Consider the following 71,881-nt stretch of genomic DNA (forward strand, 5'->3'; position numbering starts at 1 on the left):
TCTTTGAGGATGCTTAAGATAATATAAGCATAATTTCAATTAACAATAAATTCATTAACGGCAATCACTGTTAATTAAGAGTAATTTAAAAGATTTCAGCCTAATAAGGTATAATTACGTACATAATACGCAAGCCTAATCAAGAATACCAAGTATAATAATATTTAACTATAATTAACATTATTTACCATAACATTAATATCGCCCATTAAGATCAATTCCGACTAATTAGGTTCACCAATTAGGTAGCTGCCTCATAATCATAACTGGTTTTCGCACGTAAAACGCCAGAAACAAGAAAAAGGTAACTGCAACAGGCCTTTAAAATACTGCCACCACATTGCGTCATCCTCGATACATAGAGCCGCGGTGTGCAGAACTCAGCCACGCAGTCAATCATAGGTTGCATGAGTGCTCGATGCACGACTGGAAATAAAGCCTATGCACTATCTGTCAATCACACTAGGGAGTTTCAGCAGTAATTTTGCATTTACTCCCCCACCAGAATGCGGCCGATGTACGAAACTCGCAAAAATAAAAAGCGGACATGCGTGCACTTACTACTGTACTAAGAAAGGCGTCACCAGCACTCCCTTAGTTAAGGACTTTGCCGGCAACTTTACTCCGTTGAACAGTACTGGAGTTTTGAAAAGCATTTGCACCCTTTGGGGCTCAATCTTGTCTCACATCAATCATCGTCATTTATCTTTCCTGAATTTCCTTTCTTTAACTCTGCGCGCTCCGTACTGCCAGCTCACGAACGGCATGCGCGTTATCAGCGTGACTCAGCATTGTCGACAGGAAAGTAGTGAGCGCAGAGTTTTTGAGAAAGGAAACGCAAACGAGGCATATGACGATTATCCTCCTGAGGCTCGAGCACAACTATGGGATGTAATCGCTCTTCAAGGTGGTTTTTATCGTCTGCTGGTATGTTACGAACTTGAAAAACAATTTTTGATATTTAAGTACCACGGTTAGATGCCAAAAGCTGCGTCTCCATGCGCACGAAAAAGAATGAACTATCTCCATCATCTCCTCATGGTTGCCATTGTAAAAGCTGTATTTCATTGCTTAAACACAGAGATGATGATGGAACTGCGTGTAGCACATCGCCATGTTGCGGCCGCGCCCGGTATTTTCACACAATCTCAGTGATTTCTAAACACACCTCAAGGTTGCCTTCGGCCACATGGGATGACAAAATGTCAAATTTCTCGGGAGCGCATGACAAGAATATGAGAAAACCACGTCTTTACAGTTATACTTGCACCGTCACACATACGCAGAATGAATATTTTGCGTAATCACTTCCGAGTGAATTTCGAAAAAAAATGGTGATGGCACTGTGCAATGTATTGTACAACGGGTCTTAGGAGGTTATTGTTGTGGGACAGGATGAGCCCCAGGACGTGCAAACATTTTTAAGAGTGTACCGCTCTCGAAAGCAAAAATGTATGTCTGCAGTTACTCCAATGGAAAAGTGCGTCGCGAGCGCTCCCTTTCTGCAAGGGATTGCTGGCTACTCTCTTCACCAGGAGGATGTGACGTCACATTGATTTTTGCTCTGTGTTGCCCGCAGCAAGGTCACCGTAGACACGGTTATCGCCATAGCTTCAGTGAGCTCGGTGCCGAGCAGAATCGACTGCAACGCCGTGCCTCCAAATTTCTTCCAGACTTCGGCACAGGATACAAACCCGAGCTTGGTACGTTTCATTCGACCCGTACAACTTCGAATCACGTCTTAGGGCCAAGTTCATTTATAATCATATTTTGCACGCATAAGCCACGGGTGATCTCAACCACAGGGGCGTAATCGCCAGCTTCATTTTTGCGACGACAGACAAGGCCCTGCAAGGGATGGCTACTGAGAAGTACTTAGCCTTCCAGGAAGAAACTCAGCTAGGTAGCTGTAAAGTGCGAGGTTTATAGACCGATTTATTCCAAATCAGTCAAGAAGAATCAAAATCTGGACGCTGTGCGGACAAAAGAAGACGAATTCAGGCTTGTGCTAGCTAACAAATAGACAGCTTAAGAACCGGAAGGCGAAAATCGAATGAATGATACCATGACTAGGTTAATTTTAAAAGCAGCAATTGAAGTGGAAGCTAAGGCACCAAGACAACCAGTAAGCAAGCTTTACAAAGTAACAAAGCATCTAATAAAGAAATGACAAAGCATCAAAGTGTCTAACTGAAAAGATAAGATAGAATTGGCTGAACTGTCAAAGTTGGTAAACAAGAATAAAGTAAGTGATATCTGACATTATAACTTCGGAAAGATTGAGGAATCAGTAATAAATGAAAGCAGCGTTAAATGAGTTAGAGAAACCTTCGCATAGGGGATGGCAAGATGTATTCAGTGAAAGGTAAAGCGGGGCAATGTCATCATCAGCAATTTCGACGATATAGCAAAAGCAACAGAAGAATTCTACACTGATTTCTACAGTACCCAGAGCCACCGCGCAATCTTGATTGGAAGCAATGATGAACAGGACACAGAGGCTCCTTTTATTACTAGAGATAAAGTTAAAATGGCATTGCAAAACATGTCCCGGGAGAAAGCGGCAGGAGACGATCGACTAACAATCAATTTAATTAAAGATGGAGGAGATAATATGCTTTGAAAAGCTTGCCGCCCATTAGACGCAATGCCTCACGACTTTAAGTGTAACCAGAGAGCTGAAAGAATGCTAACATTATATTAATCCATAACAAGGGTCACGTTAAAGAATTGAAGAATTATAGGCGATTCATTTCCTTTCAGTATTGTATAAAATATTCACGAAGATAATTTTCAATAGAATCAGGGCAACACTTGACTTCCGTCGACCAAGAAAACATGTGGCTTCAGGAAGGGATATTCTACAGTAAATCAGGTCCATATGTCATCAATCAGGTAATTGAAAAGTATGCAAAGTACAATCAATCTCTCTATAAGACTTTCATAGATTATGAAAAAGCATTTGATTCAGTAGAGATACCAGCAGTCATGGAGGCATTGCGTAAGCAAGGAGTACAGGAGGCTTAAGTGAATATATTTGGAAATATCTACAAGGACTTCACAGCTACCTTTATTCTCCGCAAGAAAAGTTGAATACCTATCAAGAAAGACGTCAGGCACGAAGACACAATCTCTGCAATGCTATTCACTGCATGCTTAGGTGTATTCAAGCTATTAGACTGGGAAGGCTTAGGAGTGAGGATCAACGGCAATCATCTCAACAACTTTCGGTACGCAGATGAGTGTCCTGTTCAGCAGCAATGTGGGTGAATTGCAACAAACGATGCAGGGCCTTAACCCACAAAGTGTAAAAGAAGGGTCGAAGATTAAGATGCAGAAGACAAAGGTAGTCTTCGATACCCTGGCAAGGAAACAAGAATTCATGATCACCAGTCAGCCTATCAAAGTCTGTGTAGGAGAGGTTTATCTAGGTCAGTTACTCACAGGAGACCCTGTTTAAAAGAAGGAAATTTACAGAAGATTAAAAAGCGGTTGGAGCGCGTATGGCAGGCGTTAACAAATCCTGAGTGGGAGCTTACCATTGTCGTGGAAAACAGAAGTGTACAAGTATTGCAATCTACCGGTGCTAACATATAGGGCACCAACTTGTCGTTCAACAAAGAAGCTTGAAAACAAATTTAGGACCGCGCAAAGGACGATGAAACGAAAAATTTTAGGCGCAACGCTAAGAGACTTGAAGAGAGTGGTGTGGATCAGAAAGCAAACGGGGATAGCCGATATTCTAGTTCAGCTAAAGAGAAGAAAATTCACCGACGATTACGACACTCCCTAATGCGAAATTTAAGCACAGCTGTATTCGTGTTTTCATTTCGCGATATATTGGCTGGTGCGGACAATCTGTCTCGTGCGGCGCGTTGCAAACGGAGCGAAGTGTGGCGCCACTGCCTCGCTAGTCGGGAGATCGTGAGAGGCAGCGCGTGAGAGGCAGCGCGTGAGAGACGTGTGGGCACGATTGACAGCAGCCGCCGCGGGCAGACCTCAGCTCATTCAGCGCTTTGTTTCCATGCGGACGACGCGCACTACTCTGGCGCCATCTCGTAGCCATCGTGAGGGCAAAGCCGGTCTTGCGCAGCACTACGCTTTTCTTTTCACGCTTTCGCCATAACACCTTCTCCGCTTTCCTCCTCGCGCTCTCTTCACTATCGCGGTCTTTCATCTCCCGCTGCGCTCCACGTTCGCTTTCATCATTCGCTGTGCTCGTTCGCTCGGTTACGAGCTCGATTACGTTCGCCGCAGGAATGGGCACCTAAGAGCTGCGCTTTAAAATTGGAGCTGGACATGCCATCTAATGCGAAGTAAAGATAATCTGTGGACCGTTAGAATTAAAAATGGGTGCCAAGAAAATGGAAGTGCCGTCGAGGACGGCAGAAAATTAGGGGGTGTGATGAAGTTAGGAAATTTGCAGACGCAAGTTACATTAGAGTTTATGCTCCGTTTCCGCAGTTTCGTGCAGCGCTGCGGATGCTACATGCTTTTTCGACCAATCAGGGAGGCGCAAAGATCTTAAACGTGGCCTTTCGCGCCTTTTCGTCTGCTAGCGGTGAGCGCTTCAGCGCAGGTGGCGACAGCATATATAATGAACGGCACTACGCTGCACACGCTAGCACAACGCGAAAGACGAAGCACGTAACTGACACACTAATACAACGCGCAAGACAAAGCACGTAACTGAATCGTCACCGAGTCAAATCAGCGCGTACAGCGCGTCGTAATTGCAGCCTCCGCGATCAACTTCAGAAACATTTTCAGAGCTAATTGCGGAGGCCACGCTCCGCTGTGCTGAGTACGGTGAACGCCACCTAGGTGGCGATGGTAGTGCTTCTTGATGCCAGCGTCCCTTCGAATGCTGGCATCGAGGCGTCGTAGTGCTGAGACCACCGAAGCGTTCACTGTCGGTGCGCGTTAGTGTCATAATGCAGTACTTCTCTTTTCTGCTCGTAGGCGGCGGCACCGCCCCGAGCAAGAGCGCGGGTACACGGAGGAGTGTTAGATATATAAGGCGCGTCTGTGTAGCTCTCTGCAATTGCGTTTGTGGCGCAATGGGTTAAACGCTCGGCGATCTATCGTCGCGGTCGATCTATCGTCGATCTATCGTCGTGGGTTCGATTTCCAAATTTTGCATGTTTGTGGAACTTTTTCTTCTGGTTTCTTTCTTTGTATTATGTTCTATGACGTATTTCCGTGACGGAGTTGCGACAGCAGCGGTAGAATTTTTTTTTTTTCCGTACTCACAATGACATCAAAAAGGCGTGCTTCTTCAAGGCATTTCTAGATAGAGAGGAGAAGGAGCACTGCAGATACGGCGGAAGCGGAGAGCTCAGAAGGAGCACTCGGCCAGCTCAGTCGCACGGGATGGTGGCACCATCCCGTGATCCTTTCTGTAACATCCACTCGCGGGCATTCGTAAGTGCAGCCGTTTTCTGACACAGAATTCGTGCACGTTTAGCGCACTCCTTCCGCACTGTTCGAAGCATGTTCAACGCCAACTTATTCGTTCGTTTAGCGCACAATAGCAGCTTGGAAAGATGCCACACAAGCTCTACCTCTAGTTGCCTCTATTTTTCTACGGAAGCCATTTTTCCTAAGGATATAAACACTAAGAAGGGAGTTCTGCACGGTGTTATGGCTTTCCCGATTACACGTATGAATTTGGCCACTGCGAAATTAAATAATTGGTTGCACATTTTTAAACGCAATTTAATGGCGGTATGGCAGTATTCTGCGCACGTTTTCATTCGAAATAGTGCATAACATTATTTTCAATGTCATAGAGCCTCAATAAATATTTCATTTAAAAACGAAGCAAAATCGCGCAATAAACCACACTGCAACCTGCAGAGAAGCTTTCAAGTAAACACTTGTCGAAAAGAGCACTCGTCAAGGCCACGTGTTTGTTCAACGGTTTCCGAACTGTGGCACCACATCTCGCCGCGCAAGGAAGAATCTGCACTCACGAGTCGCATAGCCTCCGTTCAGCTGCACTGAAGTACTGAAACGGAGTGAAGGCAGAGGCTGGAATCATCTAACGCGTAGTGACATTCGAACGCGCGCGGAACCCTCTGCAGGTCAAGCACTGGAAGCTGTTGGAAAGGAGTGCCACGACAATACAGACGACGACGCTAGGACTTTCGTTCGAGATGGGCTCGCTGATTTACGAGCTAAGCAGCGCCCAGAACCAACTGGCTAACGCCGTCGGCGCCAAATGCGTGGGGACTATCCTAACAAGCAGGGACGCGGTGAGTGTCTGAAGACAAGGACTTCATTGCTGACTTCGTACGCGTCGTACGGATTTAGCATTTCAGGCGCTGAGCCGTGCTCTCTAGCGGATTGCAGAAAATAGTGCCTCTTCCGCCTCACAGTCTCTCTCTCTCTCTCTTTTTATTGTATCTGGCGTGTATCCATGTGACCTCCAAACAAAAGGGGCAATTTAGTTACTTTAGAATGTCGTAGCGACACGCAAAAGGCACAAAACTTAGGTGTCAATGAGACAAGTGTTATGCAATAAGTGTAACGGCAGACTTCCATTCCACAATTACATCCCCAAAGTATTTCGCATATATACAGAAAACTAAACAAGTGTGTGTTTATGTGTGATTACTAGAGCCCATTCATAATGGAGCAGTTTAAAACACAGTCTGTGAAGGTGCGATGAAGACATTTCAAAATCAAACGCTTTTCTCGACCACAGTTAAGAAGAACAAGGTATTGTGTCCATTCATAAGTTCCGGCTTTACTATCGCCAAGACAACCGAATTTGCGAGGGTTTGGCGGTAGTAAAAGCTTCTGAATGACAGCGATACATTCCCTCTCGGTGGCTAGGTCGGCAGATGTGGGGGAGAACTCAGAGAGCACATACAGCAAGTCTAGGGGTACTGTAACGACATGAAAAGTTCGGAGTAATTCTCAGAAAGGGGCCTTTCTGCTCACACTTCTTCCCTGCGGGTGGTGGCAGCGGGAGGGGATGATCGCGCTCAGAGGGACCGAGGCATGCAGCCTACAACGATAGTTCTTTAGCTGTAAACAGCCTTGCGGGGCAGCCGACGACACAGATTTCGGTAAATGGTCAGTGCCAGAAACAAAAGACGAACCGGAGTCTACTCTTGCGTCTTATCGTGTCCGTCTTGCCTTCCTCGCACGGTACCTATTGTATTATTACACAGAGCTTGTGCGTGAACGCGGCAACGGTTCCTGGAGCGTGAAGAAGACGAAGTGGCGAAGGAGCGCTGCACGAGCTGGCAGTCGGCTTTTCTGCTTTATGCCATTATATATATTGTATAAATGCAAACTCTTGCTCTACCTTGACGTACGCGTAATTCTCATATCAGTTTGGTGGAGGTAGCGGAGTCGAAAATGCCCGACAACGGATTTGCGCCACGGTCGTCGCTCCGGTGTTTCCACGATGGCTGACTAGTCGGAAAGCTCACCATCGACGGCACCGGCAACGTCAACGATTGTTTTTTCACATCCCGCTCACTCGCGAACATTCTGCGTTACTGATGACATGCACGTTTGAAGATTGGTTGGACTACTACGAACGTGTGAGACAGCACAACCACATGCATGGGACAGCATGGGACCCGAAGATCATACTCGCGAATGTGCAATTTTGATACCACTTCTACAACCCCGACGCCACTACTACACTCCACAGCCGCTCGCCATCGCCGCAAGGTGACCCGTCCCATTGGCCGCCAATACGCCGCCCATCGCCTCCTCGCCCTCAACGAAACGACAAAGGTATAATCAACCACGAGGAAGAGCTGGGAAGTTGGAACCCCTGCAAGGAAAAACGGCACGACTTGTTCGGGAGGGCCATCGGCCAAAAGATCACTGCAAATGAAGAGCTAACCACCCATACATATTCTATATTCAGGGCATGTTCGCGCTGTCAGAAGGTTGATACCGACATGTACAAGTCCGATAAGGTTGTATATGTCTTGAAGGGCATAGCGGACAACGCGTTCAAGCTCTCTACGTGCCAAAATTGCACGACGCTTTGAGCAGGCCAAGGACCATCGTATTGAGAAGCCATTCGCACGGTTAACGAACACCGCTGCGACCGTCCTTGTGCGAAGGCAGCTCTCCCCTTTCGCCTCCGACTCCACCTACGCCTGATGGTGCACGGATGGTGCGCCAGAAATTGAAGCCATAGCTTCTGATGCCTCGGAAATAACTGTGCGTCTTAAGTTGATCTCGTTCAGGTCATCGGGCGGCAGGAACTCATGAATTTTTGGTTTCGCCGTCGACGCAGTCTCCAGCTCTATACGACTAATGGCTACCGCCAAATACCGCCGCCTCAGCACCAACAGTTTTATACTCGCCCTCACAACCTAGCCCAATGAAGGACTGCAGATGCCCACCCCATTGTGCCTACTGCCGCCGTATCGCTCATGTGGCCCTCTTTTGTAATAACCGCAGGTCGTCGTCACCAAGAGCACAATATGCCTCTTCTAGCTGTTTTGACACCAGCTACCATCGCTCACAGTCTCTGTCTGACGATTTCAACAACCCCGATGTAACCCTTGATCTCCACATCCACACGTCATCGCTGCGCGGTCGCCCGTCCCGTTCGCCTCCAGTACGTCGCCCGTCGTCTCCTTCCCCTCAAAGACAACGTCCGACTTCGCCGGTAAGCTTCAGACTGGAAAACTAGGTGACGTAGCTCTCAGAGATGATGCTTTATCGTCGACTTCACCTGCAAAGCCTGTCCTTGTACTGCCGACAAGACGAAGCTTCATTCACGTTGACGTTGACGGTGTAACTGTGCCTGCACTCGTCGACACTGGTGCGCATATTTCTGTAATGTGTTTCATCTTCTCCGTCGCCTCAAAAAAAAGTATTGATGCCTGTAAATTCTAGTTTTATTCATGTCGTTTACGGAAGAATTTGTGCTGTCTTGGGGATGTTCACAGCTCGTGTCACCACTGGCGGTCACCATACTATCACGTTTGCCATCCCCGAGCAATGCCCCAACAATGTCATTCTTGGATTGGATATTTTGTCGACTCACTTGGCGCCCATGGACTGTGCTACCGGCGTAATTCTACTCCTCGTTTTGTCGCTATTCCAGCTATAACGCCGCTTCACTTGTGCTCACTTGATTGTGTGTGGTTGCAACCACAAGCCGCCACGTGTGTCACCTCCTGGGCATTACCATCCGTTCCTGACGGTGACTAGGTAGTGTCTCTTACAAATAGAGAAGAAGGTGCGCCAAGCACAAGCAGCGCCACCGGCGCTGCTCGCTCAGTTGCTACCAGATGACCAACGAGTCCGACATCTGGGTCCGGGTCTAATCTCCGTCGTTGTTTGCAACATTGCAAGTGGTGCCGAAATCCATCCTGACGTCTGGCCCTCGCGTTCCGGCAATGGAGAAACTCCGCACCAAGCGCGGCTTCGTCCGAAGGGCCATCACCAAGGCCACTTCTACGATCGACGCCCTGCTGTCAGATGAGGCCACCCCTGTGCGGGTGCTGCACCAGCGCCTCGAGCACGTCTTAGCGAAGCAGGCGGACATAATCGAGTTCGACCAGGCAATACAGGACACACTGACTGATGCAGACCTGGAGGCAGGCCTAACCACAGCTTTCGAGTACGAAAAAAAAGGGTCAGCTTCACCAAGACAAGCCTGTGCCTCGCTACCGAGCCGCGTCCACCGCCCCTTGGTGGCTCCGTCGACTCCAGCGCGAGTCCCACAGCGCAACTTGCCCCTCCACCGTACCTAGGCGCCCCTTCTGCCACGCCTGGACTGTCGCCCGCGGCGTCTTCCTCCCGCGTTACCTTGCCAAAGCTGCACATCCCGAGCTTTTCTGGGAGGCGACGCGACTTGCAAGGCTTTTGGGACCAGTACCAGGCAAGCATTCACGGCAATGACTCGCTCTCGAAGATAGACAAATTTAATTATCAGCTGACGTACCTGACCGGGTCAGCTAAGGGTATCCGCCTCGCCGAGGCAAACTACGATATCACCATCAAGGATGCTGTCTGACCGGTTCGGCCTTCGCGACATGCTGGTCGATGGCCATCTGGACCACCTACTCGAAATAGCGCCTATTCGTAGTTCCGCTGATTTAGAAAAGCTTGGAAATCTCTATGACGAGATCACTTTCCGCACAAGCGCACTGGAGGGCCTTGGCGTTTCACCAGATGAGCATGCTGCTGTTCTGCGACGCGTCATCGTCGCCATAAAGACCTTACCACCTGACCTTGGTATCCTTTACCATCAGCGGCTGAAGGAGCTTTCTTCGTCGAACCACGATGACACGGCAGCGGTTGCAGGAAACAAGTCTCAGCAAGTAAAACATCTCATGACCTTCCTACGAATTCAAGTCGAGGCGAGGGAGGAAGGTGCTCTCGACCAAGCCAGCTCATCTGCAAGCCAGCGGCATCATCCACGTGAATCGTGACCACTAGAACTAAACCCGCCCTCTGCAGCGGCTCTATCAACCGAAGTAATGTCGCAGTACACGAGTCCCTGCCTCCTGTGCAACGCGTCGGACCACACAGTTAAGCATGGGCAACGCGTCCGCGTCGTCCATGCAACGCGCAAGCGGTCCGGAGTCCATCGACGCACCACCTCGAGCAACATTCGTGTCCACGAGTGGTACCGGACTCATTCCCGTATTCCTACAGACGGGCAGAGCATGGGCTCTCACCCCAGCAAAGTCAATTTTGCTGCGGTTCCTGCTAGACACGGGCAGCCAGTGCACTTTCGTTCTCCAGGACGTTGCTCGAGCACTTAAGTGTCCTGTTCAAGGTGTGGCAGGGTTTGGATAAGGGCTAGTTGGTATTCCATTGCAAACTTGACTTACAGCGTATACATAGACAAAGGGGCAGCAAGAATGACTAAATAAGGAGCTGTCTATGTATGCATGTAAGTCAAGTTTTCAAGGCGTGGAGCGGCTCACCCTATTCACCTTCGGGAAAACGCATCGCCCTGTGACCCTTACATGTAACCGAGTGTCCGTCACACTCCGACGCCAGCACAGTACCAACGAGACCATTATAGATACCCTCGAAGTGCCGGAAGTCTCTGCGGTAACCAGTCCCCCAGCGGATGGCGCGATCATCACCATGATGACACACCACGGTCTCGTTCCCGCTGATGCACCGGACAGATAAATCGACTATCGCCACTAGCTCCAGCCGTGGAAACCAGATTTGGGTGGATGATCCAGGGAACCCTCCACGACTTCTTCCAAGGTTCTACTGTACAAAGCCAGGCCTCTGGCCTTTGGTACTGGAGCGCCTCCCAGAAACGATGCGCCGACGAAGTCTCCTAAAGCCAAGAAATGTCCACCTCCTACAAGGCTGTCCAAGCGTAACAGATGAGGCCCAAGGCATTTGCCAACGATGGTTTCATGTACTCCGGACGGCAATTCAACGACGAGTACAATCATGACAATACGCAACTACGTCAAGACGCAGGTGTACAAGTACCGGCCTTCCGGAATGAACGCTGGCGGACAACGGTCCTGCAAAGCTGAACACAAGCAGAAACACACGTATTGCACAAATGCTACGTCGAGCCTCAAGGGCGCCTGTGATGGATGGGCACTGCCGATGCAGCAACGAGTCGAAATGCGGATGAAGCCAACACGCCAGCATCAGATACACTACGATGCCCACGAAATCCCCTATGGCCGAAAGGACTCGTATTTTGAACTGGAGGGGCAAAGCCTACCACAGGCGACGTCAGTACCTGACGCTGATCGTTACCATTCTAACCAACACAGACATTCCGACTCGGATAATCACCACCATCAATCACCAAGTCGCCATCTGTATCACTGTTCAGATTGTCACTTCAATTTCTCTTGCCACAAGTTGAACTGCCACTCAATGTGCTAGCTCAGCGATGCTTGTCTAGCGTCCAGTGTCAGGCGACACCCAAGCTACCACCACGACTTCAAGTTGGAGACGTCGTCCTGGTGCACGACGACAATTCGCCGCCTGTCCTGTGGAAGCTGGCCCGGGTGACGACACTGGTTCCTGGTCGCGACGCCGTCGCTCGAGCGTGCTACATGAAGCTGGCGTTCGGCTCAGTTCAAGGGATTTACTTTCTTGAAGCCGGCAGCCTTTAGCAATTTAGTCGGCCGCGGGAATGTGTTGCAAATAAAGAATGTGCGCCGAGCATGAGCAGCGGCCACGGGCGCTGCTCGCCGAGTTGCTACCAGATGACGAACGAGTCAGACGTCAGGGTCCGGGTCTAATCCTCGTCGTTCTTTGCAACAGTGTCTCCACTTGTTGATGTTCTACTCGCTAGAAATGTCGCCGCTCCGCACAATCTCGTCACCGTCACCGACATCTAGGCTCAACTTCCCGCTCCTCAGCTTCAGCTTCGACTCAACTTCTCCCGCAAGGCATTTCGGTGGCAAGGATGTGTGCGCTTGGCGCAAGTGACATTTTTCCGCTTTAGTAGCTGACATTCAATCACCCTTCGCTGCATCTAGCACCTCTAGTTCACTCCCCAAAGAATTAACGAAGGTGACTGCTCCTGATATTCTGCCTGACCAAGCTGGTGAGCTCCCGCAGTCTTTTAGCAAATTCAGCTTCGACGACCGTCCTTCAAGGCAAACTTCGCTGGTGACTAGCCATTTTCATGCCGTTGCTGCTAGTCCTATCCGCCGACGTCCCGACTATCGTATGTCTCATGCGGAATGTCAAGTCATTCTCCAGTCTATAGGTCTCCTTTGTTGTCCTGATAAAGAAGGATAGAAGCTGGAGATTTTGTGTCGACTATCGTTCTTTGAACAAAGTAGCACGCAAAGACGTAAATCCGTTGCCACGCATTGAAAATGCCCTTGACTGCCTTCATGGAGCCAAATACTTCTCAACCATACATCTACGCTCTGCATACTGGCATATTTCTGTTGCCGATATGGACGCGAAAAAAAAAGCGTTTTTCTTATATCTGACGCGTTCTATCACGTTAAGGTTATTCCTTTTGCACTATTTAATGCACCAGTTGCATTCGAACGAACCATGGGTTTTTCACGTCCAGGCTACAAGTGACCCATCTGCCTTTGTTACCCCGACGACGTCATTTTTTCTCTACGTTCGATAGTCGCCTTATCCGTCTATAAACTATTCTAGCTGTCTTTCGGCAACTGCGTTCTATCCACGAACAAACGGCCTTACCGAGGGGCTCTCACGCAGCATGATTTAAAAAAAAAAGCGGAACGGCGTTACTCCACTCAAACCTAGTGCGTATTGTTTCCAGTACAGTGGAGTAGCCGCCAGTATTTCCTTCGTTACTGAGATTTAATTAATTAATTGTAATTAATTATCTAGCTCGAGAAGTACTGTCTTAATTATCAAAGTGTCAATTAGAAAGTTGTAGAGCAATATGAAAAACTCCCGATACAACTTTCTGTTGCTCAATACGTGCTACATAAGTGTTTTCTCGAGCATGAAAGAAGCTCGCGAATACACGCAAAGTGCCTCGAGTGGCCAGTCGTGCGGAAATTCTGCGTGTATTCGCGGGTGTCTTTCACACTCGGAAAAACACATTTATGTAGCACGTATTGAGCAACAGAAATCTGTATCGGGATTTTTCATGTTGCTCTAAAACTTTCTCATTGGCAATTTGATAATTAGGACAGTACTTCTCGAGCTAGATAATTAATTACAATAATTAATTAAATCTCAGTAACGAAAAAATTACTGGCGGCTACTCCACTGTACTGGAAACAATACGCACTAGGTTGGTTTCGCGTAACGCCATTACTCTTTTTTTAAATCATGCTGCGTGATAGCTGGTACACCCTGTATATTGTACAAATACACACTCTCCCTTTTCTTCGACTTACCCGTAATCCTCGTATTAATATAGTGATGAACCACGAACAAGCCCATCTTTCCATCTTATTGGGATATCAAATTACGACATAAATCCTCTGACTTGTGCAGGTTGTGTTCCTGTCGTGCACTACGCATATCATATCAATTTTCATCATATCCCATCTGAAGCAGCATGCTAGGCCTGCCACCTAGGCAGACTTGTGGAAGAGAGCTGAGTTAGCTGGAATTTTCACATTTGATGAAGATCCAGCGCTCAAAGGGCAACAGAAAATGCTGAGAAGAGAACAAAACAATAGGACAAGGTGCTCAGTATTTCCTGTTTGAAGCTTTCCCTCAGGGGTTGCTGTCTAAATATACGGGAACACATGTTTTTTTTGTTTTTTTTTCTCAGTGATCGTGGCACTAAGTTGGATGATATATTTGTTACACTTAAAAGAAGTACTAACCTAGTGACTATATGCAGCAGATTTTTCATTTAGGCTGTCAGTTTGTTATTAAAAATTTTGAAAATCGCAAAACTTCAAAAACGAAGCAATTAAGTTGACAACTTTGTAACTTAGCAATAAAAATGCCATCATATTTCTGCAAGTCCTATCTAATACCGCTGATAAAGCGGACAAAATTGATGGATCATACACTGCTCTTAAGTATGCAAGTAGAACATTACAAAACCCTTGCAAATATTGTAACAAACTTGCGCAAGTTGGGAATTCATTTCTCACATTTGTCCTCTGTAGATTCTCTTGTAATCCTTGTATGTATACTCGTTATCTCTATATCTCTCATACTTATCAGTGCATACACCTGTTACCCCCATTCACCCCTCCCTCGACAACCATCGTGTACCTTCTTAGTCCTCACTTCATCGCTGCGTCGGCGATAAAGATAATCGTACGCGTCGAATTTTGTTGTATCTAGTACACAAAAAAGGGGGACATGAATAAGAAGGTCTGAAACCAAACTGAGTACAAGTCGAAAAGGGCCGGAAGCGAAGTGAGTCGAATATCGAATAATTTTCGAATATTCAGCAGGCCAATTTCACCATTAATATCAAGAGAGCTTCACGTCCTACATGCTCAACGTTACCAAAGTTGTCATAATATGACGCATTATCAGTCGTTCTTTAATAAAAGCCCACATTGAGTATTAGAAGCAAATAAGAAGTTTATTTGCACACTTGGAACGTGAGTGTGTATATGTATGGTAGCTGTTTAGCAGGAAAATCCTAGGTCCCTGGACGACGTAGTGTGCTCCACTACATGTAACTTCTCGTATTTTATTTGTAGTGTGGCCGCGTGGATGAAATTTATTGCACTTTTCCTTATATTTTTTCTTGATCACGGACAGTAAGCAATTTGAAATATTCGGAAACGATTAAAAAAAAACAGTCGTATTTACGAATAGCCACTATTCGATTGTAGGATCCAGTTGGATCGGGGAACATTCGATTCGTCATTCGAAGGTTACAGATAGTAGCACACCCTTAGCATTTATTGATCGGCTTCAATTAAACCTTCGCTTCACATAAATTTCAACTTGTGCATCGTATCTGCACTTCTCTTACTGCTTGTTTACCAATGGGAGTCGAGGGTACTGATTCCACGTCGACTGCTGGCGTTCCGTTCTAGCTGTGCGGATCGAGCACCACCGTCGACGAAAGCACGCAAAAGTTGGACGCACCGCACCTCACGTACGGCGGATTCCCGGATCTCGGTAACAAGAAGACAGTCGTTTTCACGGACTTCAAGAACTCTGCCGCTGAAAGGGTCAGTATTGCAGCGCGATCTCGAGGCCGTAATTCGTTTAGAGACCTTTAGTTTTCCCCAGATTTTCACGGTTTGCGGATTACCGGGTTTTACATAAGATGCTATTCACTGCATGCTTAGAAGAAGTATTCAAGCTTTTAGACTGGGAAGGCTTCGGAGTACGAATCAACGGCGAATATCTCGGCAACCTTCGGTTTGCAGATGACATTGTCCTATTCAGCAACAATGGGGATCAATTACAACAAATAATGATTGAGGACCATACCCGAGAAAGTGTAAGAGTGGGGTTGAAGATTAATATGCAGAAGACAAAATTAATGTTCAACAGTCTGGCAAGGGAACAAGAATTCAGGATCGCCAGTCAGCCTCTAGAGTCTGTAAATGATCGAGTACGTTTAGTCTAGGTCAGTTACTCACAGGGGAGCCTGATCATGAGAAATAAATTTACAGAAGAATAAAATTTTGTTGGAGTGCATACCGGCAGGCATTACTAAATCCTGACTGGGAGCTTACCACTGTCGTTGAAAAGAAAAGTGTACAATCATTGCATTCTACCGGTGCTAACATGCGGGATAGAAACTTGGAGCCTAACAAAGACTATCGAGAACAAGTTAAGGACCGCACAAAGCGATGGAACGAAAAATGTTAGGCCTAACATTAGGAGACAGGAACAGAGCGGTGTGGATCAGAGAGCACACGGGGATAGCCGATATTCTAGTTGACGAGCTGGGCAGGCCTTGTAATGCGTAGGATGGATAACAGGTGGACCATTAGAATTACAGAATGGATACCAAGAGAATGGAAGCGCAGTCGAGGACGGCAGCAAACTAGGTGTGGTTTCTGCCTTCCTAGGTGTAGCTGATTCCAATTTGCAGGCGCAAGTTGCAGGCGCAAGACAGGAGTAATTGGAGATCGCAGGGATAATCCTTCGTCCTGCAGTGGACATAAATACAGGCTCATGATGATGATGATTATGATGATGATCACATAAGACGTACTTAAATGATCGGGTTGTTGGCGCCACCTGGCGGTACAAAGCTTTATTCAGACAAAGACAGAATAATTATTGAAGCAATAAATTGTATTCTACCTTTCCGCTGGTACAAATTTTCGCCCACGGGGTAATCGCCAGCACTCTTTTTTTTTTTTTTTCGACAAGAACACTCATGTGGCACGAACACTTGTCAAAGGTATTGTGGTCTAAGCTATTGTTGTCAGAAGATGTCGTTACCAGCGTTTCTGCTTCTGGACGCTTCTCCGTTAATCCGATAAATCACAAACATTAAGAAAATTCCACGGCAAGCTGAAACTCTCTAATATTAGAGTGTTTTATCTTGCCCGTAAACTTCTACTCGCTTTTGGATTACCGGGTTACCGCAGCAGTGGACGGCAGCAGCAATGCTGGCAGCGACATCTCCTGACACTTTGTCCAACTACAATGCGTAAAGTTCTTGTATCGCGTGAGTATTCTTGTCCACGGAAAATCATAAAAGGGATATTCGTTAAGGATTTTGCCGCTACCACAGCTTCAAAACAGCAGTTATATGTACAGCACGGTAGGTCACTAAAGTATTAGCTTTGTGCGCTTTCTGGTTAAACTCTGCGTAACATGTCCCTACCAGCGTTGATGCTGCCGTACCTCCCTGGTAACCCGGCTATCCGCAAACGGTAATACGTTTACGGACAAGCCGAAAGTCTTAGCGAAAACTGGTTGTAGAGTCGGAAACTGCGGCAGACACATACAGTCGTTCACCAAATGCCTGTACCTTTGCTATTACTTCACGTCATTTAGAAAAGTTACTGCGGCTGTATGTTCAAGTAGGCTGGTACACAGCTGCTACTGTATAACAAATTTAGGAGCTCAAGATGGCTTGTGTGGTTTGTAAGACGTTATTTTTGTAACGCAAGTACTCAGAAAAGGAAGAACGAGCGAAAAGAAAGAGCCTACAGAAAGACGCTGTCTTTTTATCGGGTCTTCCTTTTCGCTGGTTCTTTTCCGTTTCTTAATTCATGCGCTGGTATAGATGTCGCTACGACGTAGGTCCCAGGTTGCCACCTCCGATATTTTCACTAAGCCGCGGGCAACCGTGGGCGCCGCCTTATCTCGGAGATCACGCTGATTAGCCGCGAGTGTTGTAGGCCATGCGTCACTTCCGGCAAGCGATAATGGAGGCATTTCTTTTTTTCAGATTTGGTATCAAAAACATTTTTTAGAGCTTTGCCATGACGCTTCGGTTCGCATTTCAAACCTCAAGTTTCGCACGAAGGCCCTCCTCGATATATACACTATTTTAAACTAGGCTTTTTTTTTTTTTACGCGTTCCAAAATTTCGTTGCAGTTGGCATTTAAGAGGAGGCGCCTTACGGAGCGCATGGCGCCTTGTCCTTTCGCAGTTCCTGCGTGTCAGTGGAGGAAATGGCAGCGCCAAGCTTCGTAAACGTGTGGCGTGGATGCTGTTCAACGTGCACCTGGGAGACACGACCAAGAGATGCGGTGCAAACAGTTTCGAAGTTGAAGAGAGTTTTTGTAAAGTCTTTCTTTTGTCAAGCCAGGGATGCTGAAACGACGTGGGCGATTGAAATGAGGACGATAAAAATGGGGGGGGGGGGGAAAACTCAATTTCTGCGCTTCACTCTGGCGTGCTTCAATGTCTTTCGAGCAGAGGTGTGCACGACTAACGAAACTGTTCGAATCGACTCAAACCTCAGCTTTTTTTTTTTTTTTTTTCATTCTGTCTGTTATAAGAGTGACCCACCGTGGTGCCCCAGTGGCTATTGGATTATGCTGCTCAGCAGAACATAGGTTCGAGTGGGTCGTGGGTTCAATTCGCGGTCGTGCCGCGCCCACAATTTGATGGGGCGGAGCGCAAGAAACGTTTGGGTATAGTGGGAACTAGGTGCACGTCAAAAAACACCGGGTAGTCAAAATTCACTTGGAGCCCTCCATTACGGAGTCTCTCATATCTACAGTGTTCTTTGCGACTTCAAACCCCACGAATCGTGAAATGAAACCAGATGTCGCTACCAGTGTTGTTGCTGCCATACACAAATTAACTATTCGGTAGCCGGGTATTTCGCAAGCGGTGATACGTTTAACCTTTTGAAATCGCAAGTTATTCACGGAAGAGCGCACCGGATTTCCCAATTCACTTTGTGTAGTGATATTTTTTATGTACTTCCGATTCTGGAAATACATTACTTGATTGCTAGCTTGAGATAGAGCAGCGTTTAAGGGCAGCTTTCCTTCGCTGCATGCAAGAGTAACGGGATATAAAATGTACTCAAACGCGCCGTATTTATTCGAACCAACACGCAGTAAGTAACATGTAGACTGCGAAGTGCGTAGACGCTGCTTCGGGTACTGGCATAAATAAGGTTTCATTGATTTATTAGTCGACTTTCCCGTGATGGATATCGAAGCAAGGGTGTGGCACAGTCATCGAACCACGTCCCCGTTTCGTTGCGTGGCGTCCCTGCTTCGCCGTTCGAATTAGCACGTGTACATACAACACGTCTTCGTGCATGCTCATGCTTTTTTGAAGTTGGTGGGGATTTTCTGGGAATGGGTGACGGACTTTGAGCCTTGTCACAGCGCAGTCGGATCTGTGATCTGATCCCTCTCGGGCTTCAGTGTGGACGTACTTCTCAATGTTGCTCCTACGTCTATTGCTCTGACAGGCAAAATATATTTTTGGAACACTCTTGTGTTTTATGCGCCAGAACCACGATCTTATTATGAGGCATGCCGCAATTAGTAACTCCGGATTAATTTCGCCTACCTGTGGTTCTTTAACCAGCGCCCAATGCACGATACACAGGCGGTCATGCATTTCACGCCCATCTAAATGAGGCCTCTGCAACCGTGATTTGATCTCGCGACCTGGAGCTTAGCAGCGCAAAAAGGTATTGCAGATAGACATTTCAAGGTGGAGAAATAGCTGCTTGCTTTAAACCTGACACAAATGTTGTCAAGAAATGGCTCCATAAGATCCATTACAACGTCGGAACCCATCGCTTCCTTCCCAGCTTCACCCACCTATCTTTCTCGGCGAAGACAAGCAAATTGCAGGTGTGTAGCCGCTGGAGGATTGCACCATTTTAGCGGCAGATATTGCTTCCACGCAAATCTTCATTTGAAAAGAAATAGGCTCTTATCAAAACATACATCCTGCTCAGGCAGGTAGATTTCTGCAAGTGAGGCCTCGCTCAGCTTCGAGATCACAAGCCACAGCTTACACAGCCTGCATGGGGTGTAGATGGATAGCTTCGTTCACAGTTGTGTTGAAGTGAAGGCAGCTCAACAGCGCCTGGGAAGTGGTTACTGCTTCATGGCTTTTCTGAACACCCGTGTAGTGAAAACTTTTGTTGACCAGCACATCTCAATTTAGCGGTTTTCCAACACCAGCTTGCATATGTTGTTAGCATCAGCAAGACCATCATCGCATCCCGGTCTACTGGTTTCCAAGCAGAACCCCGAGCAACCAACTACAGGACCGCATAACGGATTGTCTCCGTCACGATAAGGTCAATGTCCCAATAAAAGGAAACCTGGAACCCATTGAGAGTGTCCGTCTCTTCAGTGGGCTGACCCAAGATCCCGGACACTATAGAAAAAGGGAAACCGCGGAGGAGCTTGCGGTGTTTTTTTTTTTTTTTTTTTTTGTGTGTGTGTGTGTGTTTATGCGCTGACACTTGCTACCTATGCCGTCGCATATACCCACTACGGGGATTTGGCCAGGAGATTTATCAGGGTAATTGTATAAATGACTAATGTCGATAAGAAACTGACAGTTTCTTTCCTTCAGAGGAAAACGTGTGCTATTGCGGAAGGATGGCAAATTTGAAGGTAATAAACTGAACGCAGATTCTACTTGCGATTTTCAAGCGCGTCATTGTGGTCGCCGTCACTCTCGCCGTCGTCTGAAGCCGTCTCGCATTCTCAAGCAATGTCGGACTCACTCTTTCAGACAAGTTCGACGTCTACAGTAGTGAAAGAAACATAATTTTTTTTTTCTGAAAGCATCACTAATACCAGCATTCGTCATGCCGTGACGCCATTCTTCAATCGCTCTTGCCAGGGTAAACACAAGGCCATAGCTTCCTATACTTTTCAGTGCCCACCCAGTGCACTCCGCAATAACAAAAACATGAACATCGCTAATGGAAGATGAGTACGTAAATGTACCTGGATAGGTGATGTTGTCGCAGCCGAGAGCGCTTGCGACGCGTGGCGGTATAGTAGCCATATTTATCAGGAACGAGCTTAGCTTCCAGCATCCAAATGATATCTCGAGCACTCAACAATCTGCGGAAACGCTAGTTGCGACGACTGAATGTGGTGTCATAGCTGGTGTAGTATATCGCCTCCCAAGCTCAAGCGTAGATGACTTCATATCCGTCATGGAAAGTGTGCTGATTCAATGTGTAACCTCGCATTCCCCAGATAATAATCTGTGGTGACTTCAATATAGATCTGCTAAAGGATCAGTGCCATGACTACTTGTTCCTCCTACAATCATTTAATCTTAGAAATGTTATAACCGAACAAACACGTTTCTCTGAAAATTCTGCCACATTTATTGATCGCATGCTGTGCATTCTTGATACTAACGTAGAAGCTGGTGTCTATGATTTTGCAATTGCTGATCGCCACCAGACTTTTCTTTACATGCCACAGTCGTATACTTACATCATACTCGTAAAACAGAAAAGTTGCTCCCGAGAGATCACACGCGCGTTAATTATCCGCAAGTACGCACCCTCTTGCAACACACTATGTTCGAAACGCTGTATAACGACGACGTGCAAGTAGAACGTGATAACAGTATTTGCAGTATCACGAATGCAATAAAGCAGTCATCGTATACGAGCACACGACGTTGGTATGATCACGCCATATGTACTTGGATAACACAGCCTATTGTAGCACTACTGAAGAAAAAAAAATATCACAATAAGCTGAAGGTAAACAAAACAAATGAATATTACAAGGCTCAATTTAAGTACTTCAGAAATCAGTCAGTTGGGCTAATGCGTAAATCTAAAAGGGCATATTATGTACGTCTCGTTGCCCGTTGTGATACAAAACAAACATGCCAAATAGTCAGGGAAGTGACAAGGCTCGATAACAATTAAAAAGAAAATTTTCCCTGACAACGTCGCAACTAGCCTTACAAATAATTTTAATGATTACTTTGTCACGGTTGGCGAAAACATTACGAAACAGTTTAGTGCTGCAGGGCCCACCGCTTACGTTGAAAGAAGTGAAAACATATTTAGCTTTTAAGTCATAACAGAAGAGCTGGTGACGTCTGCTATAAAATATTTACAGCTGAACAAAGCCACAGGGATTGATGGTATACAAGCTAGGGTACTGAAAGACAATCCAGATATTCTGAGTGCTCCAGTTTGTCATTTATTTAGCCATTCATTAAATACGAATTCCTATCCAGATGTGTTAAAGATGGCCAAAGTTGTACCAGTATACCAAAACGGGCAACCATAATATTCCCGGCAGCTACAGACCGATATCCGTGTCGAGTATAGTAAACAATATCTTTGAAAAATTAATCGCTCAACAGCTGAAGGACTTCCTCAGCAAGAATAACATAATTTGCCTGGAACCAGCATGGTTTCGTCCCAGGGAAATCCACATCAACAGCTGTGCTTACTTTATCTCAAATACTCAACTCTGCCCTCAACCATCAAAAGATTGTTATTGGAATTTTTATCGACATAAAAAAGGCATTTGATACCATTTGTCACTCAGCACTACTGAAAAAACTGAAGTGCTATGGTGTTATTGATGGCACTCCATGACTTCTTTTCCAGTTATCTCACATCGCGAAAGCAGAAAATACTAATAGACGGTTTTCTATCCGAATCTAGGAATGTCACATGTGGTGTACCGCAAGGATCCGTATTGGATCCTATTTTATTCGCTCTATGCGTTAATGATTTCCCGCGAATTCTACAATCGTCTAAAGCATTAATGTATGCGGATGATACTGTAATTTTATTCACAGATAGTTCACTTGAAACCTTACAATATACTGTATACAATGAACTACTAGCTGTTTCAATGTGGTTTCGTGAAAATCAACTGTTACTGAATGCCGATAAAACAAAATACGTTATTTTCCATTTACGAATGAAAACTCTGAACTACGTTTCAATTAGCATATCATTGAACAATCGAACCATTGAATGTGTTCCGACTATTAAATATCTAGGCATTATATTTGACAGTAACCTTAACTGGAGAGACGAAATCAATGCCGTTTTCAAAAAGTTGTCATTCAGCTGTTACACTCTCATACGAGCACGTCAATACTTTGATTTGACATTGCTGCGAACATTATATTTTAGCCTATTTCACTGCCATCTTAGCTATTGTTGCGAGTCGTGTGGCCAAACGTACATAACATACCTTACTCCGTTATTCCTGATTACAAAAGCGAGCTGTTCGTGCGATTACCTTCTCCTCGGTGCGTCATCCCTCTAATCCTATATTTCATAGGCTGCGTATATTGCCGTTTACTGACATACGGAACTACAAGATTTCCTGCTTAGTAAATAAAATAATCAACACAAACACACCTCTGCCGCGTATCATTTTCACGCTTCCGTCGTTAAACACCCGGCATGCACGCAATGGTAAGCTTAATCTTCCTGTATGTTCGAATGTGTATGGCGAAATATTAATTCAATTCTCTGGTGTTAAGCTGTGGAACAATTTGCCTCTTGAAATAAAACTCGCAAGAAATTTTGACATTACATGCAAATGCCACTTCTTATCTTACCAAGCACGTTCTCGAAATTTTTATAGTTTAAAAATAATGTGTCCGTACGTTAATTTGTTCGTTGTTTTTGTTCGTTTTTAGCGCAGTTCTGTGATTATATGTAGTATTTACCGCTTATGTATGGTACTTTCGCTGTTTTGTTTGTATAAGACTGCTAATTATTGCAATACATTTTTTTTTGTATTGGACCCATCACTAGCCGCTTTACGCTATGGGACCAAATATCGCTGTACGCATTTTTCATATTATTGTGTAATAAAATTCCCCTTTGATTTGATTTGAATGGATGGGAGCCAGTGGTCCACTGCGTCGGCACCATATTCTCAGTCATTCGATCCCTGTTGCTGCCAGACCATGGACAACTTTAGCTGAGCACTGCTGCCACTCCGTTCCCGCTCCTTGCCTTCTGCCTGACGTGGGATCACGCGCGATGAAAGTTAGTTGACGGGAATCGGGCGCACAATAACAAAGAAAGATTGAATCTTCCTCTTTGCACGCAATGAAGTTCGCATTCTCCTGAGACAGATATCCGGCCGTCTCAACGAGAAAACCTGCTTTTGCCAACAGTCTAAGAATTCCAAGTTATTATTTAGATCCCCATGTATAAAATTGTCCATTCAGCCAAACCTGAGAGATAACAGAAAATTTCAGACATTACTGCACCACTCGCGGCTTCGTTCAGCATATACCAGAATGTTTTGACCAGAAGGTGCTTTCCAGCCGGTCAAAAAAAAATTGTTCGTATGAACTGGATCGCAAGCAATTTTGGGGATAAAGCTGTCAGGTTAGTTTTTAGCCACAATATTGAGACATCTGAATTAGCAGCAAAGCACCCGAACAACTTACACCATCAACTGTTTTTGTGGCTAGGACGCATAGACATGATGTCCTGTTTCGTGCTATAGTATCAAAGAGATTCATGGCAGCTTAACCTATTTACGTTTCTACAAAACCACCTTGGTGCCCTGAAGGTTTCTCGCCGAATTCCGAACTCCGTATTGGAGTGCGTGAAATCCAGGAAGGTGCAATTTTTTCAGGATTTATGTGCAGGATTTCAATTATGACAATCCTTAAGGTGCTTTAATATCAATGATGAGACAATGTCTAACAGTAGATAATGTTGAGGTTGGTTTTCTTAACTGTGGTGTACCAGTAGAAACCTTAAATTTCTTTGAATATTATCGTCTTACCTGGATTTCATATTTGTTCATTTGAGTAGTCAATTGCACCGAGACAGCCCCGGTGTATACATAGGTTCGAAAGTAGCTTCAGTACTACGCAGTATTTTTCTGAGTAAGACGGACAAAAATGACAGAAAAAAAGCCCTTCAAGACGGGACACAAAGGATGAACCACACATACACTGCGCTGACTTCCTTCGTGTAGCGGGTTGAAGCACTGTTTTTGTGGTGTGGTGTGTGTGTGTGTGTGTGTGTGTGGTGTGTGTGTGTGTGTGTGTGTGTGTGTTGTGTGTGGGTGGTGTGTGTGTGTGTGTGTGTGTGTGTGTGTGGTGGTGTGTGTGTGTGTGTGTGTGTGGTGTGTGTGTGTGTGTGTGTGTGTGTGTGTGTGTGTGTGTGTGGTGTGTGTGTGTGTGTGTGTGTGTGTGTGTGTGTGTGTGTGTGTGTGTGTTTGTGTGTGTGTGGGTGTGTGTGTGTGTGGTGTGTGTGTGTTGTGTGTGTGTGTGTGTGTGTGTGCTGTGTGTGGTGTGTGTGGTGTGTGTGTGTGTGTGTGTGTGTGTGTGTGTGTGTGTGTGTGTGTGTGTGTGTGTGTGGTGTGTGTGTGTGTGTGTGTGTGTGTGTGTGTGTGTGTGTGTGTGTGTGTGTGTGTGTGTGTGTGTGTGTGTGTGTGTGTGTGTGTGTGTGTGTGTGTGTGTGTGTGTGTGTGTGTGTGTGTGTGTGTGTGTGTGTGTGTGTGTGTGTGTGTGTGTGTGTGTGTGTGTGTGTGTGTGTGTGTGTGTGTGTGTGTGTGTGTGTGTGTGTGTGTGTGTGTGTGTGTGTGTGTGTGTGTGTGTGTGTGTGTGTGTGTGTGTGTGTGTGTGTGTGTGTGTGTGTGTGTGTGTGTGTGTGTGTGTGCCCGCGCGCGCGTGCGTGATAATGAACCAACTAGCCCGTCACTCAATCTTTACAAAAACATTAGTCTAGCCTGAGCCACCTTGCGTTCAAGGTTTTCCGGTATGTTGACGATTTCTACGTTTTTGTTGAATACTGTGCTATGAACATAGTAGTAGTAGCTATTTTTAAAAAATTATAAGAATGTCACCAAGGGCTATAGATTACTTCTCAGTTGTCCAGTAATGGGGAGCTACAATTTTTGTATGAGGCTTTCACCACAGCAGACCACGTTTGTGGGTTGTACAGTACGCATTGGGAAAAGGGCCTGCTTAGCCATAGCTCTGGCAGTCAAAGGTATTGAAAGTAGCCTAGTTTTTTTGTTGTCTTCCGCTCGGCATTCACGAAATCTTGTCCGGAAAAAGAAATCATGCTTCAAAAGGCAGATCATCACGCTATGATGCACTGGGTGCGAGGAGCATGTCTTGTTCAGGTCCGTGCAAGAATTGGTTAGTTGTGGGCGCAACGGCTTTGACATGCAGCGCTTTGATAAGGGAAATGAAACAAAAAAATATCGTGTCAATACCGCCAGGTAGTTCAGAACCTGAAGAATGTGGATATACAATATGGCTTGGAAGTTGTGCCTCTCTGCACCAAACAAGCTCGGTAAAGTACGTACCAGGCTTCATCGCCGACTGCCTGCGAAAGCGAACAAATTTGAATGCAGGAATAAGTATTCATCTGCTTTTGCGAAATGCAGGACGTCTGTCGTTTACTGTTTACCTTTTTCGGGTGGGAAGTTGTGCATTGGAGAAACTGGTAGCAGAGTGAACGCATGATTGTTGAAAGATAAGAGCTACGTCACTACAGCACCACATTCGTTATCGCATAAAAGAGCATTGCTCTAATGCGATTGTCTGCCGCTTCTCAGCGATGCTACTATAATTTCTAACTATAGGAATCAGCTAACCAGAAAAATAATCGAGTTATTCCATATTGCAAAACGAAAAGATACATGCATCAGCCAACCATCTGTCATGCTAAACGAGTGTGAGGTGTCATTTTTACTAGACCAGCAAAATAGGTCATAGGATTGCTTTCGAATAGCAATATCTTGTTACTTTTTTTTATTTTATTAAGAGGTACCTTTAGCTCGGGCCCAACTCCGATACCGGCTATTCAAATACATGTAAAAGGCGGAAATGCTTTTCTGAGATTAGCCCCGTACTAATTTTAATCAAATATGTTGCATTTGAGACAGAAAGTTAAGTTCTAGTGACTGTTGAAGCGGAATTTCGATTTAGCGCATGAATGTTTTAAAATAAATTTTCAGAAATTGGTAAGTTTGAAAAAAAAATAGAAGCACCAAATTTCCAAATTCGTAACTCTGCACTGAGAGCAGATATCGCAGTTCTGTAAAGTGCATCCATTAAATCATCAAAAGCGGACAAATTTGACATATCAATTTATATCTTACGCGAAATTGTTACATTGTTTACAAGGGTTCTGCAAAATTCCTATTGACATATTTGTGGTTTAATTGAGAGCCATGTATAATATACAAATTCTGTCTGCTTTAGATGTACTGTGAGGTGCATTTACTGGACTCCCATGGGATATTGTTTTTCATCGATGAGCTAGAGCTGTAAACTTGACAGTTTCGTTTTCTGAGAACTTGCGTTTTTTGGCGGTTTCTTAAAACTGACGAGATAAATGGAAAATTCGCAACCAACCGTCACTAGATTTTAACCTTTTCTTTTAAATTCAACAAATCTCATCACGTCTCGTGCAGTGGTTGCCTAGAAAAACGATTTCTGCTTTCCCGTGTATTTAGATAGGAGCCCCGAGCTAAAGCTTCCTCGTAAACAGTGCAATTTACCGTCGCACGTTGGTGCTCTGGTGTGTGTGTGTGCGCGCGCGCGTGTGCGTGTGCGTGTGTGTGCGTGTGCGTGTGTGTGTGCGTGTGTGTGTGAACTCTGATTTTTCTAAATACAATGTAGTTGCGAGAGCAGCGGTTGTCCTGTCCATTTATACTGCTTATATGTGTCGGGTTCCCGTGCGCTGTTACATACATACGTCAAGATGATTGTTCACCAACTCGCCCAACTGTCGGCTTTGCTGAAGGCATTCAGTAATTATTTCAGAACATTATATCTAAGCTAGAAACTTCACACATTCGTTACTTACATTCGGGTACAAGAAGGATTTTGGGAGTCCGGAAAAAGCTTGGGGAGCACAGCCCGTACTGGTGGTGCCAAAATGTCTTTAAGACTTCATGATTCAATCTGATGCGAGCGACCTTTTCCCAGAGCTAGGAAGTGTCCCACATTTACTCGGAACCACTGTGCTCCGAACCTTTGAAGCTGCGCGGCTAGCCGTTCTAACGTCACAGATCCCAGAGGCATCCCTTTGAGGACTGTGATCCCCGGCATTCCTGCGTGCCGTGTTGCTTACTGCCACTATACCTGCTGGCACCAGCTGCGAACCCCGCCGTCGCCGCGGCGTGCTCATCGGCACCGTTCCACAACGCTCGAAGCGTGCAGCTTAAAGTCCCTTGATGTAGGATCAAGGGGCTTTAGTGCAGCTCGCCGTCATGATTACCTACCGGCACTTCATAGAAGCGCACCGGCCCTCAATCCGTTTGAACGGCGGCGCTGCTATCGAGGCGTACTTCCGAGGACGTAGATCACTCTCGCCATCTGCCGACCGTTCCTTGAAAGGCGATTCGCTTAGGTATGGCCTCCGAGATTGGCAAATATGACCATGCCATATCCACCTGTATATTAAGATGCCTGTGCAGTTGCTCCGAAATGCTTTGCAGCCAGTGGTCTACGGCAGCAACACCAGGTGCCCCTAAATTATGGTTCTTTAGAGTATGGACAACTTTCGCCGGGAACTGCTGCCTGCCTGCTCGCCAGTGTTCGCGTCCACGGTGGAAGAATATGAGAGGTGTATGAACCGCGCAGCAGCGCCGTGGAGAGAGAGCGTCTCCTTAACTCTGTAGATGGCGCGAGCAGTTCGCGACGTCTTTTAGATGGAGTTGGTGGGGAAAATAGAGCACACGGTAGTTTTGCGCGCGCTTTCTCTGCAATGTGTCGAGCTTCTTAGCGCATAATGAAAAAAAAAAATGGTGTGCCCCGCGTTGTAATATATAGGGCACAAGTCCTGCAAAGATAAGTTCTTGTTGTTTTTTGCCCCGAACAAAGATGATCGCTGGGAAAGTGCGTGTTATCCCGTGGAAAGATCGATCCCTTCAGCGTACAGACTGTCTGCGAAAAACGCTTCGACCACCAAATCGTGTGCCATGAATTGACAGCACAGCACGATCTAGTATACTGTTGCAATTCATAAACGTATTTTCCTATTGCAAGAGAAGCGCAAAAAACAGGGTCGACCCTGTTTTTTACCCTTACAGTATGTCGTACCAACAAGGTCGAATTTCTGCCCTTCTCGAGTATTTTTCAATGTTTTACTGTACCAATAAAACTTTCTTCTTGCACATGTTCTACAACTCTCTCTTTTGCGTCCGCACGCTGGATATACCTGCAAACATCCATGTCAACTCTGTTCCGTAGACGCCTGCCGTTTAGTACGTGCCCCGGAACAATGGCCCGATTTAGTGGTTTTAGGTCGTCGCATCGAATCAGAGAAGTTTCAGAAAACTTAACATTCATTTGCCATTTTTCGCACCAAACGCAATACATGGCGAAGGAATTCTTAAGGCATAGGCGGTCTTGGGGTGTTTCAAGTATGCATCGTAAAGGACACAATGGTCCGCGTAGAGTCGGATTTTAGAGCGTAAATTATCTGTTATGTCGTTTATATAGATGAGGAATAACTGAGGAACTAAGTCTGAGCCCTGCGGAACACATGAAGAAACTGGTATCTTGATAGATTTTGCAGAATTAAAACTTACGAATTGTGAGCGGCTCGAAAGCAAGTTGCCTATTCATTGAACTAAGTTTTCGTTATTTAGAATTGCCCTTGAGTTTCAACAAATATTTAGATTGAAGCACTGTATCAAACGCTTTAGCAAAATCTATAAAAATTCAGTTGATCTGATTGATAAATGTACTTGTAAAGAAATGCCATGTGTTAATTCTGTCAGTTGAGTTATGAGACTGTTTCCGCGCCGGAAACCATGTTGAGCACTATTTAATAGGTTGTTAGATTCTATTAATTTTATTATGTGTTGGTGGACAGTTTTGTGTGGACGTGTCAAAGTGTAAAACAATGTCCTTCACCTGTAAACCTGTCAATTCGCAGTTTATCTACCACATTAATAATAGTAGTATATCCTCGACTGCACAATATAAGTATCTTGGCGTGCACCTTACACCTAACCTAACATGGTCTGAGCACATTACGTGTGTCTCCGCCATTGCATCCAAATCGTTGGGGTTCTTGCGCCGGAACTTGCGCAGGCTTCCATCTGCCTTGCGTAAATTGGCTTATTTAACATTCGTGCGAGCCCAGCTTGAGTACGCGTCTCCCATTTGGTCACCACACCAGAAATGCCTAATTGAAGCATTGGACATAATTCAGAATAGGGCCAAGTCGTTTCATTACTCATGATTACAGTTCCCAGTCTAGCATAACATATATCAAAGCCGAAATATCGTTGCAGTCGTTGAGTACCCGCCGCGATAAAGCATTGCCCTCATTATTCCATAAATTCATTCACTCTGACGGAATTATCTCTACCATCCTTGAAACACCACGCATTCACATCGAGCACATTGCACAATAATTTCAGCTATGCCCGCGAATACGGCGTGACGCAAGCATTTTAATTTTTCACCACTGCCTGGCGCTATCCGTCTCTGGAACTGCGTTCCGGATAGCATTGCATCGCTCATAAATCATGACGCCTTTTTTTTTGCTCTAATTTGACGAAACAATTTTTTTTTTCACAATGATCGCAGTCGGTTAGTTCATGGTTACTTATCAATCCGATTACGTTTTCAATGCATTGTCACGCGTTGTGCCTGTGTTATTTTTGCCCCTTCGTTTTCTCTTTTTTCAATATTACGCAATGTATAAAGTCCTTTGTAACTATGTAACGTATAATCTAACTTTTTTTTTCACTTCTTGCTGTTTTTATGCTATGCTTATCTGTTCATTTTTTGTTCTTTTTTTAAAGATCTGTCTGGTTTTTGTTATATACAAATTTCTTCGATTTGTGCCAATGTTTGATTCCTTGTAGCACTGATATATTTTAACCGATTGTATTGTATTGTAACATACGCTCCCCTCACCCTATGCCTCTTCGTAGGTCTGTCGGGTCTTTCTAAATAAAAGTTTGTTGTAGCATTTTACAAAATTGGGACGTTAGATAAGTTTGTCTCGAGTTGCTCACTATAGGCTTGTCACCAGATTTATATAGAGGCAGAATGTTCGATAGCTTCCAAGAAGAGGGTACAACACCAGTCGACACAGATTTTTTAAAAATGATTTATATATAATTAGCAGTCCATGAAAAATATTGCACTAAGGAGGAGTTGGGATTATGATTGGGGCCAGAGAATGTTTTGGTGTCTAATTCACGGACATTGTTTTCAAAAGCACACGTTCTGCGGAGATTGTGACGTGAGCAAGGCGAGGAAGGGACCAACAAGGCTATCTTAGCGCTGTCATGTAGCGCAACGATATCTTGTGTGTACCCCTGTGTTTTGAATTTTAAGTCAAAATACAGTTGATTGCGTCTACGTTTTCCTTGACTTCATTGTCTATTGACTAATTTGGCTTCGTATGGTTGTTAGTGTCAAAAGCCACGCTCCTATTTATGCCACCGTCGTACATAAACCTTGCTGCGCGTCACACGCCTGTTCGGGCCTTGAGTTGCTGTTTTCCGCGTTCATATGTTCGCGGCATGGAAAAACCCCCCTTAGGCGTTCGCTTGCCTCTTGGGAAACTTTATCTGTTTTTCACATTCTCAATGTTGTGTACATACGTCCCGAGATGGCGCCACCAACCTAGCCGGAGCGTTGATTGGAAAAACTCCACCCGCCGTGGACGGCTCAGCCGCTCAGCGGTTTTTGGCGAGAGAGTGCATTGTATCCTCGCCCTCTAGGGTAGGCGCGTTCGGATAACTGTTTATTTGTACAACAGCTGGTCCGCAGAGACGCTTTATGCAGTGTCCGTTCTCAAAGGACCATTTATCGTGCGCACTGTTTGTTCGTGTTGCGGCGTGAAGTCGTCGACTTTGTGCCCTCTGCTCCGCGCGTGGCCCGTGCGCTGTAGTCGCGGTAATGAAACTCGTTTATCTAATACTGCCTCTATCGGCTGCGCAGACGCAGATGCTTTCGTTAAACTTGTTCGATGCTGGTAACGATCGTGTTTGTCTAAAACTGCTAGCCGTGTTGAAGTAAAGCGATTGTCGCTTGCTCAGGGTAACTGCTTCGTCGTGTGTCGTAAATGCTGGTGGCTTAGAGCTCTGCAGCGGCCGAACTGCTTCTTCTTCTACAGGTTGCAATGGGAAACGTTCGTAACTGTACAGTTACTTCGATGCATGCACTGCCGTATTGGCTTTTTGATTGTGCCAAGCTCCAGGTAGTGTTTGCCATCACGAAACGTGTGAGCACCGTGCGTGTGAGAATGTAACTGTTTACGGGGGAGTCAGGACATAGAAGGCGCCATGCGACGGATCGGGAGTTTACTCAGCATGATTCTATGAATGTTATGAGGAACTTACTGGGGGTCATTTAGCCAGTCGGTGGGCGCTCCGTTTTGGTAAACACGCACGGGTAAGTTAGCCACCGGGACGAGATAACATTTTTCCTTCTTCGGAAACTGGATCAGACACGAAGTGCCGACAGCGAGCATACCGACCGTACATGCAAGCTTTGGGATTAGTTTTGCGCATACAGAGCTTTCTTTAATTACAGTGCAAGCAGCGGCGGCCACTGCTGTTGCGGCATCTGTTGGCGTGCCAGCTCGGAGTGCCGGTGCGACGTTCGACCGCAAAGCATTCCTTAATTGAACCTGCATGTTTTAGTGCTCGCCGAGCACTTCCTGCTTTCGTGGAGTACAGTGCAGCATAATCCATAATCAGAAAATTAGGCACGAGGTGATCGACGTGTAGTACTTCGCGAGTGATCGAAATAAACCATCGACTACGGTGTTCCTTATAGCCCAGTGTAGAGCCACGGTACAGTAAGACCTGGCTAATAATACCAGGGATCTAATCTTACTGATATCAGGGAGGTTCCTGATTAACTGCCAATATCGAACGCCGGACGGTTGTTCGTGACAGCCAACCAGAGCCGGCAGCCGAGACCCTGGTCACGTCTTGGTAATCCGGCACCAGGCTTTTTCGTCATGCCGCGTAGTAGTTGGCAAGGTTATGACGGCGGTACAAATTGCATGGTTTAGGAGTCAAGGTGAATGTTTGACTCACCCTTGTTCGTTTTCGCGCCAACTTGCGTACGCCGGAGGTGAGCGCGTCCTTTTCCTTTGCGTTGCCTCCGCGGCGCGTCAGTGATGGTCACCACATGACGTCAAGTTGCGCGGAGGACGCGCTGGGGCTTTCCTTTCTCGAAGTTCAACCGGGTGAGTCTGACGCGAAGCGCGATACCATGCTTTCACTCTGAATGGCACAGCCTTGCCCGGGACGGCTACAGACAAGCCACACGCTCGTCGACAGACTAACTTAGTGCGGTCAAAGAGCGCTGACATAGCATACGTCGGCATTTCTTCGTCGCTGTCAGCCGCATTCCAACGGCTATCTGTGCAAAGTAACTTTAGCAATTTTAGCCGCCTCTGTTCACTTCGCCTTTTGAGATTATGCGCGCAACTAGTGTTTGTGATTTTTTTTTTTTTTTTTTGTGCTACGCAAGAAATGTGACGGCAGCGCCACCTCATCTTCATGACGTCACGCAAAGCACCTTGTTTCCAAAAGCTATTTCATTTCAATTTAGACTGATCGCTCAGCTACTGCATGGCCGGGCAGGTTCACGGGAGAATTTGTAAGTTGCAGCTTTCTACTTTTGCTATAGCATCGTGGTCATTTTCGAGCCCGCTACTCTGGAATCCAGATTTGCGTGTTTGTGAAAGCACGGGCCTTGAAATTTAATCTTCGAGTTGCAGTACCTGCTGAGCATGGAAGTCCCCCATAAGTGGCTATATGATTTATTCAGCATCTGTACCGTGTGTTGCTACCTCAAGGCATCGCCCGGTATCCTGGCCGGCGGATTCGTAAATACAAATTTGGTGCCGGACTATCAACATGAATGTTGTACAGCTCGTGACTATAGCTAAAAGCGCTCAGCTTAGTTTGCGTGAAGGAGACATTACTGTGTCTGTAGCGTCATTTACGATCTCGAGCGATGGCCGAATATGCGCGGGAAATGACCGCTGTTGCGCCGTTTCTTTCCTTGGTGGCGGAAATGCCACGTTTTAACCAGGGAAATAAGACGCAGAATAGGTGGTAGCGCCTTTCTTCTTGCGGTTTCATGACTTGTGTTTGTTGCTGCCTGATAAAGACACATGAAAGAAAAAAAAGAAAGAAAACTTCATAATTCATTGCTGCAGCCAGCAAATGTAATTCGCTGCTGTCGAGATTTCGCCTTCCTATATCCGCAACTCGCTCTGCACACCCTCGGAAGTGTGAAGTGCGAGTAATTCTTGCAAATACGTAGTAGAATCTTCATTTACACGATTTTCACTGGACCTCTCAAGACATTGGTATAATCTGTACATTACATGATTGGCTATTAAAAATTGAGGAGTTTTACTAGCCAAAACCACGACGTGATCATGAGGCACGCGGTATAGTGGCGGACTCCGGATTAACTTTGACCATCTGGGGTTCTGAAAACATAAACCTAGGTGCAGGAGCCTTTTCAATGCGAATCATCTTTTGGCGAACATTTGCCACTTTGAGATCATCTATCTATCTATATATATATATCTATATATCTATCTATCTATATATATATATATATATATATATATATATATATATATATCTTGACCGCAAACAATCAATAATCGCCATCCGTATTGTGTGCTTTTCCTTAGCATCGGTCTCGCGAATCATCTGGCGATGCAGCATGTCAAACTAATTCTCCCATTCTCCCAAGAACTGGAAAATTCTGGTTCATAGTAACCAGAATTTTCCAGTTCTTGTGGGGGGCAGCCATCTTGTTTCTGGGGGCTGCGGGAACAAGAAAACTTAGGCACACTCCTACTAAATATTGGTAAGATATGCATACAGTTTCTCTTTTAGTTGTGCCAACAGCTTTATTTCAAAGGCTTCATTGATGACTCTAGACAGTCTTATCATTCGACGTAATTCGGCAGAGCATTCGAATCATCACGCAAGATAACGCATACTACTTAATACATTCTGGATGGCATTTTTTTTTTTTTTTTTGAAATTCGAGTGACTCCGAAATTTGGGTCAAGTGAGCGTATAATCGAGATTCGACTGTAGTTGCTTTGTTAGAATCATACCTAACATTTTTATGGCAGAGGCTCACCACGAATCGGAGCTCTTCCCAGACACCACGAGCATATACAGTAACTCTAACATGGCGATGATTATGATGATTTACTGGCATCCCCTTGAAACGGGGCAGTGATAAGTAGTCACCTAGCCTGCTTGAACGTCTCTATCTACCTTGTACCACTACCTATGCCTGTAACAGATCGGGAGGTATAATCAATATATTCCCCTCCTTTTTTCCCACCAATTCTCTAAATATCTTGCTTATCTCGACTGCCGACAGGTTCATGCTTCCGTCCACATTAAATCCAGACGCTTTTGGAAGGTGTACGTTACCTACGGGTCTCACTGGGTGAAACCCTTCGCATTCCATTGGGATGTGCTGAGTGATCTGCAGATTTTTGCTGCAATAAACACATGCATCATCTTGTTGCGAATATTTGCCCCGGCACGTTTTTGTCCTTAGGCAACCAGCTTGAGCCTCAATTATCAACGCACTGCCCTTTGCGTTATCGTATAGATCTTCCCTTCTAATTTCTTTCTTCCCATTCTTGTAAATCTGCATGTCGCTGCACGGAACCTGCATGTGCCAAAGAGCACGCCGAACGTCGTCCTTCTCGCCGATTCGCCTGTTACCACAGTTTGCAGAAACAAGATGGCAGCCCCCTACAAGTGCTGCAAAATTCTGGTTTAAAGGGGCTTATCTTGACCGCAGACAATCAATAATCGCCATCCGTATTGTGTGCTTTTCCTTTCCAAGCATCGGTCTCGCGAACCATCTGGCGATGTAGCATGTCAAACTATAATTCTCCTATTTTGTCTGGTACTCGTCGACAAGGTGCACCACGTGTAATACAGACTTTCGCAAGCGTATATATATGACGCTTGCGAAAGTGATAGTGGTGAAATTTTTTTCATGACGATGAAGATCATAAGGTGGTCCTTACTTTACTCTGAGCACGAATTCGCGAGCTAGAACACCACCCTCAGCGACTACATCCTGACGGAGGCGGAATGTAAGAGCAATCGAGTGCTCAGATTTGGGCGCGTAAAAAGAAAAAAAGAAAAAAAAAAACAGGTAGCTCAAGTTATTCGCAAACCTTCGCGAAATTGTTGTCCCCAAACACTTCTTAAATAGCGCAGCCCTGAGGCTCTGAGATGCCCGAAGTGATTAAAAACGATCGCAATTACAAGAAAAAGCGTGTTTCAATTTGCTCTGGCGCTATTGAAAGGTGTCCCGCCAGAGATACGTTTGAATGGGGTTAAAGCGAGTTGAAACAACGAATTCGACTGCCCAATGTCGCGGTAGCGGGACGTTCTGTCCGGACTATATTTGTGCCGTAGAACTTCTCGCTTAATACAGGTACGACTGCATATGAGTTCCGTATTACTTGAATAAGAATAACACGGGAAGCCTACGGAAAGTTTCGCTCTGCAACCGTGACAGCTGGCTGCATCCCACATGCATGCTGCGTCATCGCAACCGCACTCGCATTCGTAGCATCAGCACAGCCGACGCGTCTGGTGTTTACGCGTTTAGGAGACCCCGCGGTTGTATCCGTACAAGCGCCTCTAAGCTCCGCAACCGTCACTTCTCTTCCCCTGCCCCCCTTATAAGAATGTTCTGTCTCTTGTCTGGCAAAGGTAACTAAGTTTCTTTCTTTGTTTGAATCTATTGTCTTTCCTTTCTTTGTTATTTCGTTCTCGGCTCTTCTGTGCCCAAAGTAACCTCCTCGTTTCCAGCAGTTCCGCGGCCGCGATGCCTCATGCTGTGGCGCAGCAGGAGCGGCCGTGTGCGCCACCACACAACAGGTTTTCTTTCTTCCCCCCTCAACTCTCCCCCCCCCCCCCTCCCTCCTTCTCAGTCCCTCCAACTTCGCGCGGACGCGAAGAAGCCGGGTTGTTTTGTGCTGAAAAACAATGAAAATCGCTTTTGCAAACCTCCGGCGGCCACATCCTCTCTTCACCGGCCGTGCTGGCCGCCGCGGCCGGCCATTAACAAAAGTCTGCCGTGGTTGGCGGCTCCCCTGCACACGTGCTGCTGGGCGAGTTGATTTCGTGAGCCAAGTACATCTACATGACATGCACATGACATTCTTGTCGCGTTAGGCATGCAACGCAGGTCATGTCGTTCATGTCAGGTGATGAATGCATGTCGCGGATATCATGATATATATCCAGTTAAATAAGCGACCACGACGGCATCACGACGGTGCAAATGACTAAATCATGTCGTGAAAGCCATTTATGTCATGTGATGCATGCTCGTCATGGATATATTGAATAAATACATTTAAAGGTCATCCATCTAAAGAAACGACTAGCATCACGACGACGAAAGCTCGATAGATAGATAGATAGATAGATAGATAGATAGATAGATAGATAGATAGATAGATAGATAGATAGATAGATAGATAGATAGATAGATAGATAGATAGATAGATAGATAGATAGATAGATAGATAGATAGATAGATAGATAGATAGATAGATAGATTGATTCAAAGTGCATAAAATAGGCATAGAATGGTTGAAAGGAAAACTTGGTGTGTCGAATTCGAGTTGACGAGCTGCTGCCACGGCAAAATAAACCGCGTTTACAAATTGCGTTTCTACTTATAGTAAAACGGCCACTTCTCCCGCGAGGGCAACAGGTAACAAGTTTGGAGAACTTGCGCCAAAGCAGCCAAAAATGATGTACTTTAAAATCCGTGGCGTCGCAATGACGTACCCGCATTCAACTTTTGGCCTGAAATTGAAAATAATTATGTTTGGCGCTATATATTTTTCCCTACTAGTCAACCTTTTCCGCAAGAAGAATGTAAATATGGTATTCCGAAGAAAATATTTCACCTCTCCTGACTGGTTTAGTGTTCCTCGGTTACTTAAGGACCGCAAACGAATTAGCAGTTGCTACGGTTTCTTTTTTTCTTTCTTCTTTTTTTCTTTTTTTTTTTCTTTTCTTTTTTAGTATCTGCAGTGCGTGTACAGAGCAGTATAGTGTGTAGCTGCTGAACAGCCCAACCGCCAAATGGTTATGATGACGCACCTGCTGATGGTGCTCCTTAATTATGATAGGTGCTTACCAAAGAGGGACAGGCTGAACAGCGAGCGGCGTTAAGTAGACCCTAAAAGTGTGAACTATATTGATCGAACACGAGTAGATACATAATATTCTATGTTTTACATTCAGAGAACGAAGTTTAATGGCGATGGGATGGAACGTGGCCTTTCAATTATTGCTCATGTTCCCTCGTGATTTCACAACTGGTCGTTCTTTCTTGCAAGTTCTGGCACTTTATCTTAGTCCTTATCTTTACCCTTCGCTGCGCGACCAAACTCCCTGATGATTAGTTACCATTAATTAAAGACTCCACAGGGAAATCAACAATGCTGTTTCCGAAAGTGCTCATCGCGGGCTATCCTACAAAGCAGCAGTCTCGTTCAATCGCAGCGGAACAAATGAAATGTCTTTCTTTCAAAAGACAGTAACAAACTAAACACTATTTCGAGCGTAATTCTAACGCAACGTCATTATCGTTAACGCATGTAACGTGTGGCGTCAACTTTGACCTTCGGCCAAGTTATAAGCAGTAATGCAAGCACATATGCGCAGTGATGGTGTTGGACGTATACTTAATGCAGCGTACGTAAAGCTGCAGGAGCAATCACGAACATGCATCGCGGAGCGGCCTGTTGTTTTTCTCTCGCTAAAGGTTGTCACACGCCGACATAATCAAGGGCAACGCGATAAAAGCAGCTGTTTTCAGTACGTGGGTTCGTCGCTAGGAGATTCATTAACGTGTTTGTACGTTAGTGGTTTTTTTTTTTTTTTTTTTTTTATTGCTGTCCCACCGCTCAGTGTTTTCTTGCCTCACGGCACCTGTCAGTCATGCCAAGTTCAATGTTTTGGCCTTTTCGCGAGTGTTTCTGGGGGTCACTGTTACGATGGCCGACTTCAATTTACCCCAGCACGACCCAGTTAAATTGAACACGATTGGAAAAAATATGCAATCAGTTTCCAAGGCTAATGCAGCTTGTTACGTCTCTTGACCATTTTTTGTACTGTTTCTACTCGTTTAGTGGATAAATCACCCATTTCACTGCAATTCATTGCCTAATATTAACTGCGTCAATTGAATCTGAGTGCGCAAAGTTAAGACAATATCTTCTTTCACACGGGAAAACTGCTGCGTTTTTGGAGTGTCATGCCGTACAAGAGAAAACAGTTAACTGAGAGCTTTATTCGGGAATGATTCTTCATAACAAAACACGCGCAAACCGTGCCTCTAATAAACAAATTGCAGTAACAAAACAGGGTCACGACCTGTTCAATGCTTTTGTGCCGTAGTATGGGGCCTCCAAGTATTTGTACTGGCTGCGGCGAATGCCCAAACGCCCCGCAACGTGAGCGTTTCCACACATACTATACCGGGTGTTCAAAATAAAGCTTCACGGAATTTTCAAAAACCGCCTGTGGCAAGTAGCATAATTCTTATCGTTGAGTTGGGTTATTCGAAGAGGCGGACATTAGTAGCACTAGAAATCGTAACACATATTCAACTAATTGACAGAAAATTACTAATGAACTTCTTAGTTAATTACTTGACGACACATATTGCAATTTACGAATTGTAGCCGGTGAGCGTGCAAGACGCATCCACTTGAAATGAATTTCCAGGATGACACCAGTTTCGAGATATTATTTCCCAATGTGTGGGGCGAAATGCTTGGGCATTTCACTTACTTTCGTGCTTCAATGTATAAAACAGCATTTTGGTATAAAAGTAAGTGGCAAGAAAGTGCATTTTCGCGGCGAGTTTGATGGCGCATGTCTCCAAACTGGTGTCATTCTAGAAATTCATTCCAAGTGGATACGCCTGACAAGCTCATCGACTACAATTCGTAAATTGCAATACGCGTCGTGAAGTAATTAACTAAATTAATTAGTGAATTTTTGTTAATTAGTTGAATATGTGTTTCGATTAATCGTGCTACCAATGTCCGCCTTATCGAATAACCCAGCTCAATGATACGAATTATGCTACATGGCACAGGCGATTTCTAAAAATTCCGTAAATTTAAAAATGAACACCCTGTATACGTTCACTGACAAAATATCATGCATACATATACTATACATTACTATGTATACACATTATGCATATTAAATGCATAATGTGTATAGTGCAACGGTGCAACGGTGCTCTCACTGTAGGCGACACGTGGGAGCAGAATGGCGACAGGGTGCCGAATGTGACAGTTCAGATGAAAAACTGACTAGTTCTAAATTCCGGGCGAGGCGGCATTTTGGGTTCGCTATCACTCGAAAGACACTCGCTCTTTCACTGTACACTTTCAGCAAACAATCTTCTGAAATGGAGCAGTTGATTATAAGATGACCTGGAAAACGCTGCTGCGATGGCCAACACTAAATCACACACAATGCAACGAACAAGAGTCTACGGCCACTCGCACACGTCCCTGCCTTGCAACAATCAATCACATCTCATCAAAATGGCGCATTCCTAGAACGGGCCACCAGCGTTCCCTGTCACGGAACAGCCGTCGGTGATTGCGATGCCGCTACCGTCTTTGTCCGATGACAGGCACTGGCCACTGAACCATTTCGCACGCAGTTGCACCCTTTGAGAATCTCTGGAGACTTGCAGAGGGGGTGCGGCAGCAGTTGTGCGTACACTGGCGTTGGAAAGTTTATGAGGAGTGTGGGAAGTTGTGGACAGATACGTGATGGGTGGGAAGTGGAATTCCTAGGGAGAGTAAAACTAAACATTCCATGAAGTGGTGATCAACTAAGGTAGTGCGAGATGTGAGAAGGGCCGGAGGAAAGAAAATTGCGAAGTTACTGAAGAGTATGTAGTCGAAGACACGTAAATGGTGAGACCTGGAGTCTCAATGAAGCATGTGCAGCAAAGGTCCTGCGAAGCCCGACTGCACAGCGGCACATCACCCGCGCACATCAACACCGCTGAAGTCAGAAGCCGGCCTCCGCTTCGTGCTCGAACAGCACCTGGTGCATGGCGTTTAGCGCTCTGAGGGCCGGGCCCCTCGGGAGCCGACGTAGCCTGTCGGCAACCATCATGCCGAAGAAGTGGAACGCGTCCTGTTGCGACCCGCCAGTTGGAGACGCTGACGTGCTCGCCATCGAGGTATCCGCAGTGTTCTCCAACGTCGCCTCTGCACGATGCTGCTGCACCTGGGCCTGGTTGCTGCTCAGCGACTCGCCGTCCACGCGATCATCGACGCTGTCGTTCGTGTCCCACGAGACGTCTTCGTCGTACTGGGGCTCCTGCTTTATTCTCCTGCGATAAAGGCAGATCATTGATAGAGCTTACGGTCGGTGGCAACTTATAAGAATGCCGCGGCTAACACACCACTGTTCAACTCATACAAAATATGTATGGATGCAACAGCCAATTGCGTTCATTTATTTCCACGACGTCACGAACGAAGGCTCTCGGAAGCTATGTTTCGCGGAGGAACAGAAGGTAGATGCGGCGGTATTCTTTGGGCACACCTTACACTGAATTTATTTTGTCACTGACTACATTGCCTACCACCACTGACGAGGGCAGCAACAAAGAGCGCTAAAAAAAATGAACACTGCTCCATTGTTCATTCCATTGTCCATTGTTCATTCAAACATCTATACGCAATCATTTGTTCAGGAAGAGTTGATCATTCCAACCCCTCAGGCTGATTTATAAGCCATGAACATGCTGAAAGGAGCTGGTTACACTCACTTCTTTTCAGGTCCGTCGCTTACAGAATGTTCGGAAGGCCACCTGCAGCAAGATCATCAAAACAATGAGTTACTGAAACTAGGCGATCCAGTCTAGTGCAGAGCAAAGGTCTTTAACAAAACAGTGCATTTGTACGACATGACAGGAATAAGAATCGAAGCACAAGTAAAAAATTGGCTGAGGTTTAATTCTTTTTCTCAGCGATGTTATAACGCATAACCTTCGTAGCCATATACAAGACGTGTGCAGGCTCAACACCACGTCTGTCCCTACGGCGTATCTCACTGCTAGCTTTTGCGAATGGTGTTGCGCGTGGCCCGACGATTTTTGGGGGCTGACCCAAGTAGATCTGGGGGAACGAAAGTTCTTCTGCATGTTCGTCGTAAAGAAAGCAAATGGGAACCCGTCCTTCACCAGGAGCTATAGACAAGAAATGCGAACCCCCCTCTAGAAGCTGGTGGTCCGATATGGCATTGTCATCGTACACGACAGTTTCCGACACTGCATGAATGGCAGAAGCACACTGTATGGGATCACTAGGACCGTCGACCTGCCTGAGCAGTTTGTTCAATTTCAGCTTCGTCAATTGTATACCGTCATCGTCATCATCGGGAATTGCATCCAACGTTGCACTGTCTGCGCTGATCTTGTAATGACGATACAGGGGTGTTAGTGTGAGGAAATTCAACCACACGTTAATGTTGGATTTCTTGACAATGCTACGTTGGTTTAGCGAGAAGTCGACGTTTAACGTGAACCTCTATCACAGCGTCCTCAGTAATGCCACGCGCCAAGCACTGCACCGTTCGTTGCACATTATAGGGAACGTTAACGATTTGTCCCTTGATTCCGAACTATTGGATTCCATGCGTCAAGCGCCGGATGCACACGAATGGCAAACGCGCAATCAGTCTCTCCTTGACCGGGTTCAACTTGGCTAAATGAGCGGGTATGGGAGAATATTGACACGTATGCATGTTTATCTTTCACCGGTGGCCGCTTTCCACCGGCTAACAAATGTTAAACGTTATCGCTTTGCGCAGGACGCGCCTGTATCGGAAGTTTCTAGAACGTTATCGGTGGTTCTTTGGATGCGCGTGACGTGACAATATACGTACCCGTTGACGGTGCTAAATGCCGGTAGTAGTCCTCGAACTAACGAGTCTTTACACGTACCACAAATTTTAAACTCGTTGCAGTCACGGTTGGGGTAATGTTCCTTTAAAACATCGAATACGTTTCGTCGTTGTTCATTGGAACTAATTCCACTGACGAGAACCACGTCGCGATCAAAACACAACCGATCGCACACGCTGCAGCTGGCCCCTAAGTTCCCGTCAAGAAACTCGCGCTGAAACTTGGCCGTCGCACCGGGAAAGTTGACGCTAGCGTTGCCGAGGCATTCGTTGTTTTTCTTTTCGGGGTAGACTCCGAGACGACGTTGTCGACGCCTTTCTGCTTCCCGTTCCCTCATCTCGGGATCCGCAGCTCTCCGTTGACGTTTGGCGTTGGCTTGGCGCTCCCTCATCTCGGGATCCGCGGCTCTTCGTAGTCGTAATGCCTCGGCTTCGCGCTCCCTCACGGCACGGTCGGCACGTCGACGACGAGCCCTTTCTCGAGTGAGTTCCCGGCGGCGTTCCTCAAACGCCGCCTGTTCTTCGGCCGATCGCACGACGCGCGGCCGACCCATCGTAGCTCCGATAGTGTTCTGACGCGAGAAACACTCGTTCCTCTCACGTTACCAAGACACACGGCTCCTATTGGCGGCGAGAATGGCGTCAGTAGCGCGGCGGCGTAGCAGGATTCTCCGTTGCATGGGTCTATTGCTTATTTTTTATAGCAATCCCTGCACCTGCGCAGCTCTGAGAGCAGCTGTTATTTTTTTTTTTTCAAGCGAAGCTTGAATACGATAGCCTGCGCCGGCGATGTAACGCTAAAAAAGAAGAAAGAAGAAAGCTCCGGCTCGAACGATGGCTCGCCGGCGTCGGCGCGTGAGTCATTAGGCACGGTGCCAGCTGCGTAGGCGCGCGCTCACGCCACATGCGCAGCCAATCAGAGCCGTGTCGCTTCCGCCGGGCCCGGAGGGAAAGGGGAGGAGAGGGTTTCGCGCGCGCTACGCCCGCTTCGTTTCCGTTCAGTTCCTGGCGCTGAGCCGTGCTCCCTCAAGGGCTGCTGAAGATATCGCCCTCTCCCTTTCTCACAACGAACCACTTAGTTCTGTTCAGTCTCTGAAAACCGATGGGACGGCCGCGCATAGTGCATACCCGCGAACAACAGGCAGCTCTCGCCGAGTGCCGACGGGTGATCGCCCGTGAAAGGGCGCGTCGTGGACGGGTCGATCCTACGGTGCGAGCCGCTGAAGCTGCGGCACTCCGCCGCTGACCTTCCCTCGGTCACGATCAAGTTACTCACAAGAAACATAACCGTCAAACACAAGGTGCACCCAGGACAAGCTTCGCTTGCCCCCATTTTCCGCTAGGGGAAGGGACGCGATTTTTTTAGCGTTACATCGCCGGCACATGCTAGCGTATACAAGCTTCGATTGAAAAAATATTGGCAGTTTCGCCTGAAGGGCGATACATTCAAACCGATAGCAAGGTTGCGCTCGAGCGCCGTACCCGGTGTTCTGTCAATTCCTGGAGGCGGCATGGCAATAGCTTACTGCTGCTAAGAAGCGGGAATAGTGTCCTGACAGATACCAGGCGTGTCACAACGCTGGTACGATGAAGAACGCCGGATGCCGCGTTACACGCATCCCACCTCGATGGTGCACGAGAGGGAGCCTACACTACACATACACGTGCATATGGAGGAATCCCACGTGACTGACGGAAAACTGAAGGCGTTTGTGATGGAAGGATTATATTGATTCGACTTGACGTTTACTATGCCTTCCGCTCGGACCAGAGAGCGTACCATGCTGTGATATTACACACAGCTCCTTAGCCTGAACACTAACGTGTGAGCGCGCAACGCTCACGTAAGCAGCACATGCAAGAACGCTGATCTGGCTCCGACAGAGGAATGAGTAAAACGCGCCCTTAGAATGTGAAATTGTGAAGTCAGGGTGGGAAAAATTATGTGCTAGCGATTGAAGACGATGTCACCCGGCTCGACTATTGAGTCAAGCAGTGTAACGAGGGTCGAATTTACGTGCGCGCTAGAAGCACGCATGCATGACGCCTAGCCACTTCGGGATCACCGCGAAAAAGGCGCATTTATTTTATTTTAATTTTGTCGCGCGTTCATGTTTCACCACCGAAAAACGGCCACATTGTTCATCCACAGAGCACGCGCGATCACCTGTGCAAGTACCACAATATTGGGTACGCACTAAATGCATGAATAAAAAATGACTTTGACCACTCTCAATAGGATAATTAACCATGAACTTTTCAGTACACTTTCATAAAATTCAGACTGTTTAATAAAAAGGAATACATATCAGAACTTCTCTTGGCTATTTACAATTTACTATACAATCGCCGAGCTTTAGTTGATGTTTCTTCTTCTTCACTCTATCAGTTGCTCATTCTTCACAGTTGAATTGTTTCGCCTCATCGAGTCGATTACCACTACAATCTCCCCAACACAGCTCCCATTCTCCCCTCTTCGCGCCAAGACACTCTGACTTAGTCTTCCACCTCTTAGCTTAGTTACAATGTCCGCAATTCTCACGGTTCCTCGTAATTGGGCCACTAAATTCTGTCTTTCCTTTCAAGCCACACATCCGTCTCTGGATGCCGATTTAATCGGCTCGCATCTTCTAAACATATCTCCTTTAGAGTTGGGCGATGAATCAGTTAACCTTCCGATTAATCGATAAAAGCTTTAATCATGACCAATTTTTTTATTGCAATTACTCGGTCACGTGACCAAAATCACCGGACATAACGCCGGTTGTAAAGACGCTGATTCCCATCGAGGAAACATCAATGTCATGCGAGTGTGTCTTCACTGAAGTTGGCATGAGCGTGGAACTCTCCACGACCACATAACGTTAACAAGCTTCTTTGCCTCGGAAGCTGGACTTGCGATAGCCTTGGACTGAGCTCGACATGCTTGAATGTCTATTTACGCATATGTAGTCATTCAAGTAATATAATAAAGGCAACTGTCGATTCAAATGGCACAGCATTTTCTTTCCTTAAAGAGCATGTATCGTGACATATCGCTGGCTTTTATTATATTTTCCCGCTTATGTACGTAAATCCAGAAATTCGATTAATAGATACATTAATCGATTATTATATTCTGTTAACGGGTACCGATTAATCTGGCTAAAATTTGCTAACCGACGCCCAGCCCTAGTCCCACCTTCGTTGGAATTTCTCGAATGTGACTGCTACTCTTACCGCAAAAAAAAAAAAAAAAAAAAAAGAGAGCGCGAATACAGCATAAAAGATCGTCAACTTAACACGAAAACAGAAAGATAAACGTGGCGGGAGGGCGGTCAGAAAATAAAAGAATGACTGTAATCTTCCCTCAGCCGTTTTTGCATGTTTAGTGAGAGAGCGCTGAAAGAAAAAAAGTAATTATAGCGGACCACTTACAGGTCCCTATAAAGGCTACCCCTAAGTAACAGTATACGTAGGGGTAACAAAATAGGGGTACAAATAGGTATACTTAGGGGTAACAAAACACTTGCGCCCCAAAGGGTGCAAGTATTTTGAGAGTGTAGACGGTATCGACACCCGTATTTATTGATTGCGTATGATCATGGCGATAATAACAATTACATTGGCATCCTCCTTGGAGAGGTGAGGCGACAAATAATCACACTGGCTGCTTGAGCTAATCAGATTTTGCATCTATTGCACCTAGCATTTTTGCCTATCTCTTCCTGATCTTTTCTTATCTTTTTTTTTTTTTAACCTCTATACCTATATTGTACCTACGCTTGTAGCGACCCGGACTCTATCAATCTCTTCCCCACTGTTAACTTTTTTTCAGGAATACTATAAGCTTCTCCTTCTTATCTCCCCTGCTGACCAGTTAATGCTTCCATTCTCCCAGCGCTTCTGGAAGGTGGACGTACGTTCCCTGCGGTTCTTGCTGGGTGAATATCTTGGCGTGCCATTACATTAAGCTCAGTCGTCTTCGGCCTTTTACTGCAGCGATAGATATCTCATCCTGTTGCGAATATTTACTCCGGTATTATTTTGACATCAGGCAGCCAGCTCGGGCCTCAAACAGCAAGGCACTGCCCTTTGTGTTATTTTAAAGATTTTCTCTCCTGACTTCTTCCCCGTGTTGGTAAATCTCCACGGACTTCTTTTCTTTCCATCAATTCCATACAATTTACCGTTTGTGTCCCTGTTGCTTTCTTTTTGATGACTCCAGTTTAATACCCTGTACCTGATTGGCAACTTTCTGGACTACTTCCTCCATGCCTTGTCTCCATTTTCGAGGTGCAGATAATACTGTAAGTTTGTACTGCGCATTTCCTTTTATACATGTTCCTGAATCTTTCTTCAAAACTAATTTAGCTCTAAGCTTCTCTGACTTCAAAGGAGACACAAGTCACGTCACCATGCGCTGCCTCATTCGATCGTGGTTTTACCCAGCGCCCTAAATGCCAATAATTAATATTCGGAGCTAACAAATAACGCTGCGTAAGTGCAAAAACGCCCAAAGGTATAGTTAACTTTGGCATTACAGCAGCGTCATAGTATAAGCACAGAAATCGAACATGTAATTAGACTGTATTATCTGCACCGTGGAGAGCTTTTTAGAGTTTTGCAGGCTGAGTTCCACTGAGAACGCTGCTCAACATCTTCTCAATGTATCCAGAGTGCGGGCATTGTTAGGGTTAACTACACTGGCTGGCGCTCTCGTTTGCTCTGGCATAACTGTGAGGTTTCGATAAATACTCTGGGCAATCTTCGAAGACGGTCGGTACGGCATTGGGATGTAGACGTGGGGCCGGCAGGTTGACTTCGATTTTTCTCCCTGTACGGAGATCGTCGTAGACGGACTTCCTCACAATGAAGCACTCGAGGAAGTGAAGCTCACAGACCTGTGACAAGACAAGCAATATCACCGCTCTTTGAGCAAACTAAATAACCAAACCGTACAATGAAGTGCGTAACAACGTAGCACTATAGAAAACAATTGATGCGAATACGGTACTAAATACTAACACAGGATGACTATGTTAGACATTTGTTCATGGAATTTTTTTTTATTATTATACGGCTGCGTAGTTAGTTTGGACTTGCAAGGAATGCCGTATTGCACGTCGAAGTTCCAAGTGAGCAGAGATGTATGCCTAAGACCTTCGAAACATCATCAGCGAGATGCTCGGAATAGCGCAAGACACAAACACGGCATGCTTTGGTGAGCAGAGAATACGCGTTAGGAGATTGTACTACTCACCCTTGAATAGCAGGTTAACGGATAGTCGTGACGCGGTAGCGCTTTAACCCATCTGCTTCGTCGGCCCTCCTCTCTCGGGAAAGAAAACATTGACACCTTGGGACCTCCGCTGCAATTGCCGCGACATCCCGGCACACAGCACCTGAACGGCATGACGACCGTCACGTCACGTGGTCAGGCGAAGTACGAGGATTGGCGCAGCATGACCGGATAGGAACAGACACAGCCGACGACGATCATCGCCCCAGGTTCAAAACGCGGACGGCGGTGTGAAGTGCGCCTCATCGCCGGTTCTTGCGACGAAATAGCCGCGACCATGCTGGCACACACACACACACACACACGTAGTACGTAAGGTGGGGGGGGGGGGGGGGGGGGGCACACCTTCACTGTTCACTTTTGAAGCGCGGTTGGTCACCAAGCACAAGCGACAACATTGAGCGAACCACGCCGCCGCAAAATCTACGCCGCCCCGAGCACAACTGTTCATCAAGTGCTGCCCTCCGGCGTCGGCTTTAAAGAAGAGCGATGCCGCCCTAATCAAGGTCGCGCGACTGACGTCTGCGCTCCGAGCGCGCAGGCCTGTTGTTGTTTCCAGGATCTTGCGACGATAACAAAAAGCCAACCGTCGGGCGCGCGGAGATGGTGACGCAAACGAGAGGGAATTGATGGTGAGGGGACGAAGTCTCAGTCAGTTTACCGTACGCTGCCGGTCAGCAGCGGGCGTCGCGATTGCACGACGGGTATTAGTAAGGCCTACGGCTCCCCCATTGAAAAACAGTGCCTTGAAGAAAAGACGATCTCCTAGTTCCGCGTCGACGCCCGCCATGTAGGAAAAAAACTAGGAGGCAGCATGAAGTCTCTCAGGTAGCCTCGGCAAGAAAATGTGGCCGTATTTCGCGGTTCGTAGTGTACGGAAATCGGCAGAAGACGGGCTCATTGTAACAGATGGAGATCGGCGCATTCTGACGGAACGTAATTGTTTGTCGAAATGGTGAAGTTCTCACGGTTTCCACAATTCCTCACAAAACAGGCAAAATACGCAAAAAAATATATTGATTCACGTACGGAAACGTCTAATGCAGCGCTTTCTATAATGCACTTGTATAACCCTTCAATGCAATAGATAGACAATAGATAGACCGGGCACGCGGAGGCTCCGGTACATCGATTGTGGCGTAGGGCTACCTGAGCTCCACGAGGCGGTCCGACCCTGCTGTCCGACACTGCTGTCCGACACCGGTTCCCCGACGTCTCCGACATGGCGACACCTGCTTCCGCGTGAACTGCAGGCAGACTGCATTTGAACAACCTATATATAGCTTCATGTCTTCTAGAGCGTATTTTGGGGAACTGTTGCGTGTATGCCGTTTAAATGTATTACGTGTGTCCAATACAAGTCTGATGTGTGTTTGTGCTTCCGCGTGCTGCTTCTATCTCTTTCTGGAGTGATCCTGCACCCAGTAACATCACAGTCAGATTGTTGCACACAGGCCTAAAACTTGCCTAGCTTGGCACGCCAACGTGCTCTGACACCGCTCCTCCCTCTCTCCGGGGCCCATCTGTGCAGTGTGCCTTTGCCTCTTTGGAACTCGCAGTCAAATGTACAGAGGAAGAATAAGCCGCGCGCGTCGCCCTTAGCTTCAAGTGCGTATAAGGTCCGTAGATTAGGGATTAGGCAAGGGCGCCCGGCTAGCTGCCCTTGCATGGCTCACGACCATTGAATTTCCAAGGCGCCACTTGCGCTTACCGCCACGGTTAGTTTTCAGTTTGGTTGAGCCGCCAGCAAGCCCGTGGAGAACGTCTGAGTATGGTTCTGTCATATCAGCCGATGCACACATTGAACTGGCGAGATTATTAAAACGAAGATTTTTTTACACACACACACACACACACACATATATATATATATATATATACTTTAGCGGGTTTGCTTGGCGGCGGTTTTTTAGTACCTCCGAGTGCAGCGTGCAACACCGCATAGAAAAAAAAAAGAAGGAAAGAGAAGACAGGGAACAGGCACGAACACATCAATCAATCCAAGCAATAATCCGCTCACGTGAAAGTGTTACGGGCAATTTTGTATAAATTCGAGTGGAAGTTGTGGGGAGACGAAACCACCAGAGATGCCTACGCAGACCTCTGAAGAAACGCAAAGCCGAAAGAGAACGTCAGCGCTGTGCAGTAAACAACGTCACGCTACCGAACACCTCGAAAGCTACGCATTCTCGCGGGTCATCCCGCCATCGTCGCACCTTGGAAGCGGATAGGATGAAACCACCACAGCAGACGCAGCTAAAGCAATGGGACTAGAAGCACTACCGCTTATCTATCACGTGACGACGACCTCTAGTTTCAATATTGTTGCATGACGTTCCCCCATCACACTCGCGGGCTTTTTTTGGCTATAGAGCGAAAGCTACGGAACCAAAGCGCACCTGTGGCACCTGTGCTGGAAGTCGCCCCGCAATTTCGTTCCCGGTTTCTTACATGCCCCTTTAGTGGTCGTAGACCAATCACCATTGACACGTTGTCAGTGCGAATTAGTTTTATTGTAAAAGCCTCATTTGCAGGTTATACTTTAGTTCTTCTTCATGGCTGGGCGACGCATACCCAGAGCGTGCTCATGTGGTACGTACTCCTCCCGTCGCCGACAACGCTGGCAGAGCGCCGAAGACGCACTGCGAAGCGGCAAACGTTATGCTACGTGCGTCACAATAACACGGACCAAACATTGACGACAAGCAACTACCGCGTCGCCATTATGGACTCTGTGTCGGCCCCTGTGATCCCGTTTCGACGGAAGTTTAGGTGGCGCTACTAGGTAGTACGCTACCTGGTACTAGGTAGTAACAGATAGTACCTAGGCAAGCGCACATTAGAAGAAAAAAAGGTCCCAGATGTCTCAAAAGTCACAAGCAAAAGTTCCCAGATTTCTCTCTCTCGCAACTAAGGTATGCGCACGACGCTCGGGCAAATACGAGAAATAAGCTCACGCAATGCACGGTCGGCCTTCCCGTGGAACGCCACAGCTCGAAGCTAACGAGAGCCGTCGCGTGTTCCATTGAAGAACTGCCAAGGCTTTTCGTGAAGCTTCTACTCAGTCGGCGCAGCACGTAAGGCCATCAGAGTCGGACAAAGGAGGAACCCGTCTTTTGGAACTCGCTTCCAATTGGCTGACCTGATCCATAGTGTTGACTAGTACCGACAAAAAGAATTATTGCATGTAGCCACGACGCATGCAGCAGAAACGCCTTTAAATTTTAGTGACAACGGCGTTACGCCCGGAACCTGCGAAAGATATCCAAGACATCTAAGAAACACGGCCTAGAAGAGTTTTATCGGCGTGTTCGGTATTCCGGCAAGCGCAATAGCGTTCGCGTAATACAGGGTTTACCGGACGCTGGTAGTGACATCCTGTGGCGCTTCGTATAACCACTAACATAATCTCGACCAGGTGAGGTGCGTTTCACCGCAGGACTCGGGAGACGACGATGAAGGCGGGCATTGGGATGATGAAAACGAGAAGAAATGCATTTACATGTTTCGTACAAGGTGGCGACTCGATGTGAGTTTCGAGCGGTTCTCGTTAAAGGGTCCCTGAAACGGTTCGGACAAATTTTGCAGACGCGTAGGATACAGCTGCAATAAAACATTCGCACCACAATTTGTGTGAAGCGTCTCATATTAGGGGAGCTACGGACGATTACAATTTACGCTCCTCCATAGCCATGCTTTTTCTCTTCAACTCGTTCGCCGAGTGATCGGGGCTAAGCTCTGCCTTCACTGGCTCTGCGTCATGATGTGACGTCGTGTCGTCTACTTCCGGTTGTCTTGGAGCCAGCGCGCGAAGCTTCTTCAAACTCTCTGCCAGCCACCTGGCAGTCGATCCCAAGCGAGAGCTACCCAAGCAGCCTGCGTTGCGAGCGTTATGTCGGAGCGCCGAGCGTGTCTGGTATTCGTGTAACTGCAGGCGAGCTGGGCGTTTTGACTCATGAGCGGAGGCGTAAATTAAAGCTCCTCCATACTACTATTGCTGTGATGAATTAAGGAGCTTTAGCGTAGACGTACGGAAGCGACCCGATCGGTCTCCACGGTCCAGTCATCTGGTGGCACAGGGCTTAAGCAGCCAAACAAAGAGTTAATGTTGCTGTAACCAAGTGCAAAGCAATACTTTTACACTTGATTATACCTTGGTTTCTAACCTTTGTATTTACTACATTCGTCAAGTTAGCATTTGATGTTAAGCTTTTCTGCTCTGCATAATATGTTAGCTTCCTTACTCATTGCCCTGTGTAAGGTATATCGTGAATAAAAATACATAAATAAATAAATAAATATGAGCTGCTTGACTAAGGGAAAGGAAGTAGCCGGCATCACAAATGATGCCAAACTTCCCTAATCCAACATATAACAATAAAAATTAGAAGTACTGCGTTTACCTACAGATATTACGAACTGCACGCCTTTTCGATTAATGGTAACGTGTTTATAGTGTGTAGAGGGCGCGGTTTGGTCGGGCATACTCACACTTCCGGGACTATCGGAGCCTCGCTCTCTGAGGTTGCCACGGCAGGGGACTGCTCGGCGACGGAATAAATGTTCGAGATGACCCTGCACGAAGCAAGAGCCGCTTGGTGAACAATGGTGTCCTGCGCTGATGGAGCGCGCTGTCACCATCCACATCGAATATCCGCACGCGGACAGTGTCACCGCAAATTGTCACATCCACTTGTCCTCTCAAACTTCCCTGTACTTCGTACATTCTATACTTATAAATTGGTTTCTAATTGAACAACGATTACCACTCCAGTTATTGTAAAAACACAAGCAGAAACAGACAGCTATACATAATCGCAATATTTCTCGTTGTACATATATTTCTTTCCTTTATTCACTTAATGCGCGCTTAAGTGTTACAGAACGTCATCCACCATTTGTTTAGTTTTCATTTTTGTTGTGGTAATCATCCTTCTTCTTTTCAAGTAATTCACTGCACTTACAGCGCTTTCGCCCCAAATATAGAAGTTAAATGGTGTAGCAGCAATCACTTGCTTCCACGTGGTCTACTGGCTAAATCTAATTTAAAGGATGGTGTCCAAAACATGGCGGCCATGACGTATTTCCGGCTCCACGCTCACTTCCGACATGACTTTGAGATTGGCTTCTTTTACTCAGAGGGAACCGTTCATCATCTTCCAAATACTCGATATAATATAATATATTCTAAGCACCCGATGCTATAGCCTAGCACTTATCGGCACAACATTTTCCAGAGCGTTGATAAGTGTTAAATAAAAAAACCAATGCCTTTCGAAACAAACTTGAAAGCCTCGCAGTTGAAGAAAAATTCGTCCTGGTCCGGGACTCGAACCCGGGACCACCGCCTTTCCGGGGCAGCCGCTCTACCATCTGAGCTAACCAGGCGGCTAGCAGATGGCAGGGCGAAGTCGAATTTATCGACAACTCGAAGCAAAGGCAAGTATATGATGTAATAGTTCAGCGGAAATCCGCTAGGTGGAGATAAGTAATTAAAGAGAAACTGAGACTTCCACCCAAATGTAGCAATTCGCTACTACGCGAATTGCTACATTTGGGTGGAAGTCTCAGTTTCTCTTTGTAGCAATTCGCTACAAATGTAGCAATTCGCTACTACGCGAATTGCTACATTTGGGTGGAAGTCTCAGTTTCTCTTTAATTACTTATCTCCACCTAGCGGATTTCCGCTGAACTATTACATCATATACTTGCCTTTGCTTCGAGTTGTCGATAAATTCGACTTCGCCCTGCCATCTGCTAGCCGCCTGGTTAGCTCAGATGGTAGAGCACTTTGAGGACGTAGTTCTCATAAAGTTGGGCTAAGTGCAGCGTTTCCTGCAAAGTGGATGCGGCGTTTAATTCGTGCTCGGATTCTATCCCGCATTGAAGCTATCGAAGCTCTGTTATTTAGCGAACATCACATGGCGATGCCACTCGGACCAGTTTCCGGCGCTTCGATTCGGCGTCGATCGCTTGGACACCTCGAGCGCTGCTCTTCCTCAAACCCCTCAATGAAAATTACAGCAGCAACCCTCCTAGACGATTCTATAAGTTTATGCGAAGCATATCTGAAAGTAAAACGACGCAACTGTATATGTGTGTTTGACGAACGTACGCGTCAGCGCCCCGCAAGTGCCGGTCCTCCGATCCGCGCCGCTCGGCCACGATGGTCTCAGAGGCCTGTTCCGCGGCCGCCCGCTTCGCGCGTCGCTGTTCGGCCGCGAGGCGCTTCTCTTCTTTCTCGACCAGCCTGGCGAGGCGCCGCTCCTCGGCCACGCGCTGAATCTCTCGTTGCTCGCGCTCTCGGGCCGCGCGTATCCGCTTCCTCTCCTCCCTCGCGGCCCTCGCCGCTTCGGTGCGCATCGCATACCTCTGTCGTCTCTGCAGAGCCTTACTACGCTTACGCTCCTCTTCCGTTTGATACTTTCGAGGGGGCATTGTTTGTATCTGCGAGTAGAAGCCTACGCGCAAGCACAGCGCACCAAGCGCAACCTAGACACGTCTATTTGTGGAGCGCGCACCCGTACCGGCGAGTGCACCAAGGAGGCTGCGAGCGAGCGGGCGCATGGGGGCGCTAGCGCATCGGCGACAAAGGCGACAAAATCTGCGACCTTGGGTGTTGAGTGTACTAGAGTGGCCAAAGCGGCGCGCGAATACACGGGGGAGCGTGAGGCCTTTTTCAGTGACCAACCACCAGAGGCGCTGCTGCAGGATACCCGACGACTGCTCTCCGCTCGATGAAGCGGCGAGTGTCTGCTACACCCTTGATTTTTTTTTTTTTTTTTTTTTTTACCGTTGGGTATCATCCATTAATGAGATGATGCAGGTCCTGTTAAGGTACACGCCGCTGCAAAATAACACTCGCTGACTCCGGATTACTGCAACGACCCGGCTGACTCCGGAATGGCCATCAGTCGGCCTCCTGCAGTATCCGCAGAACTCGAAACCACTGAAGACCTCAGCTGTGTCCTCTCCCACCGGAATATTTGAGAGCCAGGAGATCTGGGGGCCCAACGTGTCGCTTTCGGTCCTTGGGAAGAAGACGTTTGTTCCGAAAAACACTGTTTCTGAGAAACCGCTATGGGTTCCCTTTGTAGCTTTGTGTTACACTCGGGTGGATGACAATTTTCTCTTTCTTGACTATGACTGCAGACAAGTTTATTGTGTATATGCGCTGTGTCATTTTAGACTTTTATCAAACCCGGTAGAATGAAGAGCCCTGTATTCATTGTGTGCATATATATTGTGTATATACAGTATATATACAGGGTGTTTCACGTAACTTCAACCAAGGATTTTCAAAAAGTGGTTAGCCACAGCTGAATGAAACCAACGATACATGGTATTCCGTCATGTGGCGATCCTTAGAGTATTTACTAACATCCTGCTTAATTAGTTAATTAATTAAGATCAATTATGCAATTTGTTTTAATATTCACTTTAGGGCCAAGTGCGTTTCGTTATGTTGTAGAGGGGATTCAGAAATGACCGATCCAATTGTTGTGGCAACGTACATGCCGCATGGTGAGTTTTTTTTCGGCGTTCGAAGAAAACCCGCGAAATATGAAATAAAACCACGTCACTGCGCTCATGCGCTATCGTATTGCAGCGCTCTCAACCGTGCCTCAAGCCTGTCGCTTATCAGGGACGACGGCGCTTCCCTTTCCGTGTGCCACCGTCAAAGATGCCGAGGCACTGAGAAGCCGAAGCCTATAGCTGCGGCCGCTCACTTCGCCACGGTGAGCGCGCATGGTTCTTTCGCTCGAAGCACGGTTGAGAGCGCTGCAATACGATAGCGCATGAACGCAGTGACTGCGTTCATGCACATGTATATATGCACACACACACACACACACACACACACACACACACACACACACACACACACGCACGCACACACGCACACATATATATATATATATATATATATATATATATATATATATATATATATATATAATGCTCTGGGTTTTACTCCCGGACAATTTGTTGAGTGCTTGAAATCGCACCGTCTGCGCCTGCGCATATCCTGCCCTATTTTGCTTTGGCACTTTAGGCTATACCGCAGAAATGCTGCTATTTATGTCTCTGAATGTGCCTGTATTTCAATATCAGCAAGGAAGCTTCTTGCTATAGGACATATCTTGTGCTACTAGAATATTGTGCTGAAAGGTGCTGAATATTGTGCTGAGGCGCAATGCTAAAGAGGCAGCGGCGCTGATGGGCAACTAGCTTGTCCTGGCCTTTGGGCTAGGTTAAGTACTACCGAAGTCATCCCCAGCACTTCCAGGATTTTATCGACTATTTTTCGATTATCGATTAGCTGTTGATTGGCTATCGATTGGCTATCGATGACTGACTCAGCTTAAGTTGTCCCAACCATGCGTAGCTAGACTTAGCCAGGCTCAGCTTCGCTAGTTCACAGAGGTATGTGCCATTGCGCTTGGACCTTTTCTGCAGTACCGGCAGGATCGGCCCACATCCCACTTTTTTTCTGTTAACGCGCTACAAATTACGGCCGGCTTAAACAGCTCCGCTGTTAATAAAGCGCGTTGTGACATTTAGGCTTTCTTTCTACATACCGCCCGCATCTATTACGTGTTTCCTGTGGGCACGTCGAAGTTATTTGCTGCTCGCAATCTCTGACCCAGAATCAACTGACATTAATTGCTCACTGCGCAACGCAGTCTCTTAGTCTCGTTTCTCTTATGAGCGCTTTCTTTCTTCTTTGCTTGTTAAGCTACTTGTCGGAGCAAACAAGTTCCGCATACAACCATGGTCCGCAACCATAGCAGCAAAGTACTGACGAGCATGACCGAAAATCAAACGGCGATGAGTGGAGGCGCCACTGCACATAAGTACTGAAGTTCTAAAGACTGCGCGAATAATATTTCGTTGCTCTCCTTGCACGCATAAATCTTTTGCAGGTTTGCCAGTGCAAGTAATTTTTGTTTATAAGGAGAATAGCATTATTCCCCCAACCTAACCTATTACCTAAACTTGTCCTTTTATCATTGTCATCACTTAAGTAACGTCATCCCATCGTCATCGTGCCGGCGTCGTCATACCAGCTGCGTCATTTCATCGACGTCAATCTTCTTCATTGTGTTACAATCACACCGTCGTCATTCAATCGTAATTATATGCCGCCTTTGTCATGCCGTCATCGTCAGAGAGTCGCTATCATGCATGCCTCCAGTGTCAGCCCATCGCCCTAATGCCTTCGGTAGTCATGCCCATCATCGTCACCATGCCCATCAGCGCCATCGTATCGTACAGGTTTCGCGGTACAGTCACGATACGATGACGCGGAGACCGCCGCTTTGGCCACTCTCGCAATATATTTCTAGAGCAATCGACCTTGGGCGGCCTCGCGTTTTACCGTGACTCTGCACTACAGGCAAAGAAATGCTTCGCATTTATAGGGCCCCCCACCAGGTCGCGACTTTAAAATTGCTAGTACGTACAGCGGATACTTCCGCTTAACACGTGTTGTCATGGCACTCGTGGAGCTCCTAGGTGCCTAGGGACATAATCGCTTAGAGACTTTTGAGGCACTGGTCTCCGTTGAGCGTGGCTCTCTCATCTCCGGGACCGGGCGCAGCGACCTTGCCAAGCGCAGCTCCTACGTGCGTAGGGAGCTAATCGTTTAGGGCGCGTTGAATGTCTGGCGGTGTCTGGCGGTGTCTGGCCCGCGCCGGCCGCGCTTTATTATTGTAGCGTTTGTTCTAGTGGCGGAAATCCTTGCAGTATTGGTGGTGCGGCAAATATATATAATCTCACTCTCAGGGAGGGAGCAGTCTATCTGACTGGAGCAGTATCTTTTTCATTTGGGGTGTGGCTACGCTGCGCTCCGCAACACCCCAACGACCGCCGCTTCGCGTCGGCGCCCGGCACCGCGGCTTCCGCCGCGGCATCGGGGTACAAACGCGAGCAGTATCCGCTTTTTTTACACCACCACAGTTCACCGAGATCAAAAGCCGTCATGCCACACCACCACTAATGCAAGGAATTCCGAGACTAGAACAAACGCTGCAATCATAAAGCGCGGCCGGCGTGGCCCAGACACCGCCTGCCACTCAACGCGCCCTAAACGATTCGCTCCCTACGCACGTAGGAGCTGCGCTCGGTAAGGTCGCTGCGCCCGGTCCCGGAGATAAGAGAGCCACGCTCAGTAACTAGCAGCCGCCGCGCGCCCGTGCAGACCAGTGCCTCAAAAGTCCCTAAGCACCTAGGTGCTCCACGATTGCCATGACAACACGTGTTAAGCGGAAGTCACGTGGCCCGCAGTGCCACGCCCCCGCTGTACCTACTAGCAATTGTAACGTCGCCACCAAGTCTGTCCATGTTGAGCTCACAAGCGCAGTGCATGCAATGCCCACTAACGGTCGTGTCTGCTAAGTGTTACATCCCTACGCACCGCGGAAAGAGCTTAAATTTCAAACCAAACGCCGTTTGCTCTTCTCCGACTCTCCCAGCCGGAGAGTCGACGTCAGTCGCGCAAGGGCGCCTACGCCTACGAACACCTCTCGGCTAACCGGTAGTGCGTAAACGCTGCTTTTTAGCTTGTTCGGCATAACAACGCTGGTAGCGATATATGGGGACGCAAGAGTTTAGCCAGAGATCACACAAAGCTTATAATGAAGTGACTTACCATATTCTACTTAATTAACTGCTAAGCGTAAAGCGTCCATAGCGACATAATCGCTAACCTGCAGTACCTTCCTGATTTTTCTTCTACGAAAATATTGACGCTACACATTTTTTTCAAGCACATTGTAGTTATTGGACAAAGCGTTGCAAGATGTCGCCGCCAGCTGTGCTACTCCACTCAACGGCTAGGGTAATCCGTAAACGGTAAGTAGTCCGCAGACGCGCTAAAATTCTCTAATACATTTACACAAATACCGGTATCACACAGTAACTTTCCATCGCGATCGGGCCCGATATGAATTGTGCACGATCGGGATCGAGTGATGTTACACAGCAACTTTCGATCACAATTTTGCTCAATCTGAATCCAGACAACCGCGATCCCTGCATCGCGATCGAGCCTTTTGATCGCGATCCTATAGGCTGACGACCATTTAGTTCTGAGAGTTGCATGTGATCAGCAGACGGTAACATCCTCAATCACAATGACAAACAAAACATTTTTTTTTTTGAAAAACAGTTCTATATATTGCACTTTTTAAAGCACATTAGACAATTTCGATGTCTTTTGGTTTCGCTAATGATATCTGGTGCGCTTGAACTCACCCAAACTCGATCCGATTCGTTCGAACATGTAGCAGCGATCATCGTCGATCGCGATCAAGAAATTCGATCCGGATCGGGCTCGATCGCGATCGCCATTGGCCGTGTGACACCGACATAAAGCTCTCTAATGCCACATCGTGGGCTTTCCACTACTGCTATTGGATGGTCTAAGCCACGGTACATAGAAGGGGAAGCTCACATGACTGGTCCCGAGGAGGGCCTGGGGCCATCTTCGCACCCTCGCATGAAGTCATCCATGAGTTCATAGTAGCGCCACCTGGGCCGAGTGACGGGCCTCCCGTGTGCACGCGCTACCTCGTGCATCCGCTTCAGGTCCTTGTACTTGGTCTTCATGGTGCGGAACTTTTGCGCTGCGTGCTCCCCTGCGAGAGATGTTTTCTTTAAAAGACGAGTACCGATGACATTAAATTCGTTGTTAGAAAAAGCCCTAGCAAAGGGACAATATGTAGGTATTACATGGAGAATAATCAATGTGAAGAAAAGTGTACAATCATTGCATTCTACCGGTGCTAACATATGGGACAGAAACTTGGAGGTTAACAAAGAAGCTCGAGAACGAGTTAAGGACCGCACAAAGAGCGATGGAACGGAAAATGTTAGCCCTAACGCTAAGAGACAGGAATAGAGCGGTGTGGATCAGAGAGCAAACGGGGATAGTCGTTATTCTATATTCTATAGAAATGGACCTGGGCAGGCCATGTAATGCGAAGGGTAGATAACCGGCGGATCATTAGAGATACAGAATGGGTGCCAACGGAAGGGAAGCGCAGTCGAGTACGCCATAAAACTAGGCGGGGTGATGAAATTAAGAAACTTGTAGACGCAAGTTGGAATAAGCTAGCGCAAGGCAGGGGTAATTGGAGATCGCAGGGTGAGGCCTTCGTCCTGCCAGTGTACATAAATACAGGCTGATGATGGTGATGATTCAATGTGATGGGTGACTGTCCTGGAGGTACGGACTATGATTTGTCTGTGCCTTGAACCGCGATACCACGCTGCAGGCGGGAGGCGGTGCTCACATCGAGGCACCCTAGTGCTTGATGGAACAGCCAGCGTTATGAGGCGCAGGACCTCCCTCAGCCCTTCTCTCAATAGACACACAAATGTTGTCAAGTTTTTTTTTTTTTTTTTGAAGAAAAAAGTTTGCTCGCTGATTTCATCTTCAGCAAGACAGCGAAATAACGTGAGAAGAAAAACGTTCCGGAAAGACCTTGTTGTTCTAAAATGTGATGTTTCACTGAGTGCAATTAGCATGCAATGAAAAATTGAAGAAGCTTGCACTAAGTTGTGCAAGGCTTAAGAGACAGCGGAGCCGGTGATAACCTAGCTTCTGCCAGTTTGCTAGATTCGGCTAAGGAATTCGCGCTGGAAATGCGCTCCTCCGATTGACTTACGAGCTCGGCGCCGTGCGTTCTCCGCTTCCCTGTAGTCTGAGTTGGTTTCGCGGATGAACCGCATCACGGTCCGGTTTCGATACCTTTCTCGATCGGCGTATTAGGAATCTTCGGATCGGCGCCGTCGCTTGGCCGAAGCCTCTTCGGCTCGGCGTGCCGGGTCCGCTCGGCGTCGTCGATCGCATTCTCGCCTGGCCCCGCGACGCGATTCCCGGTAAGCGGCCTCCTCCTCCTCGGCAGTGCGGTTCCTCGGCCTCCCCATCGCTACGTATGGCAAACTGCCGCTGTACACGAGCCCTTTATATCACCGCTGACGTCACAGTCAATCCTCCACCCTCACACCCGCTCCACGGAACGTCATGATTTAACTCAGTTACGCGTTGTGCGCAGTGTCTAGGCAGGTGGGCGGAGCTTAGCGGAGGCCTAGCAAAGGGGCGCGGAGTCTTGCGAAGCCATGCACAGCTGTGCCAGATGTTGCTAAGCAACGCAGGTGACGTCATCACTCAGCGAGGCTTTGTTCGCGACAGACGGACTGACGGTCGGCTTAAACAGCTCCGCTGTTAAAAACACCATCCACGTCTTACCTAATGCCAATATCCTTGATGCGGTGCGAAACCCCCCGAATGCAGTTACAGAATAAATACGTATTTGCGCCTCTTCAGTGTTTGGGCAAGTTCCTAGGGGCATTTTTCTTCCTGTGACTTCCTCTTTTCTAGCAAACTTTTCTAGCACACACACACGCACACTAAAAAAGAAAACCTAAAAATAAGGAAAAAAGAAACTAAAGACATAACCAGCTACACTGAGTCGCTCTAATCGCACATTAAAGCTACCTTCTTATTGACCTTCCCTTTTTTATTATTATTGCTAGAGCAACAAAGTTCATATTTTGGGATAGCAGGCTGGCTCACGTAGGGATATCTCAGACAGGCGTAGCACATACCTTCCCATGTTTCTACATCTAAACCTAACAAAAAAAAAGAAAAAGACAACAGAAGAACACAGGACGCGCACTCTCCTGTGTTCCAAGAGGTCTATACTTGTATTATTTGTCCCTTCGCGCTTTTCCCAAGAATGAATCCGCACAAAGTAATTTGTTGACATTTGTGATTTGTCGCCATGTTGTTCACGTGAGCTTTTCGACTTATTATTTTATTGCTTGTCTGCATCACGTGGACGTCTAAAGTGACTGAACCTTGGAAAAAAACATTAGCAAGGGCCAGAGCGGCGCCCCAGCTAAACTACTTTACACCATAAAACTCATTTCTACGAACCTGTGGCCGAATTCACAAAACTCTATCTAGCCACCTTCGCTAATATTATGTCCAGGGTCAGGATTGGATAGAATTGGCTCTTACGAACAACTGTCGCGTAAGAACGTTTTCTGAATACGGACTCTGGCCTCGGGTTTACAGAAAACGTGGGTGTATTATGACGTCACTTCTGCATAAGTGTTAATGCGCCAAGACCGGCAGTGTTTGACAACGGTTTCTATTTCCGTTTCCCCATGGTGGAAGTAAACAAACTACCCTCTTTAAAAAAAAGGATCATTGTAGTTGCTACCGAGAACTCACAGTGTTCATTAGCGTGGTATAATTGCATGCACTTGTTAACGGTAGAGCTAGTAACATTACGGACTAAAGAGGGTAGTCACTGTTACTAAGAGGTCTAGCTAGCAATTCTAAACGCAGTTAGCAGCACCGGATACAAATTTTCGATCGTCTAACCCAGATATCGGACCCACTCTGACGTATTCCATGGTGGGCCCAATAAATGCGTTATAGGCTACAAACTTTGTATTCGGTGGCCTAATTGCTTTTGGAATTGGTACCTAAGAACCATTAGTAACAATGACTGCCCTGTTTAGACGGTTATATTACGAACTATACCGTTAACAACCGCAATTACACCAAAGTAATAAATACTGTGGTAGCTATGCAGTAACTAAAACGACCATTTTTTTTTAAAGAGTGTAAGGTGAGCGTTGCGTCACACAGCCAGCCTTAGCAGGCCGACTCTCCGTGGAGCCATTCCTCTCGCTTTTTTCCTCGAGGCTCAACACGTGAGTACTAAATCTCAGCGTATCGGCCGATAATGCTTGATTCCCTGTAGCTTTTTCTCGATGCGCACTTTTTCAGCTGCGCTCTGCCTGCAGAGCGCGGACGTACCCGGAGCACTAACGTGATGCTCTGACGTGACGGTCACGTGTTGGAGCGACTCGTTCGGCTTCAACCATGATGCGTATGTTCCATCCTATAGTTATTTCCGCCTCTCTCCAGCGTAGGGTAGCACAGCGGACCTTCCCCTCTGGTTAACCTCGCTGCCTTTCCCCTTTTCGTCTCTCTCTCTCTCTCTCCCTCTCTCTCTATCCTTCCTCCGTGTGCTTTGCCCGAACAGATACTGATTCAGCGTGGCTTGCTACATGCGACGGTTTCGCATCTGTCAAAACGCGGAAGAACACAGCACAGAAATTCCACTTTAACACTGGGTGGTGCATTTTATGTCTTACTTTAACATACGCGCTGTATAGTAAATGAGATGCTTACGTTTTCTGTTCCCCGGCTCAAACAAACGCGAATACGACTTTGGGAGAATATTTTGGAGCGCCCTCACGGCTCGTGTGCTCCACCTCCGTATAGCTTTCCCTTCATTGCCAGATACAGTTGCACGCGAGTGCAGTAATCTCGGTACGAAACCCCATACGCCGCAGACACACCGTCGCCAGTTATCTTTTTTTTGTTTTCTCGCTACTTCCTCTCGCCGTCCCAACGCAACGCAGCGCGCTGCGTGTGCTAGCAACACGTGCTCGGCAAAACAGTGCGAGAGTCACCGGCACGCCGGGCGTCGATGCTCGCAGCTGCGCCAAACGCAAGCTGCTGTTTCCGCCGCTGCCGCCGCCTCTCCACAACGGAGCGCTGCTAGAGCGCAGCAGCCCGCCGACACCCGCCGCCGCGCAATGTCGCCATATTGCAACCCTCTCGACATACGAACTCGCAAGGAGAAAGGACTCGAAAATGACATGAGTTTCAAGAATTGCTGGGAAAGAGGAGAATCCAGAAGGAAATGCGTGCCCTGCAGGTCGTAATACTTCGAGACTGTCCTATCCTCCACGAAAGTTCTATCGAAGGCCGTCATGCTTGTCACGTCGCACATAGCTTGCCCGAGGCGCCACTACATTAATCAAAAATAAGACGGTTAAAAAAAGTGACAGGTCAAAGCAGTAATGACGATAGCGGAGTTTAGCGTTGAGCTCGAACTTCGCGAATGGTGTTCTAAGCATGCGCGCCTGCAACATGTTGGCGCGACGCACCAGGCAAGGAAACTGCTGCTGTGCCGAAGGAACAGCACCCCGGGAGCTACCAGGCGTCTCACAACGCTCGCGTGATGAGCGCCGCCAGTGGCGTTGCAGGCGTCGTACATTGATGATGCACAAGATGAGGCCGACGGGAAACCGTTGGCGTTAGTCAGCGGCCAAAGAAATGTTGTACACCCTGTGATCAAAAATAAGTACGGTGAATGAATGGCTGGCGTGCTGGTGTGCTTAGCACTGCTGCTTGTCGGTCAGGGCAGTGAAGCCCGAGGTCTGTCAGTCATCGTTCGCGAAACCATTGGCTGTCCCGACGTGCAATTGCTCAGACGTGCACTAAGGTGTAGCGCAGCGACGCTGCTGTGTTACGAGTATAGAGTACGAAAGTAAAATTCTTCTTCAAAGTTGGAAGAATGCCAAGGGAATGTCGCAACATGCACGCTGTGCCAGGTCTCTCTTTGCGTCACTGGAGCGCGTGCCAGAATGCATCGAAGCGCCTTCCGGTGCCGCGTCACATGCAGTCGAGAATGGCGCCAAAGCGGCGGTGCGCATGCGCGTCCCACCACATCTGCCAGCGTGTTATGTTGCTTTTCCTGGCGAGGTTAGGGTGCTCGTCGACTAAACGTCCGCGGGGTGCCGCTAGTGCAGCTCCGTCACATTCGCGCCCCCGTTTCACTGAATGGGTGCGGCAGAATTGGCTCGCGCGACCGACGCGCGCATCGCAATTCTTCTGTTACCGCGCGGCCTACTGCCTTCGGTCACGCCCTTTGATGAATCGCGCAAAATGCCTTGCTTCTTATTGTGGCGTTGTATTATCGGAAACTCTTCCAATATTTAATGCCGCGTATTGAAGCATGCATGGTTCTCAATCGGTGTTCTTTGTGGCGCTGGTGGATTGCGACAGAGTATCAACATTATATAGTATCTCTGAAACCAACAGTAACACGTCTGCTAGCCTGAAGAATCATCAAGAGGCGAATCTGCCGCTTGTCCCCTTTGCCAATTACGGAACGTAATCAACTTTCTAGTGGCAGACGTGAATTAAACTCTCTAGCAGCGTCTGGCATATTGCTGCCCCATTCATATATTTTGGCCCATGGCGGCGTTCCCGCATTGTTCTGGGAAGACCTGCACATGCTTTAGTTGCTGTCTTATTCGTTGAACAGTTCTAGAAGATAATAGCTGTACTGATTCTGCCTTAAGCGGTACATACTGGCACCATTGAGACTCAGTCCCACTCCATTAGGACGACAAACAACATCGAGTGCAAAAGCTTTCTTTATTACGTGGCAGCGAATGTTGGAAGCGTTTCCGATTATATAACGCCGCCGTGGACAGCAAGGAATTCTGCGCGAGACATCAAAAGATGCCAGTGTAGGCTATTAGCCGTACGGCATTCGAATGAATCCAATGCGCTACGGACGTGCGCGGGCCAGCTCTGCCGGATCCACTCACTGAAACAACGGCGAAGATGTGACCGAGCAGAGAAAGCGAAGTCGACGAGCACCGTAACCTCACCAGGGAAAGCATATACGACACGCCAGCAGATATCATAGGACGCGCATGCGCGCCACTGCTTTAACGCGACTCTCGCCAGTATAGGCGCCGCGCCGGCAGGAGGCACGTCGTAGCAGTTTGCACCGCGCTCCCGTGGACCGTATACTTTTGCTCACGGGTGTACAAGCGTATCCGCAACGGAAAGACTTACATGAACAGTGTTTTTTTTTTCGAATATTGCCGATAACCAACGCAATGTGAACGCTGAACTCAGCCGCATCCCACAGGCCTCCTTCTCTCGAAATATATGAAGGACCTCTACACTTGATCTCAAAAGTGCATAAATAACCATGGAAGGCTATTATTTCGAAGGAGAATGAGCTGTATTCTTGAATACAAGCACCGCCTTTCCAGCACTTAAATCATGAAACCAATCTTTCACGAATATTTATTGATCACAGGTTGTGTATGTCAGCTAGACGTTGTCACTCAGAACACAATAGCTCAGGAGCAACGCTCGTGTGTGTACGACGTTCATGCCAGCAGCGAAAGCAGGAGCAGACGTCGAGGGGCTCGCACTTAGCCGTAGGAAGCGCACTCCAATGCACCGCGACCCTTTTTGCCATAGTTTCCTACAATTACTATAGGCAACTCTGTTGCTGCGAACGTTCAGCCACCATGGGAATGATGGATAGCACATGGATTTGCCTGAGCCTCGTGTATAGGCACCGGGCGCGGGATGAATTTGGACCGGTGGCGCCTTCATGCGGCTGCGCCGTGAATGTAATGGCATGTGGCGGCCGGGCCGCGCGCAGCAGGCGCTGCCGTGAAACTAAGTCTGATCAAATAATTTGCGTCTTTGGGTGCACCAACAGTTACTGAAACATGACTGAAGCTGGTTAGGCCATTCAATTCAATCGTTGTTCATCGCGGCATCGCGTTTTTCAGGCGGAAAGTCTGTATATGTGCGGTCTGTGGGCAACAGCGCGTTTAGTGTTTAGCAATTGAAACGCGATACTCGAATCGCATGGTCGCCAGCGCTTTTTGCACTGACTGTAAGCGCTGGGGACACCAAACTGATGCATTGTGGTGTAGAGGGAAAGCGAAAACCTTCTTAACGCATTATGACTGCATTTGGTCCCACGGCGCTCACCTGTGGTTTGAAAAGAAGGGGAAAAAAAAAACGGCGGCAGCCGCGCGCTGCCAGCTCTTCAATCGCTCGGCACTGTACATTTCCGACGCTGATTTGCTATGGTCTAGTTCTAACGTTAATAAAAGAGCCGTTCATACGCAAGAGCTTCGTGTCCCACATGTCTGTCTTCGCCTCCGCAGTGTAATGGCTCCGGAGCTTGGGCACCGAAGGCGAACACTCAGATTTGTAGTCATTTTGCCGTCTTATCAGTGTATCAGTCTTCCTTTTAATGTACATTTTCCTTCCTAGCAATTCCCAACTCTGGTTGAGTCCGGCAAATGACTCTGCTGTGCATCGACGGCGAACGCCAACGCAGTGGCGTGTTCACACTCGCCGCCACCGACGGCTCCCGTCGCGCTAAGCTATATAAAATGGGCCGTGACTGAAGATTGAGCTAGTTTATAAGCAATTAAGAATGGGGAAGCATTGCAAAGATAAAAGAACTACAACGGACAGAGAACGACTGACAATGTGCGATCGGCGAAGCAGCTCAAGAAACAGAATAGGGAAGACGTATGTCTCCTTTTTTTCTGTCCATAATTGTTGTATTCTTCGCCTATTTACATGATCAAATACGCGAGAATATTAACGCGCACAGCAAAATAATATCTGGAACATAACTGCTGGAGTTCCACGTCTTAGCTTGCTGCGGTGAGCTCCGTTCGCGTGGTGCATTTGCATCGCAATTTGCGCTCGTTTTCTGCTTTATATACTACTTGATGCCACGAATGTGATCTGCCTCGCACAAGTGACGACCTCTCTCAAAAGAAGACACGCGTAAATGCGCTTTCCGGTGCGTCAGCCCTTATAACCCGCAGTGCCAAATCACCGGAAGCACCGAGCGCCTTCGTCTCGTCATCTGCTTCACATGCCAGTGCTTTGACAGGTGCCGTTCGCGGCGCTGTTCGCCAGCATATCGCCGGCGCGCCGGTGGCGCCTTACAACGGCCGCCCTGTGCCTATACTAGTCGTACGAAGCGCATTCCCTTTGTGCTTTGCGTGCTTTCATCGGCATTCGCAGCTACTCGAGCCGGTGTTATCACGGCTTTCCTTCTTTCTAAACAAAATTTTGGATGATTTTTCTAAGATCGGAGCGCACTTTCAGCAAGTTTCAGCAGAATCGTCGCGATCTCTAGGAATTATCGCTTTTCTCGGTTGGTACAGTCACCCTGCACTTCTTTCACATTCTTGCACGCAATCTTATCGTGCAGTCAGAATCCCTCAAAAACAAGAAAGCGACGAACATTCTCCGCTTGACAGCAATCATGGAATTGGAGCGGAAGCTATAGAAGACGTGCTTTGGGTGTTCTAGACTGCGCTCGAGGCTTTGGAGACCACACTGTCACGCCGAAGGACACGTGGCATTGGAGTGCACACTTTACGCGTTCACCATGATCGCGATCTCCACAACCAGGCGGACGTCAGCTGCAGAAGCTTTCACTCCGGCAGCAACGTATACATAGAATACCTCGCGCGTATACTTCAATATCTTGCCTGAGATGCCGAACTCGGCGCCGACGAGCTGCCATCGGTGGTTCTTGAGCGCCACGTCCTTGAACTCCGGCTCGTTCCGGTCGTAGAGGTACGGGAACGGTCGCACGAGCTCGATCAGCCGCTCGAAGTCTATCGCCGGCACTGGCGCCGCCGGCTGCATGTTGTTTGAGCCTGCTGATACGGGCGCGATGGCTACGCCGGGCGAGAAACAAACAGCGGCGGGCTGCTGCGTCGAAGTGCTCCGCGCCGCGCGCCGCTCCTGCTGTGGCGCTCCGATCGCCGCCGCTGTGACGGCGAAGCGCTGCTTCGAAGCGCTGCTGCCCCGCCAGCCTTTGGCAGTGGTAAACGACGGCTGCTCTCCCTCCTTTTCTCCTCGTCCCTTGCGACCACTGTGCGCTGGCGGCAGCTGTTGCTGCGGCGATGGAGGGCATGCTGCGCCTGCAGCCGCCGCTGCCGCCGCCGCTGCTGCTTGGGCTCGTTGCGCGTCGCTCTGCTGAGCAGCAGCTTCTCCGGCCGCTGCCGCCGCAAGCATCACGGCGTAGTACGAAATATTCGTCGCTGTTATCGGGACGGCGTTTCCGCCGCGGCCGCCGGAGCGAGTTCCCATCGGGCTGCCGCTATCTACGAAGCGCTCCGACGCGGTTCACCGAAGCGGTAGAGGGCGGTGGCGGGCGAGATAGCGAGCTGTGCACTTTTCATCGGCATTGTGGAACAATGGCTAGAGCAGAGAGAATATTCGCAACGATGTTCAGAATGAAAGTATAATTCCCAGCGCCGAGCTTGGAACATAAAGTGTTCCTTGGTTTCTTTCGACGAAACCATAGCACATAAATGCGCCGGCGTTGTACAGCAAGGCTGTGAAGGGGAGTTCCGCAGCGGTTCTCATGTGGCTGATAAAGCCGGCGTGTGATGGCGTGGTCGATATCAAATGTTAATGCAACACAACTTGTGTCGGAGCATCGAATTTGCTTTAAGACGTAATAATAAGTAAGTAGAACATAAAAATTACCTTGCGTACATGTCATTCGGACAGAAGTTATACGCGCGATTCTTCTTAATAGTAATCTGTCATTTTTGTTCTTCACGTCGCGTTATACCGGCTGCACGTTGAAGCCCAGATAGGAGTTTGTGCGGCTTCGGTGGGAAAAGCTGACGCAGTGAATATAGAGGAAGGAATTCAACGAGAGCGGACAGGTCAGCGAAAACTGGCAAAAGGAAATACGCCACGCCAGTATTCGCATCTGCCGCTAGCTGAAGTGAGCATCAAAAAAAAAAAAGAATCTGAAATGAAGTTAACAATCTTTTATTTTTTTATTCTGTTCCGCTAACACTGTTGAGAAAGAAAGAAATAAAACTAAGATTTGCATATAAATTAACTTATACTTGGCGATTTATTTTTCTTGAGTTACCTAGCGACAAGCCAATGACACAGCAGATTCATGCGCCCTGCGCCAGAGTCGCAACCGAGGCGAGCGAGGCCGGCTGCTCATTACTGTTCTGCTGTACGGCGTCCCATTTGTTCTTTTTTAATGCAGCGCTGGTCTATTGGGCTCTCGGCGTATTTTGGAGTTCCTGCTGCACTTCCACAAGGCACTCCTACGCTATTGGACCCCGGCAAGGTGAGAAATCTTATTTGACAATCTGCGCTGCATTTCAAGGAATTTAGGTCTAGTGCACGGCACCGTGCACAGTTACGCAGTTAGCGAAAAACATCTCGGCCGTTCTGGCGAATTAGTTTGACGTGTACTGCATCATACCGAGACATGTTCGCGACGCTTTTTATGGGCCCCAACATTATTGGCCTAGCCCGGTTGCCGCACGCTCGCCGCACCGGGCGTTGTGACGCAGTTAGCGAAAGACAGCTCGGCCGTTGTGGCGCAGTTAGTATGTACTTAATCTTCTGGGACATGATTGGGACGCTTTCTATGTGGCTCAACATTATTCGGTACTTTTTAAGGCACGTTTTTGGCACGTTGGCCACACAGTGCGTTGTGACGCAGTCAGCGAAAGACAGGTCGGGAATTGCGCAGATAGATTAACGTTGGTTATTTTTGTTTTGAGTGAATCTTACAGGGCCACGTTCTTGACGCTTTTATGGCCCCCGAACAACATATACCTTTATACCTTCTTTCGGTACTCACGCTTGTCCAAAACTCGAGGAGCGATTTGGCGCCAAGAGTAATAACACGGGAGTGTGTAGGTTGCGCCGGCAGAACGCGCAAAAGATGACGCCTACAGCTCACAAACAAGGAACTTGTAACTCGAAAATTCCGTCTTCTGAAAGACTGAAAACTAGCTTTGCACCCACGCATTTGTCTTTAGCGCGAGTAGAAGGAATTTGGTCTGGCTGGGAGCCTGTGTTGTGGCCACTTCTGTGTACGTGGCGTACCATCGCGCCTGCTCAGGCCAAGTTGTGTCGAAAACGTGCAGTCGCTCGTGTATTTGTGCTCTTAAAGAGCAGGAAATAAGGCGTGGAAATGGGAAAATGTTTCGAAATTAGAGGTTTTCGTCATTATTTATGTATGATATTGCTTCGGAGGAGTCGGGTATTTTCTACGCCATGTTCTATGAAAGCGAATTGCCTTTGTTCATAATGTCGCTAGTTCACTACTTTCACACGTTTCGCCTCTACACGTAGTTTTCCTACAAGGCCTAAATACCAAAATGACACATGCTTGTAATTTACTCTTTTTCAGCCGATGGCGTCCGGTGGAGCTTCGCACGCGAACTATAACCATACAAAAATGCTTCGTTACTTTCTTTAGAATTTTTACCAACTTCCTATCAACTTTAGTAACATCTATGCAATTCAACTTTCTAGTATCGTTTGTTAAAAAAAGTTCCTTACTCTCATGCGAACAAAAGTTAAATTGTTAAAAAAGCAGGAAGTTAAGGCAGACTATTTTAACTTCTTAGAAACACCCTTCGATAGGAAGTCACTAAAATAATTATGTTCTTTAATGTCACCCAAGTAACAGAACACACATGAAGATTATTAAATAAGGTTATATTTATGCAGTGAACATGGCAGGTGCAAGACAGATTTCTTTCGTGCACAGTAACTGCTTGCTTCATTTTCAATCAACTTTCTAATGACCCTGTTTATTAGAAAGGTTTTAGAAATAATTTAGTGAGACACAAGAACCGATAACATAATCTAATTATAAATGAATATGCAAAGACCGGCTGCTCTTAAAAAATTTTGCATCGTAAGTTTTCTGAATTTTTAATCAATTTCCTAGTAACAGATCATAGTACAGTGTTCATAGAAAAAAATTGCTTTTGAGAAGGCTAATGTCTAAGGAAATAATGCTTAACGCAAACGGATTTTCACATTGCATCAAATATTACATGTAGATTATGTGTATATCTGGACCTTCTTGCTCCTTCCTTCAGCTTTCGAGTAACGTATGCATGTGGTACGAATTCAGTATTGCTTATTCAAACGAAGCTTTCTATATGTCTCAGTGATTCATCCATGAGCGCTGAAAACGCACTGCACGAAAGCCAACTTACCAAATGGAACTATCTGCGCACATAATAGAACAACGGTGCACGACATGCGTATCGTAGAACACTGCAGTTTACATTTGCAGTTGTACCGATACGAACAATGGGAACTGCAACGCCACGCTACCCAGACGAACTGTA

General features: G+C 47.1%; 2 protein-coding genes across 4 annotated transcripts; one reads left to right on the forward strand and one right to left on the reverse strand.

Annotated features, from left to right (window-relative positions):
* Positions 1-6,110: 6,110 nt before the first annotated feature.
* LOC125946669 (uncharacterized) lies at positions 6,111-18,211 on the forward strand. Its single transcript, XM_049670500.1, has 3 exons — positions 6,111-6,257; positions 15,450-15,587; positions 17,982-18,211. Exons 1-3 carry the CDS (start codon positions 6,159-6,161, stop codon positions 18,147-18,149), a joined length of 405 nt encoding a protein of 134 aa, XP_049526457.1. The 5' UTR covers positions 6,111-6,158; the 3' UTR covers positions 18,150-18,211.
* A 20,100-nt stretch (positions 18,212-38,311) lies between these two features.
* On the reverse strand, positions 38,312-59,733 carry LOC119457861 (uncharacterized). 3 transcript variants are annotated; one of them, XM_049670499.1, is made up of 5 exons: positions 48,029-49,134; positions 47,524-47,669; positions 42,769-46,167; positions 41,651-41,692; positions 38,312-41,209 (listed from the first exon to the last, which is right to left on the reverse strand). In XM_049670499.1, the coding sequence occupies exons 3-5, from the start codon at positions 43,338-43,340 to the stop codon at positions 40,882-40,884; spliced, it is 942 nt and encodes a 313-aa protein (XP_049526456.1). In that variant the 5' UTR covers positions 43,341-46,167; positions 47,524-47,669; positions 48,029-49,134; the 3' UTR covers positions 38,312-40,881. The 3 variants fall into 3 exon arrangements, with proteins under 3 accessions (XP_049526456.1, XP_037575544.1, XP_037575543.2); XM_037719616.2 differs by lacking the exon at positions 42,769-46,167 and having other exon boundaries at positions 38,325-41,209; positions 48,029-49,126; XM_037719615.2 differs by lacking the exons at positions 42,769-46,167; positions 47,524-47,669; positions 48,029-49,134 and adding exons at positions 52,559-52,642; positions 59,526-59,733 and having other exon boundaries at positions 38,335-41,209.
* Between the last annotated feature and the right edge of the window lie 12,148 nt (positions 59,734-71,881).

Source organism: Dermacentor silvarum, chromosome 7 (genome assembly GCF_013339745.2).
Source record: "Dermacentor silvarum isolate Dsil-2018 chromosome 7, BIME_Dsil_1.4, whole genome shotgun sequence".
In the NCBI taxonomy this organism is placed as follows: Eukaryota; Metazoa; Arthropoda; class Arachnida; order Ixodida; family Ixodidae; genus Dermacentor; species Dermacentor silvarum.

What these genes read in the sequence shown, in the direction of transcription:
- LOC125946669 (XM_049670500.1), top strand. Translation starts at nt 6,159, where the DNA reads ATGGGCTCGCTGATTTACGAGCTAAGCAGCGCCCAGAACCAACTGGCT. An exon ending in TCCTAACAAGCAGGGACGCG is followed by an intron (nt 6,258 to 15,449) that starts GTGAGTGTCTGA and finishes GTTCCGTTCTAG; the next exon opens with CTGTGCGGATCGAGCACCAC. An exon ending in AGAACTCTGCCGCTGAAAGG is followed by an intron (nt 15,588 to 17,981) that starts GTCAGTATTGCA and finishes GTCCTTTCGCAG; the next exon opens with TTCCTGCGTGTCAGTGGAGG.
- LOC119457861 (XM_049670499.1), bottom strand. Translation starts at nt 43,340, where the DNA reads ATGGGTCGGCCGCGCGTCGTGCGATCGGCCGAAGAACAGGCGGCGTTT. An exon ending in GCATTTAGCACCGTCAACGG is followed by an intron (nt 41,693 to 42,768) that starts GTACGTATATTG and finishes ATCTTGCTGCAG; the next exon opens with GTGGCCTTCCGAACATTCTG. An exon ending in AGCGACGGACCTGAAAAGAA is followed by an intron (nt 41,210 to 41,650) that starts GTGAGTGTAACC and finishes CCTTTATCGCAG; the next exon opens with GAGAATAAAGCAGGAGCCCC.